Genomic DNA, 69,333 nt, shown 5'->3' with positions numbered 1-69,333 from the left:
GATATGCACTGTACAGGTATCAATATACATGGAAGGCACTGCAAGCCGTGTGCTTGAACCAAGGGTGTTCATCTGTCCATGAACTGGGCTGCAACTACCAGCCACATAGCTGGCATAGCTAGTAGGAAGAAATACTGATGAAATACTATTCAAGAATATGTGCAGTGCTGAACAATTTCTACCATTTAGGCTATGCTGAATTGTAGAACAGGCTAAAAATTGGTTAGTAAAAAAAAGCCTTGATGAACTTAATTCTGGGAGGGGCAGAGTTTACCTGGATTTGCAGTGCTGTTGCTTTACTTTGCCATTCTAACACAGTTGAGCTGCTACTGACTCGAGGGAAAATATTATTATTATCATCATCATCATCCTTCAGTGCATCTTCAGGGCATGGAGTGGGGGGGCATCATGTGTTGAATTTCCTACAGTCAGCAATTGAATGTGCCAGCTTCAAACAACTGTTCCTTCTGTACAAAGATGCTAGCGCAGGTGCCACTATAAGAGTACATCTTAACAGCAAACTATATTGATTATACTCAAGAAGTACAAAGGACTCCTAAAATTGTAGTAAAGCTGCAGGCTAGTAACACTGTGTGTCTATACCCACAAGAAGGGCAAAATAGTTAATGCTGTTCCTTTATGCCAAGGAAAAGGAATGATCCAGCTATTGTTGGAGTACAAGTTCCATCAACCTTAGTCAACATAGCCAATGAGGGTTTTGTAGTTGCAGCCCAGCAATGACTTCCTGTTCATGCCATAGGGAAATGTTATTAGTACACAGATAGCCAGTGTATTTTCAGGGTAATGCAGGTTTTACCTTACCTACCAATAAAGAGGAATTTGACCACAAAACCTGCTTTTCTGGTTATTTTAACTTCAGGATAGCTTACTTGGGAGGGTTGTCGGGAGGAAAAGCAAAGAAAATAGTAATTCATCCAAATCTGTACATGTTTTGCACTGTGGAAAAAGAGCTAGAACTATGGAGTTATGATCCACTGAAACTATAATCTGCTAAATAAATGCAGAGAAATTCAGTAAAGAGGAACATAGAAAAAGGAACAATGGCCATTTAAAAAGAGAATTCAGATTTAGAAAAGTGATGGTGAAATCTCTTCGTCTCCTAAGGGTTCCACTGAATTCACTAAGACTTACTGCAGCCTGAGTCTCAACAGCTTGAAAAAATGCAAGAGAATTTCACCTGTTTACCCTGAAGACCAAATTAAAATGCTTGAACTCAAGTTTGCTGCAGCTGCTGCCTATGAGAAATCTACTGCAAGTCATATGTCTTCCAAAGTTCATACCATTATTAGCTTTACCTCTCCCCTCCTGTCAGCGTTACAAAGTGAAAAACAGCATCTCAATGTGCAGTCAAAAAGGCACGTGGCTGTTTGGGTGGAATTGTTACTTGTTAAATGCAGCCTTGGCTTCACTAGCCCCAAATGCTGATTTTGCTGTCGGAGAGTCAATACTGAAACATCATTGGAGCATTTGCAAAATGTTTCTCTGTGAAATAATAACTTCAGTTAGTACCCATCCATGTGCTGTCAGAGACACACACATAGACAAGCTTGGGTCTTCTTTGAAAAGCTACTCTGGTTTTAAAGTAACCACTTGGTACAATTTGTCTCCAGTTATAGATTGAGTTTGGAAAGGCATTTGGACCTCCATATGCCTCATGCATGATGGAACCCACATCAGTGCTGCTGCAGGTTGTGCCAGTCCTACATAGGCCTCCCCCCATCCACCCCCCTTGCTTCTTTGTTTTCTGTTGCCACTGCTGACATTTGGACATGCCACCCAGTCAATTCAAGGGGTAGTGAGCACCACTATACTAGTTAGGTCAAATAGCATTTGTTTTGTGGCAGTAAAGCTCCTTCTTTTTAAAGAGGAAATTGAACTCCCAGAAGCACAAGTAACCGGTTCAGAAATCAAGCACACACAGGTGTGTAACACTAAGCACATACAGGTGTGCAGTACTACATTCCCATGTAAACTTTGCCCCCCATCAAACTCTTAGCTTGAGTGCCTGTTTGGAGCTGTATGGTTGGGGGTGATGGGAGTTGTAGTCAAACATCTGGAGGGCACCAGGGTGGAAAAGGGTGGGTTAAATAGTAATAGGTTGTAGAAGGCTTGCACGGCCGGCATCCATCGTTTTTTGTGGGTTTTGGGGGGCATGTGGCCATGTTCTAGAACAGTTTATTCCAGACATTTCACCAGCATCTGTGGCTGGCATTTTCAGAGAATGAAACACAGATGCCGGTGAAATGTCAGGAATAAACTCTTCTAGAACATGGCCACATGGCCCAAAACCCCCACAAAAAAACTATAGTAGGTTGCTTTGTGTCATGTGCAAAAGGCCAACTGATAATGTCTAAAGTGATGTCTGCTTCCAAGAATGTAGAATATTGTGTATAAAAGTACAGCTATACAGCTATACAAGGACACAAACCATATATATATATATATATATATATATATATATATATATATATATATATATATATATTGTGTATAAAAGTACAGCTATACAAGGACACAAACCATATATATATATATATATATATATATATGGTTTGTGTCTTTGTATAGCTGTACTTTTATACACAATATTCTACATTCTTGGAAGCAGACATCACTTTAGACATTATCAGTTGGCCTTTTGCACATGACACATATATATGGGGCCTGAACAGACAGGCCAAAATAAAGCTTCTTCAAGCCACTTTGGAAGTGTACTGTTTAAATGATGCATGTGTCTTAAGGAGCACAGCTTTGGCACAGCTTCTGGCCTCTTAAGATGTGTGTGTCATTTAAACAGCATACTTCCAAAGTGGCCCGAAGCAGCTTTATTTTGGCCTGTCTTTTCGGGCCCGTTTGTCTACTTTCTTATATTTATACATTACATCCTTCCAACCTCTTTCAAACTCATATCTTCTCTCTATATCTTCTTACCTAACTTATCCCTTTCCAGTTTCCTTCTAATCTCTCCTATACCGTTCAACCTCCTTCCATCTTTCTTCTTTATCTCTTTTTTCCTTCCCCACTCATCTCCAATCTTCTGCTTTCTTCCTCCTTCCTTCCTTCCTTTGCAGCATTCTCTCACCCTCAAAACTTAAAAACACTTCTTAACATGAATGTCAATGCATGCTTCTTAGTTCTGCTCAAAATGGAGGGCCTTTTGGAGTGTCTCCTGCACAGGAGGTTGAAATGGAGGGCAGGTCCGGGAAAAGGAGGACGCCTGGCCACCCTCCATCAGGGCAAGAGAAAGATTAATGGGGGCGCTCAAGCCCAAACCCTCTCCTCCTCCTCCTCCGTCACTGGCCTTATTAGAGAAGTCTAACTAGACAGGAGCTCTGGCTGAGAGCCTCATTAGAAGGTGACCCTCAAAAGCTAAGGGCCAAAATAGAGGCCTTCAGGGTCAGGGGGGGATACCAGATCCTTCCAAAATGGGAAAAGATTTTGTCCCGTTTGGTGTGAGGTTAATGCACACAAACTTCTATGCGCCTCGCTTGGATTTAAAGTTGGAAAGCGCAGCGTATATTTTTTGACCCAGTCCTTTCTTGTGTGTTGTGTGCCTTCTGTAATAATAATGATGATGAAATAATCCAGTTTGACACACTTTTAAGCTGCTGCGGCTCAATACTATGGGAACTGTAGCTTTGTGGGAACTTTAGCCTTCTCTGTCAGAGAGCTCTGGTGTCACAGTAAAACTACAAATCCCAGGGTTGTCTTAAACTGTGGAGGTTAAAAGTAGTGCGGAACCGGATTATTTCTGCGGTGCAGAGTCAGGTCAGGGGCTTCTTTCAGAAGGTAAAAGAAATTAGACATTCAGCGGGGTGAAAAAGGAAGATTGATTCTCCTCTTCCAGATCCTGTTGCAATGACACACAAACCCTGGACTAAATAGTCACAGCCACTCAAGGCAATAGTTATTGGTGAAAGGCTTGCATATTGTATGGAAAGGAAACTAGCCAGGATTGCCTGCTCCAGACAAGTCCTTCCTCCCTGACTTCGTGCATTCAAAGGGGAGTGAACCTGAACAAGAAACGCGTGTCACCCCATATTTATGAAGGGCTGCTGCTGATCAGTGACCTTGCTTAATCCTATTCATTTCTACAGCTGAATCCTATGGAGCTGGCATTCATCCCTTCTCCAGGTTGTATAAACTCCGTCTTGGTGGGAGGGAAGAACTAAGGTCCAAAACACACTGCAGAAATAATCCAGTTTGAGACTGCTTTAAGTGCCTCAGTGGTAGGAAATCCTGGGAACTGTAGTTTATTGTGGCACTGGAGTTCTCTGGCAGAGAAGGCTAAATGTCTCACAAAATGGTAGTCCCCAGAATTTCCTTTGAGACAGGATTATTATCAAACTGGATTATTTCTGCATCGCTTGATGCGTGACTATTTCGAATTTGCGCCCTCCGTTTTGGAAGTAATTTCCACTTCCTTTGCTTCCAGGTAAATCAAGAATGAAGCCTGGCTGCTGCAGAGACACAAATGGATCGCCAGAAATGTTGTAGCTCCGTACACAGCCGCAAATCACCCCTGGGTTTGGGTTGTGCATAGAGGCTCCCGGTTGTTGTGTGTGCTTTCGAGTCGTTTCCGACTTCTGGCGGCCTTAAAGCGAACCCCTCCTGGGATTTTCTTGGCAGGATTTGTTCCCAGGCTGAGAGAGTGTGACTTATTGCCCAAGGTCACCCAGTTGGTCTGAGGAAGGAGCCCGTGGAGCTTGGGAAAGCTCGCGATCGCTGTTTTGTGGCTTCTTGGATCTTATTCTACTTTGCTATGTGGCCAACGAGAGGCAGCGTGGTGTAGTGGTTTGAGCATTGGACTACAACGCTGGAGACCAGGGTTCAAATCCCTTCTCAGACCTGGAAACCCATTGGGTGGACCTTGGGCAAGTCACACTCTCTCGGCCTCAGAGGAGAGCAATGGCAAGCCCCCTTTGAGGAAAGTTGCCAAGAAAACCCCATGGGAGGTTCTCCTTAGTGTCCACCGTAAGTCGGAAACGACTTGAAGCCACACAACAACAACAACAACAACAACACGGTTTTTTGTGGGTTTTTCGGAAGAGCTTATTCTAGAATATGGCCACATAGCCCGAAAAACCCACAAAAAACTATGGATGCCGACTTCACAACAACAACACAGCTTCCCCTGAATAACGACCTTTGGATGGATATCGCGGTGTGTGTGTGTGTGTTTTCCCTCAGGGAGGCTGGTGCAGATTTTGGGTAAATGGAGGAATGGAAGGGTTTTTGGGGGGGTTCCCCCAAGTCACCCCAAAAGTGACACCTAACGAAGAAACCAGTTAAGATCTGAGAGAGTCTTCTCTCTCTCTGGGCGCATTCAGGGTCTTTTCCCTTGGCCCTGCCTCCCCCATCCCTCCCTCCTAGTCCCCCCTTCGGTCCGCCCCTGAGGGGGTGATTGGGGCCATATGTTTGCCCGCCATTCATCCCCTTTCAAGCCTTTCTTCGCTGAGCTCAAGGCGAACACGTTCTGGTCATCACCTTGAAATTGCCTCTTCTCTCCCTCTCTGAGGAGGATTGCTTTCTTTCTTTCTCTTTCTTTCTTTCTTTCTTTCTTTTGCTTTCTCCCACTCCACTGCCCCCGACCCAATTAAAAGCTTAACAGCCCTGGAAACGGAGTTCATGTGGGGAAAGTTTTGAGCCACAAGGACCAGCCTCTGAAGGGAGGGAAGGGAAATAAAAATAAGGGGGGGGGATGGGGAATGAGAGAAGACCTTTCTTCTGGGATCCCCTGATTTCGTGCTTGACTAAACCCTTTTTCCCCTCCCCACAGAAGCCGGGGACGGAGGGGTCGCTCTCCTCAGGTGTTGGGGCTTGCCACGAGGGGCTTTCTGGCGGGAAGGAGGAGGGCAGGGAAAGACACCCCCAAAGGCCAACCTGGAGCCTGTGGAGAGATGTTGGCAAATATGAGGGGCCAGGGAGGCTCTGGGTATTGCAGGGGGGGGGGGGTTGTGGTGGCCAAAAAGTGGGGCAGGAGAGAAAGCACACCATTCCCAGCATGAGGAGAGAACAACCCAGAGCCTCCACAGCCATCTTCAGAGTGCCCCCCAAGGCAAGGGGGCTTCAATAGAGGCACCCAGTTGTTCCTCAGGAGTAAATAATATCTTCCTCCTCCTCCTCCTCTTTTTGTTGTTGCGTTTCCGACTTGTGGCGGCCTTTCCACAAGGTTTTCATGGCAAGTTTCTTCGGGGGGGGGGTGTCATTGCCATCCACTGAGGCTGAGAGAGTGTGACTTGGCCAAAGGCACCCAGTGGGTTTGTTTCCATGGCAGAACTAGGAAACGAACCCTGGTCCCCAGAGCTGTTGGTCCAAAACGCACCGCAGAAATAATCCAGTTTGAGAGAGCTTTCACTGCCCTGGCTCAGTGCAGTAGATTAGTGTCGTTCCAGAGTTCTCTGACAGAGAAGGCTGGATATGTCTCAGAACTACAGTTCCCAGAATTCCCTAGCATTGAGCCAGGGCAATGAAAGAGGTCTCAACCCGGATTGTGTCTGTAGTGCGTTTTGTTTGTAGTCAAACCCCGACGCCACGCTGGCTCCTTCCCAGTCCTTCTAGTAGTACAATGGGGATGTATTCTTCTCCCCGAATAGAAATGAATATAAATGTAAAAACAGAACACTGAACTAATCCTGCACCTGACCAGAAGCGCCAAGGAGGACGAGGCATCGCCAAATGGAGGGCATTCCAGACAAAGGCAGGTCATGACCAGATAAAGGCTAAAGACACGCGTATAAACCATATAAACCCATGCTACTTAGTCGTGCTCAAAATGGAGGACCTTTTGGAATTCCTCCTGGGCAGAAGGTAGAAATGTAGGACAGGTCCTGGATAAAGGAGGATCTGTAGTCACCCTGCCAACTCTCAGACCACTCCACTATCCTGCCTTAATTCCGTCAGAGCCCTCCAGAGATCAGAAGGCCTGTTATTCGGGTATATACTGGACTTACACTGGGAGTGCCTTAAGGCCAGTAAAACACATTTTCACACTGGTGGGCTGACACCGCCGTTTTCTAATGTCTGAGCGTTGCAAAACGTTATAAATGATCGACTTATTATTATTAATAATAATTTATTATTATTATTATTATTATTATTATTATTATTATTATTGACTCTGGTTGGATCCACACTGCAGAAATAATCCGGTTCGACACTCCTCTTTCTTAATAATGCTAGGAAATTCTGGAGGCTGTAGTTCTGTGAGACATTTAGCCCTCTCTATGTGCCACCACAAACGACAATTCCCAGGATTCCTTAGTACTGAGCCAGGGCAGTTAAAGCGGTGTTGAACCGGGTTATTTCTGCAGTGCAGATCCAACCTCAGTTGAAGAAATTATGCCATTGGTAACCAGAGGTCTCTCATTCTGGGGTCACCATAGTAAACGCCACAAAACTATTATTATTATTATTATTATTATTATTACAAATTAAAAAGCTTCCTATTCATTTAAAAAGAGTTTTGCTCACCTTCTCCTCTGTTATTTTTCTCAATTTCTTCCTAGGACCTTGCCTGGTTTTATTCAACAAGTTTTAACCCCTAATCCTAAATTTTTGGGGGGAATAACCGTGGCAAAATATAATCAGCCTTACCATAATATCCTTTTGTATTTCCAAATCAAAGTTTACATGTATTTTTTAAAAGGCTTGGGCATTTGCAAAGGAGGCACACAGTGAGAGCTCTTCTGAAATTGTCTTTGGAAGAATGTCAAACTCTCCTCCTCGAAGCCAGTGCCAACGCCCGATTCAACAAAACAAGCAGAGAAAAAGGTTAAATAAAACAAACAGATTAAATAAAACAAGCAGACAATGGGAAAGAGAAGAAATTGCAGCCTTTTTTTTTGTTTTGTTAAAGAGGTTTGTTTCTTCACTCGAACAAACAGAAAGTTTAGTGAAACCAGGACCTCTTCTTCTTCCCAAGCGAACATCCCAGTTGAACATTTGTCAAAACTTGCACTCTGGTTAAATATTGTTTTCCAAAGGACAGATTGTGTTGGAGGCAGTTGTACGAAGGGATTTGTACTTGAACGTTGGCGTAGCGTCACGATCATGATGAGAAATAGGAGGGTGTTGGTGTTGTTGCTTTCTTTAATGGATCAAATTGGCTTTAGAAAGGAATTTCTGCCTAACCTCATTTGTTCAGGAGAAATGGAGTGGAGCCGTTTTAAAAAAACAACAACAACAGACAAGTTGATCTCCTGTTTTAGCGCCCTGGAAAACAAACAAACAAACAAACACTTGCAAACCCAGTCCTGAATTCACAGGGCAAAACCCACAACAAACTCCGACTCCCAGAATTCCATAGCTTTCAGCCTAACAAAGAGTTAAAGCGGTGCCAGACCGGGTTATTTCTCCAGTGTGGATGCCGCCCCAGTGAAACTGGTGTGAGGGAGCCTTTTCTTAAACAGAGCAGCCTCTCCGCTTGTGCCAGGGCTCTGGGAGCTTTGCAGCAAGCAAGGCTTTTGCAAGAGGAAAGGGTTACTCCGGCCACAAATGGCCCTTAATTTAGACCAATCCTCGGCCCAAAAAAGTCTGGACGAAGGGGACTTGCAGCCAATGGACTCAACTCAGCCGCCTTCTTGATTTGCAAGCCCTGCTCCTTTTTTCGTAACAGCCTGGGAGGACGTTTGAAAACAAACAAACAAATAATAAACAATAATAAATGCAAACGCATCTGAAGAAGTAGACTGAAGTCGAGGAAAGCTCCTGCTGCCAATTTCTTTCTTCCAGTGAGTCTCAAAGGGGCCACAAGATCTCTCTATGTACTGATAGGCTATATCTTTTAATAATAATAATAATAATAATAATAATAATAATAATAATGTTAAAGGGTTTGGAATAGATCAAACCCACATGTCAATGTCAATGGGGCTTCAATTGCCGGTCAGATTCTTTTTTGACCCTCACAGTTGTGTGGTATTACTGGCACATCTTCAACTTATGTATATATCTATATCTATATATCTCTATCTATCTATCTATCTATCTATCTATCTATCTATATATAGAGAGATGGTTGTTGGTGCTGTTGTGTGCCTTCAAGACTAGGGGGTTTCTTGGCAAGTTTCTTCAGAAGGGAGTTGCCATTTCCATCCCTCTGAGGCTGAGAGAATGTGACGTGGCCAAGGTCGCCCAGTGGGTTTCCATGGCCTTGCTGGGACTCCAAGCCTGGTCTCCAGTCATAGTCCAACGCTCAAACCGCTATGCATCACTGAATCTAGCTACAGATATCTAGACACAGATATATGTCTACAAAAGGAACTTGTCGCACCTCAACCTGAAAGAAAGAAATTGTCAGCGTGAACTTTCCTAGACTTCAGCCCACTTCCTCAGATGCATATTTTGCATGTCTCCAAAACACGCCCCTGAAGAAGCAGAATGAAGTCTAGGAAAGCTCCTGCTACCAATTTCTTTCTTTCAGTTGTTGCAAGATCCCTTTGCAGATTGATCTTCCAGATTTATACCGCTGTACCTTAGAATTCTTCCTCATATATAGAAAGAGGGGTCCCTGAGGGTCCATTGGGCAAGAGATGAAACCAGCAAACACATTGTCTCTGAAATCTATGGCGAGAAAAGCCCCTTCCCGCGCATTTCTTAGTCTCCCAAGTCTCTCCCAGGCAGCGGATAACTCAAGTAACCCCCCGCCCTCCTAAAATGGGCTCTTCCCATTCGCTCCCTGCCCTTCTGCCAGCATTTTCAGGCCCAGAGCTCAAAGGCCGAGCCCATCTGCCTCGGGGGGGGGGTGATTGGTGGGAGAGGAGAAGGGAAAGGGAACCTCCCCGTCCTCTAGTTGAGCATACTCTCTTCCCCCAGAAAGGGGAGCCGGCGAGACAGAGAGGGACCCAGCCCAGCAAGTGGGGAAAGCAGCCACAGAGCCTCCCGAGGAGGAGGAGGAGGAGGAGGAAGAGGAGGAAGGAGAACCAGAGGAAGAGGAAGAGGAGGAGGGGAAGGAGAAGAAGGAGGAGGGGAGGAGGAGGAGGAAGGAGAAGGCAGAAGAGGAGGAGGAGGAGGAAGGAGAAGGCAGAAGAGGAGGAGGAGGAGGATTGAGGAGGAAAAAAGAGGAGGAGAAGTAAGAAGAAGAGGAGGGAGAGAAGGAAGAAAAAGGAGAAATAAGAGGAGGAGGAGGAGGAAGAAGAGGAGGAGGAGGAAGAAGGAGGAGGAGAAGGAGGAAGCAGCGGAGGAAGAGAAGGAGGAAGTAGAAGGGGAGGAGGAGGAATAAGAAGAAGGGGAGGAGGAGGAAGTAGAAGGGAAGGAGGAGGGAGGAGGAGGGAGGAGGGGCGTGGAGGGGGAGAGGAGGGGAAGGCCCCTCGCCAAGGGGCAGCCCACCATCCCTGCCTGCCTGCCTGCCTGCCTGCCTGCCATCCTCCGTGGGTCTGGGTGGGGAAGGCTGCCTGGGATGGCTCTGCTGCTGCTGCTGCTCTTCCTGGGGGTCTCTGCTTAGCTTGCTGGTGGGGCGTGGGCCATGAACGGCTACGGCTCCCCGTACCTGTACCTGGGCTCCCCGGTGTCTCAGCCCTCGCGGCCCCCTCTGCAGCGGACGCCCAAGTGCGCTCGCTGCCGCAACCACGGGGTGCTCTCCTGGCTGAAGGGCCACAAGCGCTACTGCCGCTTCAAGGACTGCACCTGCGAGAAGTGCATCCTCATCATCGAGAGGCAGCGGGTCATGGCCGCCCAGGTGGCCCTCCGACGCCAGCAGGCCAACGAGAGCCTCGACAGCCTCATCCCCGACGCCCTGCGCACCCTCCCCGCCGCCAACGCCAACGCCCAGGCCCCCAGCCCCAGCCCCGCCTGGAACCCCGCCGCCACAGCAGCCGCCGAGGGAGCCCCGCAACGAGCCCCCGCCGCCCCCGTCGCCGAGCTCATGGCCAGCGCCTCCAGCCTCCGCTGGGCCTCCGCCGAGCAGCCCGCCGCCCTCCTCCCTCCCACCCAGATCCCCAAAACAGGTAGGTCGCCGGGGCCGGGACGGGATGGTCGCTCCTTTGGCCACTGTTCAGTCTTTCCACTCAGGGAAGCCGTGGACGGCCGTGCCTCTGAGCATGGGCAGAGTTCCTCCTTGCCAAGGGGCTCCTGCGCCTGCCTGGGCGGCCGGAGAAGTTGCAAGGGCTGCCCCAGAATCCAAAGGTATGGCCTTGCTAAGCCTGTAGAGTCACGACCTACTGATGCCAACTTCTTTCCTTCAGTGAGTCTCAACGGTGCTACAGGATCTCTTTATATACTGAATCTAGAGACTAGCACGGCTAGATCTTTGAACTGTATCTTTATTGTATATATGTATGTATGTATGTATGTATGACCAAATGCATCTGAGGATGTATACCTAAGCATCGGAAAGCTCCTGCTGCCAACTTCTTTCTTTCAGGGAGTCTCAAAGACCTCTCTATATAATGATTCTACAGAAGAACAGAGCTCTATCTTTGAATTCTCCCCTTAGACTCAAAAAGAAAGAGGCCAGGATCTTTCCGATGCCGAATAAGTCTAAAGTCATTTCCTAGTACCTCCGAAAGAGACCGCCTCCGTTCAGGGAACCTGGCAGAGTTTTAATCTCAAAAGGGCCTCGCCTCAAAGGAGGTGAAAACAAAATGTAGGGCATTCGGGGGAAATGGAGGACGTGGCCAAACAAAAGTGATATTATAGACATATCAATCCATGCCTCTTCGTCCTGCTCCAAATGGAGGACTTTTGGCAATTCCTCCTGGGCAGAAAGTTGACATGTAGAACGACAGGTCCTGGAAAAGGAGGACGCCTGGTCCCCCTGCAATCCCTCGAGGTCCTTAGGGGAAGAAGGGGGTCTTCAGGTCGCCGTTTTAGGCACATTTACTTGGGATCAGAAACTCCTCTGAACAAATCTTGCCAAGAAAACCCCCGAGATAGGGCAGCCTTAGGGTCGCCATAAGTCTGAAAGGACTGGAAAGCACACAGCCATAAAAACAAAGGTCTTCGTTGAGATCGATGGGGCTTGCTTTCCAACAAACACTTGCGGGATCGCCTGGAACGTTTTGACTACTGCTTGTCTCAGGCACTGCGGTTTAAACGCCGAAAGTAACGTGTGAGGGATCGCAATCCAACAGGTTGAGGGGCGGGAGTAAGGATCCAGGGATTATTAGTACAATAGCATCTAAAATCCACAAAAAGCGATACTTTTATAGGACCAACTAAAATGCGCAAAATACATCAAGCAAGCTTTTTGCGCATTTTGGTGGGTCCCATAAAAGTATTGCTGTTTGCGGATTTTGGGCTATTACTGTACTTTGCTGTAAGGCCAACGCAGCTACCCCTGGATATGTGAGAGATGGTAGCTAAGGACCCTATTGCTAGAGAATACCTATTGAATCTTATGGGATTTACAAAAGTTTTTAATGTAACCTTTAAGGAGTTCTGACAGGGGAGCCACCCTGGTGCAGTGGTTTGAACTCTGGACTGGGACTCTGGAGACCAGGGTACCAATCCCGGCTTTGCCAAGTAACCCACTGAGAGAGTGTGGGCAAGTCACACTCTCTCAGCCTCAGGGGATGGCAATGGCAAACCTCTTCTGAAGAAACTTGGCAAGGAAACCCCATGATAATAGGGTCGCCCATAAGTCGGAAAGGACTCGAAGGCACACAACAACAACAAAATGATGTAACAGGTTTACTCTACTTTCAACTGTCGGTAGGATGGAGGCTTCTGTGAGGATCTGGAAGTGAACCTGGATGGCTCACCTTCCTTCCAGGATTCCAGACCCTTCTTCCCTTAAGAAAATCTGTTCTAGTTAGCATTTGTGCCTCATAGAGCCCCTCTCAGGTCAGCTCAGCTTTACCCAGTATTAGAAAAATTAGAGATGCCGGCATCTTATTACTCGCATCTCTCATTTTTCTCCTGTTCGACACAGCTTAATCCTGCAGGTTTCCCAAATATCTTCGAGAAGGCCTGTCGAGGCAGAGGGAGTGCAGTTGAGATTTGGGCTGGTTGTGTGTGTGTGTGTCTGTCTCTTGTGTGTCCGTCGCCTAACAGTGGCACCAAAATGGGGGAAATGTTTCCTAAAAGGCTCAGCAGCAAGAGATCCCCTTCATGAAATAGGACCTGGGAGAACATATTGTGAAATGAAGCCGCCGGAATGGACAGCTCCGGCCAACACTTCTATAGGCTTAATCTGGAGGTCTGAGTACCAGTATTTTGTCTTTGTGTCTCTCGGTGTGTCTGTGAGTTGTAGCACCCCTCATTGCAACGGCAATGGTCCCTTGCAGCAAAACAAGCCAGAGCGGAGGCACCCTAAAGGCCAACAAATTGGGCGTAAGCTTTCCCTCGTGGACTGGGGGCTATTTTCACACCCGACGAGGAAGGTTTGAGGACAAGTTGCTAAAACGGATTAAACCAGTGTAAAGACGAATTGGGGAAAAGAAAGATCTAGCATGAGTTTTCCTGTTCTACAGTCCCTTTCCTCAGCTCCAGGAGCCACGGTTGTGCTTTAAAATGTCCTGAATATGTGCCCAAGATGGGTTACTCCTTCACGGGGCGATTCTTCTTCACAGGGAGTAACTCTCTACCAGTTTTAATCTGGGTGCTACTGGATTTTGCCGTCCAAGGCCAGCCTTGGGTCCTGCTCTTATTGTCAGTAGGGCCCCAATCCTCTACTCAGCCTAACCCGAGAGATAAACCCTACCATCCATACAGTATGCAATTTAGGAAGTAGGGTCAAGTCTAGGGAAGCTCATGCTACTCACTTCTTTCTTTCTTTCAGTGGGTCTCAAAGGTGCTACAAGATCCCTTTGCCTACTGATTTCCCAGACTAACAGGGCTAGGACTTTGAATCCTACATTCCTACAGTAGGATTTACACCCAGGAGAAGGCTGCCATCTTGCACAGCTTTACTTGTGAATAGGTCTGACTTTTGAAGTAAAGGTACCTAACATCGTGCTGCAAATCTCACCGCCCTGGATAGACATCAACAGGCTTTCCTTCGCTGCAGAAATAATCCCGTTTGAGTCCCTGGCTCGATGATAGGGGATTCTGGGAACTTTACTTTTGGGAGACATTTAGCCTTCTCTGCAAGAGAGCTCTGGGGCCACAATAAACGACAATTCACAGATTCCCTAGTACTGAGTCAGGGGCAGTTAAAGAGGTCTCAAACTGGATTATTTCTGCCACGGATTTACCAATTTACCGTTTACCAACTGCAACCAGAGATTCAGAGTCGCCTTTTGGGGAAAAAAAAGCAAAGCAAATCGAGACTCTGTTTTTGTTGCAGCTCCTTGGTGGGAAAGGAAAAGGTCGGAGCAGAAATGCTGGCAGTGTGTAGAAGGGATCAGGAGTAGCCAGAGGCCAAAGGGAGGCGCGGATGGAGGAGAGGTTTCCTCCAAAGCACTTCCAGGCAAGAAAGGCGGCAAGGAGCTAAGAAAGCCGCCAGGGAAATCCCTCGGGACCCAGAGTTTATTTTCCAGCTCAGTAGCTGTTTCTCACTGGCTTCCTCTGGAACCCACTCCTTTCCCTAACCCGCCTCGCTTCACTGTAGAAAATTATTATTATTATTATTATTATTATTATTATTAATATTATTAATATTATTAATATTATTATTAATATTATTATCATTATCATTATTATTGGAAAACAGTAGTAGTAGTAATGAAGAGACCCAGCATGGCGTAGTGGTTTGAGTGTCGGATTAGGATTCTGGAGAGCAAGGTCTCGGCTACGAAAACCCACTGGGTGACTTTAGCCAAGTCACACTCTCTCAGCTTCAGAGGATGGCAATAGCAATAGCAAACCACCTCTGAAGAAACCTGCCCACCAAATCCCCGTTATAGGATTCGCCTTAGTAGGGTTACTATAGGTCGGAAACGACTTGGAGGCACGCAACAATAACAAATAATAAATGATAACAAACAACAACAACAGAAAAGTATTAATAATAATACTAATACCACAAATTATGCAGTCGAGTTATTGTTATTCTTATTATTATTAATATTTTAATAACTTGGAATCCTTAGGAGTTATTATTATTAGTAATGGAAAAAAATAAAAGTGGAAAATCGTCACTTCTGTCCCTGACCAACTAAATTGCTCTGCAACCCTGTTATTATTATTAATAACTTGGAATCCTTAACTTGGAATTGTTAATAATAATAATAATAATAATAATAATAATAATAGGGTTGCAGAGCAATTTAGTCGGCCATGGACAGAGTGGTATCAGGAGTGACGATTTTTCCACTTTGATTACTAAAACTCCTCCACAGCCGCATTTGGGATTTCCTCGTTTTTAGATAATTCCAGATACCCCTTGAATAAAGGTAAGGGTCGCTTTCGATCCGGATAGAGTCCCCTAAAGACCTCCTTAAACCTTACTACGGCCACTGTATACAGCGAGCCTATATGTACACTTCCCTGGGAGTTAGTCTAATTTAAACCTGTTTCATGAATGATTACTGTCTTCTTGTCTTCACACACGCCTTTCTTATCGTATATTAATAAGAGTCTTATTCCTCTTGAAAGAGAGAGCAGCCTTAGTCTTATCAGCAGGGATCATCTGGCAGCACCTTCGATTAAGAGAAAGTCCTTCGTAACATAGTCTCTACTTTAGATCCAGTTCAATTCTTAGACGCATTTGTTTTTAAAAAAGCTGCACCCCACTTTTTCCGGGTAAAACAGTGCTCTTGGCTGTTCAGAACAGAAACCAGAGTATCCCTAGCAATAGATAAACACACACACAAGTGTTATCATGTTTAAAAATGGTGAAGAGAATCTGCAAAGTCGATGAATGAAAGCCGTCGGCGGCCGTAAAACCCAAGGATAATGGAAAAGCCCCTCCGCATATAATCCAACTGCCATTCCCAGAATGCCATAGCCTTCAGCCATGGCAGTTAAACCTCTGTCAAACCGGATTATTTCTGAAGTGTGGATGCACCCCTAGTTTAATTTTTTAAAAACTGGATTGTTGTGACTCACAATTATGAAATATATATATTTCTTGTACTGAAGTTTAGGTGCGGCATTTATTACATCTTTTGGCCAGATGTTAAACTCCCCAGCCTAAATCCTGTTGCTAGTCCTACCGAACCTAGATCCATTGAATCGATGGGATTTACTTATGTCTTGACTCCCCATTGGGCAATTCATTGAACGGGTCTACTCTCGGCGGGTCTAACCTGCCAGTTTGAAGACTCAGGTTTTGAACTCCGCTCTTTGGGAGTCATTCATGGTTGAAATCCTGTTTCCAGCCATGAATTAAAAAACGAAACAAGAAGTAGGTCAGGCAAGGAGGCAAAGAAGAAGGGTCCCTCCTTTGGTGTTGTCTTGATCGTGTGGACAGGACCTTGGGGGCACCTCATGGGCAAGGGGAGACTTTGAAAGTATTGGTAGACGGGGCGCCTCTTTTAAAATGACGCCGAGACATTTTGTGGGTTTACACTGGCGTCAATGGCAGCGTGGTGTAGTGGTCTGAACGTTGAACTATGACTCTGGAGTCCAGGGTTCGAATCCCGGCTGGGCCATGAAACCCACTCAGTGGCCTTGGGCAAGTCACACTCTCTCAGCCGCAAAGGCAACCCTCTTCTGAAGAAACCTGCCAAGAAAACCCCGTTAAATTGGAAACGACTTGAAGGCACACAACAACAACAGCAGCAACAAAGGCCTCGACTCTAAGGTTTGCTCTTTCTTTGAGGTTAGGGCTCCTGGTGTGAATCCCTGTTTTCATCCTTCCGGAGTAAGGGATCTGTGGTCCTCCAGGTGTTTTGGACTTGAACTCCCAGAAGCCCCTACCAGCTCGGGCAACAGTCAGGAATCCTGGGAGCTGAAGTCCAAAATTGCTGGAGGACCAAAGTTTGGGAAGCACCTCTCCTTTGCTCAAGCAGCCCCGCTTTGGTGCCGCAACAAAGGACAGCTCCCAGAATTCCATAGCATGGAACCATAAAAGTTAAAGTGGGGTCAAAACCCGATTATTTGCTCAGTGCGGACTCAGCCTTATTGAATAAGAGGGGTGCCATCAAAATGACTAGGCGTGGGATAAAGGAAGGGAAGCGTTAAAATAGGCGTGACACCGATTCGGTAGGCAATGGCATGCATATTGGAAAGCAGGTCGGACAGGACGCCTGCGGAGCTGAGCTACAAGAGAAATGGACTTGGCTTCACACTCCTTGAAGACTCAGGTTTTGAACCCCGCTCTTTGGGAGCAGCATAAAAGGAAGCAAAATACACAAAAACAACAACCCAGCGAAGACGCACGAAGGGCGAAATGACAAAAGTTGGGTAACAGGAGGAAAAGAAGAGGAGAAGAGAAAGAAGGAAAAAGGAAAGGAAGGAATGCGGTATCACCTCTAAACCTAACTACAACGCTATATAAATAAAGCATAGAAATAATAATAATAACAATAATAATAATAACAACTGGTTTTTCTCTTAGCATGAGCTTTCGAGGCTATCGGTCCCTTTGCTCAGAGGTAGTACCTTGTTCAGGTCGAACCAAAAGAGTAATTTATTTAATAGAAAAACAAAACAAAACAAAACACATAACATTATATACATACAACCTATGAGAATACAAGTATCTATACCGCCATTTACATTAACCTTTTTACCATATATACTTATACACACACTAAATTCTCTGTATTTCATCCATCCATCATTCTAATTTCCTCCCATTACTTTCTTACTTCCATAGCAACACATCTCATCCATCCCTATTCCTTTCCCTTCTCCTCCTTCCTTCTCTCCCCCTTTCCATCTGTCTTACTTCCCTTTCCATTTTCTTCTTCCTATCCTCCTATCCTCTTCACTTCCAACCTTTTTTCCTTACACCCTCCCTCTCACTCATTTCCTCCTTCCACCTACTCATACCCTCATACACATAGATCCACCTTCTCCAGTTTACTTTAATTTTCATGTTTCCTCTTTCATACCAACTTCATACCTACTTTCTCCTTACCAATATACGTCTATTTATTACCATTTTTAGATCTTTGAGGTATTTAATCGTTCTACAAGTTCAACACTGCTAACTTTCCCCATTTATCTTTCAGAAACTTTACTACTATCTCCCATTTCTTGTTAAAGTGATCTATAGAAAGTGGGTTTTTTTTAATGTTTCCAATCTTAATTTTATGCTGTTTAGGTTATTTTAATTTAAAAAAAATGTTTTTAAAGTAGGTTTTTTGTGGGTTTCTCGGGCTCTGGGCAAGTTCGATGTTGTGAATATTGCATCCTACAATCCAGCCTGGAGGGGTTTTCTTTCACCTCCAGTGGGTTTCTTTCCTCTGATGCTCCTCCAAACCCCAGCAAAGGAGAGCAGCCCGTCCTCCTCTCTGAAGACTGAGCCTGAAGTTTAACTCCTAGGCTTCATGGCCCATCCTGGGAAAGGTCCTGGAGAGGCGATGCTTTGGTTTCCCCTCCTCTTTCATTGTTGTTAGTGGGGAGATTCATACACGGCTCCCATCCAAGTCCCCTCCCTGGAAGGACAAACGAACCAGGGCTTGGGAGCAGAACTCTAGCCCAGTGCAACTGGGGTCCAAACCACACTGCAGAAATAATCCAGTTTGAGACCGCTTTAACTGCCTGGCTCAATGAGAGGGAATTCTCGGAACTCTGGTTTTGTGAGACATTTAGCCTTTTCTATCAGAGAGCTCTGGGGCCACAATAAATTACAATCCCCAGATTCCCTAGTATTGAGTCAGGGCAGTTAAAGCAGTCTCAAACTGGATTATAGCTGCAGTGTGTGTTGGACCAGGGCCGCTTCTTCTCGGTTGGTCCCTGGTCCCGACATTAAGCAGAGTGAGGCAGTGGCTTCGGGCGGCAAATTTTGGATGCCTTGAAAGGACGACCTATTCTAAGTTCTCTGGGTTGTTGTTTTGGCATCTTTGTTGTTGCTGCTGTGTGCCTTCAAGTCGTTTCCGATGGCGTCCCTAAGGTGACGGAGTTTTCTTGGCAAGATTCGTTCAGAGGAGGTTTGCCATTGCTTCCTCTGAGGCTGAGAGAGTGTGACTTGCTCAAGGGCACCCAATGGGTTTCATGGCCAAGCTGGGAATCGAGCCCTGGCCCCCAGAGTCCTAGTCTCACAGCCAAGGAACGGCAATGCCTGCCTCAAAGGTCAAAGCAATGCGGAGAACAACAACAACAACAACAACAATAATATCTTAATAAAATGTAGGTCTGTGACTTGACTCCAGCATCATAATTTTTTTCTTTCTCTCTCCTGTATGAATTCGAAACACCTGTTCCTTGTATATGGCCTTTATCCAATTTTCAAAAACGAAGACGACATTGGCTCACCCAAAGCTTGCATCATGTATTTTGTGCATTTTGGCTGGGGCCCCATCAAGTCATCGCAGTTTTGTGGCTGTTGAATGTCACTGTACTTGAATCCAAAGATATAGCCGTGTGAGTCTGTAGAACCAGTCTGTAGAAAGACTTTGCAGCACCTTTGAGACTCACTGAAAGAAAAATTGGCAGCAGGAGCTTTCCTAGACTTAGGTCTACTTCCTCAGATGCATTTAGTACGCTTGGTTGGCTTTAGGTGCTAAGAGCCGTGATTCACCCTTTTCACAAGGTGAATGTAAACGCCTTTTTCAAGGCAAGCCTGCTGTATCTCCATTGGGAATACGACCTATTGAGTTCAATGGGACTGGTTGCTAGGGAAGGGCACACAAAATTGCAACGCTACAGTTGCTCTTAACGCCGACTGGGTGCCACTTGTAAGTGCGGACTATCACAACTGGCGGAAAGGATCCAGTGGATCCAGAGCCATGTTGAGGGTGGATTGGATGAAGCAAGGCAGATGGGAACGGTTACTGGACTTTATACACGAGGAGGGCATGACTAACTTGTTTTTGATAAATTCCTTAAGATGGCAAGGTCTAATATAAAAGCGGCCCTGCAAAACCTGGGGGATCCGTCCTTGCTAAAACCAGAAACCTAATTGCTGCTCTCCCCTGGAGTACCCCCACGGAATCCACTGAATGTACACTCTGAATTTTCATTTAGGTTCACTCTAGTTCAGATTCCCAGTTTTCAAAAGCAGAGGCTGCCCTTTTTCCCTGGGATCAGTACACTCTGACGTTTCGCTCGTTAGTCCTGCGCCTTAGGCGACTCAGAGTTTGGGCGATCCTCTCGATCACAAATGCAAAGGGACTTTAAATCTCCTGGACTTTGAAAAGCTCCCTATTGCCGCATCGCCTGCACAAAAGATATCCTCCCCATGATAACATCTTTACTAAGGACTGAAACAACATGCAGGCATCTGACTAATATCTCCAATTGATTTTCCCTCCTCCTGTTTGGTTTGTAACATTTTGCCTGATGAAGAAGAAGCCCATAGAGTTTCCAAAGCTTACAAGTATATTGTGCATCTTAGTTGGCCAATAAAGGTATCACTGATGGATTTTTGTTTGCATTTGTTAAATGGCCAACACAGCTACCACTGAATGCTATCTAACACAAGGTTTTCTTGGCAAGATTTAGTCAGAGGGAGCTTGGCAGAAGTCCGCCCATAGCTGAGCGGAACTCGAACCCAGGTCTCTTAGAGCCCTAGCCCTAATCTCAAACCACCAAGTCACCCCAGATCTCTACATTTTCATCCCCTGGATCCGTTTTGGGGTGAGGAGGAAGCGTTTTTCTCAGTGACAGCAAAATCTACCGCCAAATAAAGAAGGAGCGAGACGTTGAAAATGGTTCGCACTGAAAACTCTTCTGTTTGTTGTCTTCGCATTCCCTGGGAAGCTTTGCTTGAGATGCAAAAACTCTTATTTTTAAATGCGCAACCGAAGTTTTTAAGCAATGCTAGAAATCCAGGGAATGAAGCAAAACTTCTTGGGGTTCAGACAATGCCTTCATCCCCCCCAATACACTCTTGCTCCAGATCCTTTACAATCCAGTTCGAGGGCGTTGGTTTAAGTCCATCCACATCTAGATCCCAGATAAGCCTTTGCATCTGGCTACTGGAGGAAGAGAGCCATCTTGTCTTAGGCTTGACTTGGTTAGACACTGTTGGAAGATTGCAGTATACTCTTCCCCTCCTCAGATAGATAGGATTTTTCTGCATGCAAACTCTGCTGTCTCCCCTCCTTCAAACATCTCATTTGTTTCTACTTTAATCAAAAGGCAATAAATACCTTTGCAAATTGGTAAGCAAACCATATGATTCAGGTCATTCCCTTATGAAATGTTCTCCCACACAAATAAATTCCCCTCGGTCTCCCGGTCCTCCATCTTCCTCAACTTTTTCTTGAGGTGAGATAAAGATTTCTTCTTTTACCTGAACTATTCATTAGCGAGGCTAAGATGTAGCCTCTGTGCATCTGTAGAGTCAAGCCATGAGTAAACTTTTGTTTAAAGGGCAGGCTACTTGCGTTGTTCTTGAGTCAGTCCCAGTTCTTAGAGAAGCATCGTTAGACAAAGAAGTGTAGATAAGAGTGAGACATATAAGATGGAAACAAATGGAAATGCCATGCAATTTAAGTTATGACGCATCGCAAATTAACCAAATTAAGAATTTGCTCGAAGATAAGATAAAGAAGGTCAAGCGGTTAATCATAATGAATATTGGTAAAAGTAACGGAAAACAAATTACTGTATAGTTTGCACAGATAAAGGTATGAAGATAAGACAATAAAAATAGATGAAAAGGAAAGATCCTGGGTAGAAGGAAGTCAAGTATTTATGTTATGTGTGTGTGTGCGTTTTAAAAAACAGAATGTAAGTCTTATGTTAATATGTTTTATGTTTATTGTCCTATGTGCTCATGTGAATATATATGTCTGATTGAAACGGAAATCATATATATATATATATATATATATATATATATATATATAGTTAGACAAAGAAGCATCCTCTGCTACTCTGCTGATTTAAAGTTAGTTCTTAACAGGCTTGGCTTTGGTATTTTTGATGGAGTTTGGGGGTCTGGCAGGAGTTGAACACCAGGAAATATAATTCCTTTGGTGAAGTCTGCCTGCCACCTTGTCATTTTCCTGATGGATGGTGGCTGGAAGCCCTGGGGCAAGGCACAGTCAAATGTAGGACATTAAAGAAAAATGGAGGACAATAAAAGCTGGACGCACTCCTGTACATGTAAATCCCTGCTTCTTAGTCATGCTCAAAATGGAGGGCATTTTGAAATCCCTCCTAGACGAGACAGAAGGTTGACATGGAGGATATGTCCTGGAAAAGGAGGACACCTGGGGGAACAGCTCCTTTCTCCATCTGAGCAGCAGGGAATTTCAGATGCTGGCTTCTTGTTTGGGTGAAGAAAGGGACAACTTTTCTTCCGTTCTCTCACTAAAAGCAAGGGAGCCTGCTTCTCCTGGTGGCTATGGTCAGAGATTGGGACCCACACTCAGAACATCTGGGGCCAACCTGTTGGAGGTCCCTAAGTCTCGCTTTGTAACGACCTCACAGAGGGCCTTTACTATCTTTGCACCCACTTTGTGGAACAAGCTCCCTGTACAGCTTCGTTCCTCTGCATCGTTACTTTCTTTTAAAAAAGATTTTAAAACACACTTATTTCGGCTGGCATTCCCACTTCAGTAATCCTGTTATCTTTTGCCCCAACTACCTTAAAGTTGTTGTCTTATCTTGGCCCTGATATTTTGATTGTTTGCTTCCCGTCCCTACTCCTCTGATGATGTTTTAATTTTTATATGGAATATTTTAACTTGTATTTTATTGTCTTCTTATCTGTAAGCCGCCTTGATCACATTGTGGGAAGGCGGGGTAGAAATAAAGATTATTATTATTATTATTATTATTATTATTTTGAGAAAAGTGATAAAGTTCCCCCCAGGTTCCCTTTCCAGTTCCTCTTCCAACTGAGGTCTCTTTCACTTTCAGCTCTAGGGCAATACTCTCCAAACTGTGCCATTTAAGGGATTTGGGACTTCAGCTCCCAGGATCCCAGACTATTGGCCAATATGGCTGAGGCTTCTGGGAGCTGAAGTCCTCAAAAATTTCTTAAAGGGCACAGTTTGGGGACCACTGCTCTAGTATCTCCCCAAACGACCCCCCCCCCAGCGTTCATTGGGACCCAGCCATGGCAGTTAAAGTGGCATCAGAGTGCTATCGTTGTGCAGGGTGGAAATTGTCACTTTAGCCTTTAGTCGGAAGGGGCTTGACTTTCACCGTAGAAATCCCTACACCAATTGACCAAGGCTGCGTCTGCACTGAAGAAATAATCCAATTCGACACCGCTTTTAACTGCCATGGCTCAATGCCATGGATACCTGGGATATGCAGTTTGTTGTGGCACCAGCTCACAAGACTACAGATCCTAGATTTCCCTAGCATTGAGCCAGAGCAGTTAGGTCTCAAACTGGATTATTTCTGCGGTGTGTTTTGCTCCTGGCACCGGCTGGCATTATTATTATTATTATTATTATTATTATTGTTATTAAAATACTTTTGATTGAAAACAAATAAACAATTAAAAGATATGAAGTCAATCTTCTCACACACTTTCAGCCATTCACATATTCTTTCCGTACTTTGACCCTAACCGCCGGCTTTATTTCCGAAGGATGTGTGTGTGTGTTTGTGTGTGTGTGTGTGTATAGATGTGTTTTTTTAGTTTCCACTTACGTACTACTTTTGTACCAATAGCTCGATTAACGAAACATTTTGAGTCACTGAGACATTGTAATTTTCTTTTCCCATCAATCCCGATGGATGGATGGGTTTAAAGAACTCTAATTCCGGTTGGGATTTAAACCCCAGGGAGTCTGTTTAGAAGTAAACCCCATTGAGTTCAATGGGGTTTAATCTCAGGTGAGTGTGCCTAGGATCGCAGCTGGGGGCTGGGCAAGCAGTCCGAAAAATACTTGGTGGCAAGGCATCTTCTCACCGACTGTAACTTCTAGAATGAAAAGCAAGACCGATAAAGGGAGAAAACACTGTTTCCTTATTGTTCAGAAATGATTTCCCTCCCAGGCTTCATTCCTTTAACCTCTTTGGGATCGCAATGCACCCCAAAGGCACCAAGAAAGAAGAGAAGCTTTTTGTCGGAAGTGGAAGGGAAAGGTTTCACAAGGTTCAGGGGTGGCTCATTTGGGGGACCAGGGTTGCATCTGCACTGTAGAAATACTGCAGTTTGACACCACTTTAACTACAAATCCCAAGATTCTGTAGGATGGAGTTGGTGGTGTCAAACTGCATTATTTCAGCAGTGTAGATGCTGTTAGAATTATGGTTAAGAAAGTTATGTGGTTAAGAAAGTTTAGCAGCAGCAGCGGCACCAACACATGTACAAATGCATGTACTCCAGAGGTATTTGGTAAAAATCCGCTGGATCTGAGCTTCTGGTAAATAGACAAGATGCCTTGGAAGGGAAAAAGAAAGGTACTTTACTGCTACAAAACTAACTAATCAGTAGAGAAAACTAGACTTGGTAGAAGAGTCCCTAGAGCTGGCTCTCACGTGTGTAAGTAAGAAGAAAAACATCTTTGGTAGCATAACCTGGTTTCTGCTTCCATGCTTGGTGAGAGCAGAGAGAGGGAGAGAGTGAACAAAGAGCAATAAACTTTACTGACCCCCAGAAAAGGGAGAGGTATGGGAGGTGACCGCTTCACCAGCAGCACTGACCAAATGGCCATAGAGATACACATCAGTGTTCCTGCGTAGAAGACACTTCCCTTCTCAAAGAAAGCAACAAAGATATACAAAACAAGTTTTGATGCCAGTACTCCAACAGATGCATCCTAAATCAAGCCTCTGCCCCTGGGAAGGGAAGGCCGCCCTTTTACACGGTTTATCATCGGATGCTGTTCTATAGCCAACCAGGGAGTGAACCCACTTGACCTCCATAGGAATTTATGTTTGGGATTAAGCCACTGAACCTTTGAATAAACCCATTGAAGGCTGCTGTGTGCACCTGAGACTCCTTACCCAGGACTCTGGAATTTGGTGGGGTTAATATGTATTTTTTCTCTGTATTATTTATCTAACTTGTTTCCTGCCTTTCTCCCAATATGGGACTCAAAGTGACTCACAATTTGAGCACTAATACTACTTTCAATAAACAAAGAACTGTGGTTTGGAAATGGCATCAAAACACACAAGAAGGAAATTTAGTCTGGGATGCCGGGTCGCAGCCTCCTTTTCAAATAACGTTTGAGAAGAAGATTGGTTTAAACCAAAGTGGTTTGTGGAATGAAAAGATGGGTACCTGTGGTTTTCTGATTGCAGTTCCTATGACTCCTCAACTAGGGCTGATGGGAATTGTAGTCTGAAATAGCTGGAGAACTGTATTATCACCTCTGGTGTATTGGCTTGTGTATTACACTATACTTGGAGTGTCATACCAAGATGAGTGTGTCTGTGGCCCAGTGTGTTCATCTGTTTCGCCAGATTGATTTACACTGAACATATGCTGCAATGCTTGAGTTGGCAAGGTGGAAAGTGTCTTTACAGTTTAGACGGTACAGCTTCTTGATATTCTCTCCAGAGAATTAGAATTAACAGACTGTAATTAGTTAGGTGTCATTAAAACATCTGATAAATTAGCACAGTAGGCCTTAAATAGCTTGTTCCATAATCATGTCTCCCTCCAGGGAAAATTTATGAGAATTGCTGTAGCGAATAGTCAGCATAAACCCCACAGTTTAAGGATCCTGAATAACTTTCCTTTCTTATTCTCAGTGAAATAAATTAAAGCTGTAATCACATTAGAAGGGCCTAAATACTCTAAAGGACCAGAGCCTGTCTATCTTGGAAGCTAAGCAGGGTCAGCCTTGGTTAGTATTTGGATGGAAGATCAACAAGAAATAATAAGTGCTGTAGGATATATTTCAGAGGATAGGACAGGCAAAACTACCTCTGAGTATTGGTTACCTAAGAAAAACCCTATGAAACTCATGGGGGCATCTACAGGTGATGCACATGCACACACACACCATTGGCCAGTATCCACAGAACTAGGCCCCCTATGCATTTCAGTGAGAGCGAAATGCAAGCAATATACTTACTTCTGTTGAAATGGGCAGGAATCAACTGCCTTACTTGGCTTGTCAGGAAGGCTCAGTTTGCCATGGTCAATCTCTTTCCATCCTCTTGTCTTGGGAAAGGCTTGGGTTGTCACCTTATATTCACACTTATGTGGGAGTGAGCTATATTGAACAAAATGAGTCTTACTTCTGAGTAGACATATGCAGTTTTTTGTGGGTTTTTCGGGCTTTGTGGCCATGTTCTAGAATAGTTTATTCTTGATATTTCACCAGCATCTGTGGATCTTTCTCTGAAGATGCCACCACAGCTTCTGGCAAAGCGTCAGGAATAAACTCTTCTAGAACATGACCGCATAGCCTGAAAAACCCACAAAAAACTATGGGTGCCAGCCATGCAAGGCTTCGACTTTAGACATGTGTAGGATTACAACATTATCTTTAGTAGACTGTTTTGGCAAAAGTTGATGTGAATCTGATTCTAGAAACAATTGGAAGGCCGCATCTTCCTCACTTCTGCTCTGGTACCTTCCACTGGATCATCCACCCAGAAAGGTTCCAGGGTTAGTGAGTCCACAACCATCCTATAACATTTACAAGCTCAACCTGCTGAGTGTGTCTTATTTTACAGACAATAAACTCCTTTCGGGTTTCATTGGGCTCTTCATTGCTTTAGGAAAGGTGCTGCTACAGATATTTGGAAATTTCAAAGTGTACTGGGAGGAACCTGGACTGAAAACAGAAACAAATTCCTCTTTGAGGTTTAGGAGGCTTATAAATCTGATGGATAGAAGTGTTATTGACTCGCAGACCTCCCCCCACCACCTGATATATGAATTTCCCAGTTTAAAAGATTACAGTAATCACAGGAGGACAGTGTAAATCGAATCTGATAGCAATAACTTTTGGGGAAGGTCAGGCTCAAGTGAAATGTTACCAGGCAACAGGCATTTTGTTTGCAAAATACAATCAAAGAGCATTGATGTGAAATTCTTCCCTACCAGCTAGTCAGCAGTTTCTGCATAAGTGTGGGAGAGGAGAGGTGGAGTAAATCTTCATCATTCATATGTCCCAGAGCAGTCCTTTGGGCTGGAGTAGGCTGCTGCTGTTGCTTCTCAAAAAAGAGAAGGATGCCTTGTTTGTCTGTTTTCAGTTTCCCAAAGAACTGGCATGGAGAACAAGGTGAGATATTCATGCACTCATGTGCAAGAGATTCATGACACTTTTTTGGGTGAATATGAGTAGGTCTCTCTTGTTTTATTTAAAAGAAGCAGTGTGTGGAAGCAATGGTGGTGGCTCCCATGTCAATGAGACTGTTGAATCCACTCAGGCTTCTAGTCTGAACTGTCCAAGGTGCTGAAACGCATCATCCCTAAAATATTCAGGGGTAGCTGTGTTGGCCATTCAACAAATACAAACAAAAATCCATCAGTGATACCTTTATTGGCCAACTGAATGCACAATAGACTTTTTGCAAGCTTTTGAAGCTCCATGGGCTTCTTCATCAGGCAAGATGTTACAAACCAAACAGGAAAAACAAAACCCTCCAAAACAATTGGAGATGTTAGTCAGATGCCTGCGTGTTGTTTCAGTCCTTAGTAAAGATGTTATGATGGGTTCCCCACCATTGAGAACAATTTTAAAAGTTCATACTAAACCCAGACTGAATTCATAAGTCCATCGACATGGGAGCCACCAACCTCTACTGGAAAGCAGTATCTGGAACGATGGAAGGTCATGTTGGCTGTAAATTGGATATCAGAGAAGACTAAGCAAAGCCAGTGTGGATACATCAAGCACATAACTGATTAACTATCAGTTTATTCTCCTGAACACATCTGAGCTCATATGATTTAGGAAGATAAGCATGGTCAAGCCTGGATAGTACTTGGCTGGTAAATCAGAAATCACGTTGATGGGTGAGGAAAGAATTATGTCTGAAACCGTGGAGAGTTACTGCCAGTCATTGCTGGGTTAGATAGACCAATGGTCTGACTCTGTATTAAGTAGCTTCCTTATTTTGTCATTATTAGAGATAAATTAATCTATTTATTCTGTCCAAATAACTGGATTCCCTTGGTGGATTCCAGAGGTTTTTTTTGGGAGGGGGGAGGGTAGGGCTACCACTGTCAAAAACCCCAGCCAGCTGAGATGCTGACTGAGTGTCTCTTGCAGGTGTAGTCCAAAAAAGTAACATCCCAGGTTGGGTGGATTCATTAGTGTCTGTCATGTTGAAGAGCTGTCATGCTGATGAAGAATGTTAAGTTTGCATCTGTGAATAAAATATAATAAGTATATCAAAACAATCAAGCTCACATTTGGAAACGGAAGAATGTGTATAGTGCATTGTGAATACTGGATGGACATAATAAAAACTGTTCTTTTAAAAACCAGCCTTGTAAAGGATATAATAGGCAAGCATGCTGATCTAATTAAAAAACAATTCTTCTGATATATATATATATAAGCCTTTGTTTCCTGCCTCTAAATACGTACAAAGCAAATGGCACATTGGCCAGTAGGGGAGTCCAGGCTCTTCTAAATACCTATCTAGGCTGGCTGCATGAAATGTAAAAGAACTGGACCCGTAACTTCAAGAACAGCAGAAGGATCAACAAAGTCATCAACATGATCCATTTCTCTGAAATTACAGTGAACATGTTCCAGTGTTACTGTTTCTCCTATATTGTTCCCAAGTTCTCTACACCTCTGTTTTTGATAAACCTTTCAGCTAAGTGTATGTTGGAAGAGAGTACATCTATTTGTTGTTGTCATGTTCCTTCAACTCAGTATGAAGGCCCCCTGCCAGTCTCTTAAAGCCCCGTCAATTTAAAAAGGTGTGGCTTTTTAGCAAGATTATGGCACTACACTCTTATAGTGCTGCTATTTCACTATAACTGCTCTGGCTGCCTCCTGTTGCATTCTGGGATTTGCAGTTAAGGGAGAGGCATTTAGAATTCTCAGCCAGAGAGCTCTTAGGCCTCAATGGACTACAAACCCCAGAATGCCACAGGAGGCAGCCAGAGCAGTAAAAGTGAATAGCAGCACTATTAGGGTGTAGTGCAGTAATCTCCTAGGTGAAATATGTGGGCAATTCAAGTTTCCTAAGTTTTCTTTGTTTATTTACCCCAGAATCATGCCCAAAGCCTCTTTGTGCATAAAGAAGCTCTCCTGACCATCCAGACACCCCAAAACCTTTGTTTTCACTTCAAAATGGCAATGGGGAATTTGTCATCCAAAATGGCAACAGAATGTGACACGATTTCACTTCCAGTTGGCATTTTGCAGGAGAAATGAGGGGGGAAAAAGTATTTTGACATGCACAGGAGATCATGAGACCTGTTGGGGGAAAAGGGTGGATTGTCCTTTGTACAGCTGACTACTCTTGGAGTAGGAAAAAAACCCCTGGATTAAAATAATGGACCATATACAGTATTGGTCATAACTGTCTATGGGACTTAACTCACATGTGACTAACAACTCCAGATCATTGCAGCAAGGCCTTCCAGACAAGACTTACTTCAATTATCCTATTTAGAATAGAACAGAACAATAGAGTTAGAAGAGATCACAAGGGCCAGCCAGCCCAACCTCCTACCATGCAAGTAGACACAATTCAGGCACTCTCAACAGATGGCTCTCCAGACTCCACCACAGTCGAAGGCAACGTATTGTACTGTCAAACAGCTTTTACTGTCAGGAAGTTCTTCTTAATGTTTCAATGGGATATCTGTTGGGATATATTGAATCAACTGCTCCTTATCTTAGTCACTGGAGCAGCAGAAAACAAACTTGCTCCATCCTCAATATGATAACCCTTCAAATATTTGAACATGGCTATCATGTCCCCTCTTAACTTTCTTTTTTTCAGGCTGAATAATATCCAGGTCCCTAAGCCCCTGATCATAGGGTATGGTTTCCAGATCTTTCACCTTTTTGGTTACCCTCCTCTGGACACCCTCCAGGTTGTCAATATCCTTCTTGAATTTGTGTAACTTCATATGTTGCAAGTTAGAACTAGGTTATACTACTCTAATAATGCATGGAGGAGCCATTTGCCAATCAAAGTAGAAAAGAATACTGGGTTAGATGGGGAAGTGGGTCTAATGCATTAAAGCAGCTTCTCTCGTATTTCTTGACATCTGGAACTTTTCAGGCAGTACTTGCCATATCAAGAGAAATGTAGCCAGCCACTCCTGTGTTCTTGTGCCTATTAACCAAGCTGTCCTCTGTTTTTACAGACATGACTGAAGAACGATTGGGTGATGTCAGTGGAGCAGACAGCGCTGAGACTTATAGTGACAAAGACACAGACCAAAGGAGTTCCCCGGATGTGACAAAGGCCAAGAGCAACTTTGCTCCCGAGAGCCCTGAAATAGTTTCTGTTGATGAGGTTGGCTATGCTGTCCAGAAGAACAGTGGCAGTGCTGAGAGCAGACCTGAGAGCCCCAAGTACCAACCAGAACAAAATCACCTCTTGATTGAAGGTCCGTCTGGGACTGTTTCTCTGCCTTTTGGCTTGAAAGCTAACCGCCCACCCCTTGAGGTGTTAAAAAAGATTTTCCCCAACCAAAAGCCAACGGTGCTTGAACTGATCTTGAAAGGCTGTGGGGGTGACCTGGTGGGTGCAGTGGAGGTCCTTCTGTCCAGCAGGTCCTCCATAGCAGGGGGGGAGAGAACTGCTGAGCCAGATGGCCTGGTTTTGCCTTCAAATGGACACCTCTTTGAACACACCCTCAGTTCCTATCCCATTTCTTCTTCAAAGTGGTCTGTAGGGTCTGCTTTTAGAGTCCCAGACACACTAAGATTTTCTGCTGATACTAGTAACGTTGTGCCAAACCCTCTGGCTGTCCCCTTACAACATCCATTCCCACAGCCACCCCGATATCCACTGATGCTGAGGAATACTTTGGCAAGAAACCAGTCCAGTCCATTTCTGCCCAATGATGTTACTTTGTGGAACACCATGACACTCCAACAGCAGTACCAGCTGAGGTCTCAGTATGTCAGCCCTTTCTCAGCTAATTCTGCCAGTGTCTTCCGAAGTTCTCCTGTCCTTCCTACGCGTCCATCAGAGGATCCTAGAATCTCCATCCCTGATGATGGATGTCCAATTGTTTCAAAACAGCCTATTTATGCAGAAGATGACTATGATGAAAGATCTGATTCCTCAGACTCTAGAATATTAAACACTTCTTCCTAAAATGACAATTTGCCATGATACCATGATATTTTGCAGTGGGCCAGAACTACTGGGCACCAAGAGGAAGGAATAATGAAACCTTTAATTGTATAAAAAGTGACTCTGCTTGTTACTATCTTCTAGCAATAAAACCATAACTTATTTTATTTCTTGCACTTCACTGGAAAATGCCAAATAGCTACTACATCATGGCTTTAGTACTGAATGTTTATTACAAAAATGAAAGGAAAAATGTAAATTTAAGCATACTTGTGACAAAGGCTGTGGAACATGTAAAGTGGAACAGATAAATTTTGCCTTTTAGACAACTGGGAATGTTGATATTGTACTTGAATACAGTGTTCAAAGAGAGGACTCCTCAGGATATAGGAACTTAAAAATCCAATAATTCAGTGGCAAATGGACTAAACATGGACCTTGTTGACTTTATCAACAGAATCATGGTCTTGGTGGTAAAACCAAGAGCCTCAAAAAGACTAAAAATGAACCATCTCCTTGCTGTTCAAGCTTGGACACTTTTTGGAGACACCTTAACTGCTATTCTTTTCACATGGCTAAATGGAAACATGTATAATGTCAATGTAAAGCCAATTACAGCTGTTGAGTTGCATGAAAATGTCTTGTGAAAAATGACCACATGTTTAAACACTGTCAGGTTAATGTAGCATGCTAAGGTCTTGGGGGAGGGGGGAATAAACTCAGATGCTGATCTTGATTCTCACATGTCATTTATATTTGGTAAAAAGATTGTCTTTATGGATAGAATAGTGTATAAATGGGCTTGGTTTTAGTGACAGGCTGGAGCTAGGACTACTGTCCTGAACTGACGCTTAAGCCCTTTAGGTGTGAAGAGAACAGATGGTTAGTAGAGTCAGGCATTCAAGAACTGAAGCCTGTTATCTTGTGGATTAGCTGGAATGATGATGCAACCTGCTCCTCATCCCAACAGCTTCCCTGTTTCTTATGAGTTTAGTTGCAGTCCTCACAAGCAGCTGGTATGAAAATGCTGAGAGCAGTCCCTATTACAAAAAAGTATTTTGAAATGGCTTGGTGCAGTAATGACCCATTAGCTTCACAAAAGATCTATGCACTGTGGAAATGATAACAGTATGAACTGATTGATCAGGATCAAGGAAGCTTTCTGCATTTTGGTGCTCTCCTTGGGAATATGGATGCAAGGAATGTAATGAGTAAAGCCTGTACTTCAGAATTTATCAGAACATCACTTACTCATGGGACCAGAAGTATAGTTGAGAAATGTGATGCAGAAGTATTGGGCTTTCATATGGCAAAGAATATAGCAAAGAATTCCTAATATGGGGAATAATTCTGCACTTGTGCAGTCAATTATCTTGATGACCTTTAGTACCAGTAAGTTACTGTTTTTGCAGTCATTCATGACTTCTAAGGGCTGCCTCACATGTATCTGAATTCATAAACTGCTTGTACAATTATTTTCTTCTGGGCTGTCTCTGAAATTATCCTTCCCACCCACCCTCATCACATTGTTCAAATGTCACGTTAAGACATCAGAGAAAATCTAGGAAAACTTGGTTGGTTTGCGTTGGTTAGAAGGTGGTCTGTGGGAGGGGGCCTATATTTGAACCAGAAGCCCAAACTGCTGGTGATCAATTCAGCCACAGTATGTCTAGGCATACATATACATGGGAAGACAGCTGCCTTTAGCATCCATTTATTTTGCTCCTGTCATGTTTTAGACCTTCATGAATTGCAGACAGAGGCTGCATCCATATTACAGAAATAATCCAGGTTGACACCACCTTAACTGCCACGGCTGAATGCCATGGAAATATGGGAATGGTAGTTTTGTAAGCCATTTAGCCTTCTCTGTCAGAGAATGCTAGTGCCACAACAAACTACAATTCCCAGAATTCCATAGCACTGAGCCATGACAGTTACAATGATGTCAAACTGGATTCTTTCTGCCGTGTGGATGCATCTAGAGGAAGCTATAAATTTGAACTATAAAAGAAGTGATTCAAGGTGCTGAACTGTTAAACTTTGGACTAAAACCTGGCTTCACTGCCTCATTAATATCAGAGTACTTTAGGGGTAGGATTTGCCAACTAACAAGGGTAACATTAATGGAAAGCAGCTGTTTACATCATGCCCTGTCTGAGGATTTTTCAACAACAACACTTGGTTGGTGCTTTGGCATGCTATGGTCTAATTCAGGATCATTGTGAGCCTTGACAGCAGTTGTGATATTTTCAATCACAGGGACTAAATCCAATGGTTTATATTCTCAAGTGAGAACCACCATGGTGCAAGACCAAAAAATTTCAGGCTTTATTTATTTAGTTTATATCCTGTCTTTCTTCCAGAAGAGGATACAACCATTTCAAAACACAGTACAACTAAAAAAATACTATTAATACAAAAGTTAAAACACCAATAACACAGTTAAAACAGTTTTAAAAACATATTTAAACAATAAAACAAGAACAGAACACATCACCTCCCCATTAAATGCTGACCTAAATAAGAAGATATTTGGGCCCGTACAGACAGGTCAAAATAAAGCTGCTTCGGGTCACTTTGGAGGTATGCTGCTTAAATGACACACACATCTTAAAAGAGGCTAGAAGCTGCGCCAAAGCTGTGCTCCAATCAGGGACGTAGCCAGGATTTTTGGAAATGGGGGGTCCAGACTAAGTGCCACCATTATAATGGGGCTTGGGTGCAGCAGCACGGCAGCATGCACCATTCATTGTATCTAACAGAAGGGGGGTCCGGATGCCATACCCCCCCCCCCGGCTACGTCCCTGCTCCAGTCCTTAGGATTGGAGTGTGGCTTTGGAGTGACCTCTGGCCTCTTAGGACGCATGCATCATTTAAACAGCAAACCTCCCAAATGTCCCAAAGCAGTTTTATTTTGGCCTGTCTGTACGGGCTCATTTGACTGCCAGTAGAAGGAGAGCAGGGAGGGGGCCAACCAGACCATCCATAGAAGGGAACATCATAACATCTAGAAGGAGCTCTCTTCTGAGATGAACCATCACAAAACCTGCCCATTGTGGTGGTGGGACACAGAAAAAGCCTTTCCACAGAGATCTTAAAGTTTGGGCAGGCTCATATAGGGTCATAATCAGACCCTCACCAGAAAAACCTAAAGAGGCTATCCTTCTAGGCTCTGCCACTGCTACACCACTGTTGTACAAGGAAAGCAAAACCAAAAAAAAAAATAATGAATTAAAAAGAGATTAAAACAAGTAATTATAGATACAGTTGGCCCTCTGTATCCATGGATTCTGCATCCACGGATTGAACCAACCATGGTTAGAAAATATTCATATTAAAAAAAAACCCAAAAAACAAACCTTGATCTTACCATTTTATATAAGGGACACCATTTTATTATGCCATTGTATATAATGAGACTTGACCATTCACAAATTTTGGTATCCACAGTGGGGGCCTGGATACCAAGGGCACACTGTACTTTAAAATAGGATACCAGAGATACTTCCTTTAATCTTACTGTTCTTTAGTTATATATTTTTGTATGATTTGCATTTTACCCTGAGAGCCAGTGTGGTCTGGGCATTAGACTATGATTTTGGAAACCAGGATCACATTTTCTCAGCTTCAGAGGAAGGCAAAGGCAAGCTCCTTATGATCAGATCCTGTCAAGGAAACCTCATGATAGGTTTGGGTTGCCATAAGTCGGAAAAGACTTAAAGGCACACAACATCTCTTTTAGCCATTATAAGTGGTCTTGAGTCCTGGCCTGGGAAAATGGTAGAATAATAATAATAATAATAATAATAATAATAATAATAATGTATAAGCCTTCAAGACGGACTCTTAAAACATTCCTTATTCATATAGAACACAAACTACCAACAAAGCTTTAAAAGTCTATTTAAAATAAACTTATAATGCTTATAAACCTTCTGCACTGATAAGCCCAAAGGTTTATTTCCAGGCATTGACATTCACCTCTAAAATAATCCAAAATCACTGGGCATTTATAACCTTTCCATCCAATTGATGGTATAAAGTGTTGCTTAGAATTAATTTATAAAGGTGAGTTTATGAAAATACCTCTGGTTGAGAAAGGAGCTTCTCATGTTCATAATAAGTTACGTTTCTAAGAAAGGTTATACTGGTTCATCTTATTTTCAAGAGCAATATAGCTAATGTGAGATTCTCCTCCACTATGATGACTCAGGCACCCTTCACTTAGGTGAGAAGCCGTAGTCAATTCATTTGTAAAGTGGATTTTCTATAATGCCTTGTGCTCAGAGCAGTTCACAGAAACAATATAATTCCCCTAATTGTCATTATAATACATCATAATATTAACTCAATAGTCCTTTACTCAGAGGAATAGCAGAATTGGAATGTACCATAAACTACAGTCCATCAGCAATGGGTTGAACAGAGATAATGGTTTTCTGGTATACTACACACATTTCAACACTGTCTAACCCCCATCCTCATGAAGGTGCCCTTGACCAGTTCATCACATCTCCTCCCTGTTTCCCACACTATATTCCAATACTCATTCATATTGTTATCTACTCTTCTTGACCCTAAGCAGCAACTTTCCTCCTGCCTCTCCCCCCCCATCATGACCATAGTTAAAACTGGACTTGTCACCGCATCTCTATACCCACAAGGTTTTTGAATTTGAAGTGACACTATATAGGTCCATCTCTAGATTCTCTAGCTGTTTAGGAAACAAAATATTTAAATATATATATTTAAAAAAAATCAAAGGTAAGCCTGCTAGAGAATAGCTTCCAATCTACAGAGTAAGGAAAAACATGCCCATGTCTGCCAATGCTTCTCTGAGAACTGAAACTGACTAAAACAAACAAACAAGACAGGTAGCTTGCACTTACGAAATGTTTACTAATGGCTGAATCTACATGAGAAAGCCTACATCCTAAGTAGCTAATGAATAGTTCACCTGAAAGAAGAAATCTTTAATCTCACCATCTCTCTGGAGAAAGTTCATCACATCTGCTCTCTGTTTTCCACACTATATTCCAACACTCATTCATATTGTATTGAACTCTGGAGAATGGAGATGGCCACCTTTTTGTGTGAGAGTAACTTCCAAAAAGAAAGTGACCCGAATCACATGGTTTGTTTAATGGGTTACAAAAGGAATGTATTACTATGTACTTCAATATCAGTAAGAACAAATGGGAGGTTTTATAATAGGGAAAATATCAAGGTTTTACATGCAGGAACATCAATCCTATCTAAACCCCATTTTCACTAAATAGCAGAGAGGGAAGATGAGAGAATGCTGAATTTCCCAGCAGTTTCAACTATAATCCAGAATAGATCCATTGATCCACTGACATGGAAGCTACCAGCCACCTCTAGTGGAATATATCTCTGGGCAGATTTGATTTTGCAAGCATTCCTTTCTTATACATAAAGGATAAAAGCCAGAAATGTTCCTTGCTATGCTGACAATCTACTTACCTCCTCTCACAGGACATTTTTTTTTTTGTTTCACTGTTGCAACTGGTTAGTGTTGGCAGGAGTTGGTTACCAATTGATCTTGACTGGCAGTTATTGCAGCTGGTGAGCTTTTATCATCAGAAACCTACTGCATCCAGATGCTGTAACAAACAACATGGACGATGTTTTGGCCTATGTTCTTTTCATATGCAGCAAAACTCCTGGAAGAAACACTATAGCTTGGCTGAATGTTCTCTAGAGTCCTGATGTGCCTGGGATTTTCAGGAAAAATCAGTGTAGTGCCCTGCAATAAAATTAGGGTGACCAGATGTCATTTAAAACAGTTCCCCCTAAACTAAACTAAACTAAACTAAACCAAAACAGTTCTGCAATGCCACTGTTGGCCTGAGGCAACAATATTCAGTACAAAAAAGCGGGGAACAGCATTACCATTATCTAAAGCAGAGAAAGGTAACTTTTGGCCCTACAAGCCCCCAAACTTCATCCATCTTGGCCAATGGCAACTCTAAAACATTTGAAGAACCAAAAGTTCTCCATCCCAACCTTAACCTATACAACTGAATTCCTTTTTTCAATGGGCCTTATCACACGTGAGACAGGAGCTCCAATTTGAAGCAAGGGGGGAGCAGAGTCACTTTGAATCCAAGGCAATTCACGTGATGTATTATCATACCTGAGGAATGAAATTGTGGTCTCTGCTTGGGCAAAATGGAGCAAGTGCACATTGTATTACCACACCAGAGGGATTCAACGTTTTGAATTGGCACCCTTGCACATGCTCAGTGGGGCTCTGGATGCTGTCATCCTTCCCTGCCCCCTCCTTAGCTGTCATCCTTCATCGGGGTGAAGGAGCAGGCAGAGGATGATGGGACAGGTGGCAGGGTGCTAGAGGGGGCAAGATCAAGGTGAAGGAGCAGGCAGGGGATGATGGGACAAATGGCAGGATGGCAGAGGGGGAGAGATCGGGGTGAAGGAGGAGGCAGAGGATGATGGTACAGGTCATGGGGTCACTGGGGGCGAGATTGGGGTGAAGGAGCAGGCAGGGGATGATGGGACAGGTCACAGGGTGTCACTGGGGGCAAGATCAGGGTGATCTTCCACACCAGACCCATTCGAAGTGAAATTGAAGTGAACTTGGAAACACGCTTGTTACCGAAACGCTTGTTACCGAATTCACAAAAATGAGGAGTCACTCCGAGTTGACTGTGGATCTGCCATAGAAAGCAATCATGTCTGATAATACATCACATTATATGCATGGCTGGACCCGCAGTGACTTCGGATCTGAGCTGCAAAACCCCTTGTGTAATAAGGCCCAAACTCTCTGCTTCCTCTGGTTGTGGTGGAGATTGCATCAGTAAACGCCACCCATAGATAGCAGTAGATGTTAAGAGTGACATTTAGTATGTTCAGCATTAGGGCTGTGGGGAAAAGGGACATATACCCAAGTCTTAGCTCTTTTGGGGAAAAATATGAAGACCAGATCTGTTAGGAAACAGCCTCACTCAGCAGAGTTTAGCAGAAGCAACTGCCTCAGTCTTTAGTATCTCCCTGGCTGAGATGACCTAAGTAAATACAAGTAGGCAGCATCAAGTTACAAACTAAAGTATATTACTATTTGCTTTTAGAAAGTACATAAGCTTGGGAGTCTTATATCCTATGAAAAGGTTAGGGAAAAAGAAGAGCTCCAGTGTGCTGAAAACCTGTAAATTATCACTTCAAAGCCGAGAACAAAGGAGAGAAGTTTTAAAAAAAGAAGTAAAAAAGCAAAACAAAAGTCAAATGGGGAAGTTGACGGAGAAGAAGTTTTTATATGACCTTCAGCCCTAGAGAGTTTTTGGCTCATGTGGACTAGTTACTCATGTCCAAAACACACTGCAGTAATAATCCAGTTTGAGACCACTTTAACTGCCCTGCCTCAGTGCTAGGGAATCCTGGGAATTGTAGTTTATTATGGCACCAGAGCTCTCTTACAGAATAGACAAAATTTCTCACAAAACTATAGATCCCAGAATTACCTAGCACTGAGCCAGGGGCAGTTAAAATGGTCTCAACTTGGATTATTTCTGCAGAGTATTTTGGACCTCAGATACACAAAGTATTTATGACCATGTTTGCAATAGATAGGTGAACAAATGAAGAAAGTTGAGCTAAAGAACTCAGAATAGGTATAGGCCGGGTGGTGGTGGTGGTGGTATACTATCTAAACTCCTTAGAAAAAGAAGGAAAGGAGAGAGGAAAAATGTGGCAGCACCTTTACGACTAGCTGGTTTTTATTTTAGCATGCGCTTTCATGGTTACAAACCTACTTCTTCGAGATGCAGTACAGGGTGGTATTGAGTCCTCAAGGATAAATAAGATTTATACATTTTCCCTCCCCATTGCTTTCTCTCTTTTTTATGCTGCAAGAAACTAACACAGCAGCTCCTTTGTAAACTCCTTTGTTGCGCTAACAGTAATGAAACGGATGTGAGAGAGAATACTTGATTTTTCAACAGGAACATTGTTCTAGATTTCTATGTTGCTGTTCTTGCTGTGTGCTTTTAAGGCATTTCCTACGTATGGCAACCCTAGTGTGAATCTGCTGATAAAACTGTGTTGATCATCATGTGTAGTCTCCCTGTCAGAAGCCTTCCCTCTCTGGCTCTGTTTCCCATTTGCATCATGCATGGAATTGATGTGGCAGAATCCACTTTGGTTTTATCCCAAACCCTAAAGGAACTAGTTAAGGCATTGGATGTATTTTGGAGATGGGATTCTGTGCTTTGAATAGCTCTTTTAACCTAAAAGGGATTCATCACTCCATTATCATGAAAGCCATCCAACAATGTTGAAGGCAGCCACACAAGCCATGCTGACAGACAGCGCGATCCTATACAATTCTGCTCAGAACTAAGCCCTGAGAGTTTAGTGGGATAGACTATTGGGTGCATATAGTTGTAGTAGATTCATTGCTATTCACACTAAAAATAAGAAAATGAAAGAGCTCCTTGTTGCCACCTCATAGCTGAGAAGTATAGTTCTGGGAAGGCACTGGGGCTGTCCATACTCAGGGCAGATAGTATTTATTATTAATACACTGATGGATAGATAATACCTATCACTTTTCTGTAAGAGCTGTCAAAGGTATACATGGTCTTTCAAATAAACAGGGTCACATAAACAAAAGCTTGTTAAAACAGCATTAAACCCCATAATGTTAAAGGCCAAATGAAAAAGATGCATCACAGCCTTTTCCTGGAAAGTTAGTAGAGTGGGGAGCAATCTCAGTTCAAAAGGGAGACCACTGCACAGTTTGGAAGTGCTGTAGGAGAAAACCCTTTACTGTGTGCCTGACAAGCTGCCTTTGTTTTAAAATGTCCATGTCTGAAGATTTTAATGACTGGACAAATTCATGACAAGACAGGTTGCCCTTCAAAGGCCTTAAACTTTTTTAGAGCCTATTACCTATTTCATAGCTCAGACGGTCTGAGACCAATTTAATTCAAGAGAAGCTTCTATTAAAGATCAGTTTGGGAAGGGACTGTTCTTCCAACACAAGTCTTCCATGCAGCAGATCCCAGGTTCAACCCCTGGGATTTCCATTTTAAAAGGATCTGGTAGCTATAGATGGAAAAGATCTTTGCCTGAGAGAATGGACAGCTGCTATTACTCAGGTTACAGAGAGTCCACTCTTGTACAAGGCAAAGCCCTAAGTTCCTAGAGCTTGGAAACATTCCATTTGGACTATAAATCCCAGAATCCTGAGACAATAAGGATTTTGAGAAGTGTAGTCAAAAGAGTAATTTCCCCCAAGACCTACTCATATATACCCTTTCTTTCAGCACTTATCATCTTATACTTGCTGCATGTTGTTTCTGCATTTGCCCAAGCCTCAAGGTGAGTCCTCTGAAGAGGTCTGCAGGGGCAACTCCAGAACATCTGTTGGATTCATAGTAAACAGGCAGAGTTCGCATTTGCCCTGACGGGTCTGAAAAACGAGTTTGATTCCTCCATCCCGTTATACTGTTTCGGTGATTCATACTTTATGTGCTTTTGCTTGGCAGACGCGAGAGGAGAAATAAGACTGATGTTAAATTTATATGTTAATTTTAATATTGAAGCTATCCTGTGTTTGAAAAATAAGGCCAATTCTTCATTTTCATTTCTTATGGGGTGCTGAGGATTGCCATTAAGGGGGAATAAAATTATTTCTGAAGGCAAGCTACCCCAAACTCCAATTTTAGTGGACACATAACTTCCTCTGAACATCATTCATTATTTTTGTAATAATGAGCTGGACTGATAATGTTAGCATTATCCCAGGCCTCTTGGTCACTGGAATATCTTGTGGTTAGTAACTTGACTTACAATAACAAGTTACTTATTTGTTAATTTCTTATTTGAAGAAGTTATATTCATTGCAGTTTGGCAAGGCCTATGATGGCCTGGCATCTGAATGAAGGATGATGGGCTCTTGGCAATGCAACAGCAATCTCAGTTGAAGAGTCATTGCCAATTCGATTAGAAATGAATGTCAATTGTTTTCATAATAACAATGGAGGCTAAGAGTCATATTCACAAACTGACTTGCTTATTGCTTGGCCCTGAAAGTTTTATGCCTTGATCTTCAGTAGTGAAGTACTTGGTTCTTCTCAACATTAAGCAGGGTGATATTTCTTCTAGATGTCAGACTAATGTTTAGTTGACTGTGTATATTTTGTTGATGGCCAGCATGGACTAAAGTTATAGGCAGCCTTCAGCCTTCCAATCTGAAACCACATACTGTCAAGACTCTTGCTGGACACAGGTCAAAATGGTAGTTTGTTCCATGTCAGGTTGGTAATCAGCCTTTGTGCTACCATGTAGTTCTACTGAAACAAAGTTTACTTATGTTATTTATTATATTAATGTCTTGCTTTTCCTCCATGGAGCTGAAGGAAGTATGCATGGTTCTCCTCTTAATTTTTATCCTCACAACCTTGTGAGGTAGGATAGACTGAGGGAATGTGACCTAGGTCTGGTACAGACTGGAAGAAAGGTGCCAGATCATTGCCATGGCAACCACATGGCTGTGGCAATGATCCACAGCAAAAAAAAAGAGCTCCAAAATGGAGCTCTTTCTGGTGATGCCACCAAGGCGCCGTAAGCGCCCTGGGGCGTTGTAGTGATGTCACGCACGTACTGCACTGTTTGGATGTGACACGTGCATGACATCATCGATACGTGCTAGCAATGGAGTCAGTCAGGGGTCATGGCTTCAGACTGCATGTCACCCAAAATTGATATAAAACCAAACTTGATAACAAAGTGTATTTCCTTCTACAGTCTTATTCGCTGGCCCACTGACCCCAGCTAGAGTCCTCCAGGCCAGCTGGTCTGAGCAGCTGAGAAATTTCTTGCTGGCTAAAGATACCACTGTCTTTCTGCTTTATTCTCTCCTTAGCATAACAGGAACCAGACTTTATAGCTTTTGTGATGATGTCCTACTGATACTAACTTGATCAACCTGCAGTTCATTGATTCATCTTTTTTGCAAACTTCTTATTTTCAACTTTATTGAAAACAACGGCTGTTTGGATGGACCTGCTCATTTTAGCTGGTTAGTTGGTTGGTGGTCTGAAAAAAACAACAACAGCAGTTCCCAAATCTGGTTGGATGGCACTTTGCATGGATGGAACCCAGTCCCATCCTACTCGTTTTAGTTGGTCAACTGGTTGAAAAACAAAGTCTGAAAAAAAGTCTTCCTATTTATCTGTATTAATTCCCTTCCTTCTGTCGCTTGAGAATAGAACATGTGCACTGTAGTGATCAGGAGACAAGCTGAAAGCTAATGAGCAACAAAGCATCTTACCATATAATAAATCAGAACAAGGCATAGTACAAGGATTCAAGAGTTTTCATTAATGTAGGAATCATACAGAACAAGTTATAAGAGAAAAGAAATCAAGAAGTTGTGTCTGGCTACTGCTAGCTTTGAAGGGGACAGAACTTCTGGCATGTCTTCTCTGGGTTAGCTGAAGTCCTTTCCAAGCTCTCACCTTTGTTCTTTGACACCATGCAGTGTGAGCCTCCCCATCTTTGTTGAATTGCAAGTCCCACTGGGTGCCAGCTGGACTTACTCCCAAATCAGCAAGTCCAGATTGAGAGCTTTTGTCCTGCCTTCTAATTGCAGCCTGCAACACGATCCTTTACCCTTTCTGCTTTGCTATTCAGCCCTAGCAAAACTAGTCCAACCTGGTTTCCTCCTCTTCCCCCAGTTCCCATCTGGGAGTGGAAGGAATGCCCATCACTGTCCTTTGTGAAGTCAAAGGCTTTCACTGTCCTTTGTCTTTTTTTATATAAGCAGCAGACTTTTGCTCTTAGCAAATGAGATTGTTGGTGGCTCCAGCCTTTTATGGGCTGGGCATGCAGTAACAGTCAATTGTATCACAATCAAGCAACTCTCCTCCCAAAGTATCATGTCTCTCTCTCCATATGTGTGCACCCCTTTTAATCCATCTATTTTTAAAGCTTTCCATTAATTTCATGTAATAATTGCTTTAAAAAAATAAATGGGCTTTTGATAGCACTGGCAGCCAATAGTTTCACTCACAACAATATATCAATTCCTTTTTACTTTCCCACCTTCTTTATAACAAATAAGGGGAAATGATTTAAAATCCACAGGTATCACCGAGAAACAGGATGATTAAAATATGTGAGATCTGGACAGCCACCAAGCCATGCTCTCTCTCTCTCTGCGCATGTGCATGTATGTGTCTTTATGTCTCCTGTCAACTTATGGTGACTCCATTAATTTCATAGAGTTTCTTAGGCAAAGAATGCTCAGAGATGGTTTTGTTAGTCCCTTCCTCTGAACTTTCTTCTGAAGATTTTGCTAGTCCCTTCCTACAGTACCTGGGACTTGTTGGCTGTCTCCCATCTAAGTAATAATCAGAGTTGATCCTGCTTAGCATCCATGATCAGATGGGATCTGGTGCCTTAGGGTATTTATGCCCTCTTCCAACCACCCATCCCCATTCTTCTGTTTCCCCCTTCTCCCCACTCCTGCAGGATTTTGTGGCCCCACAGCACGCTCAGTTCTCAGAGGATTTTTTAAAATGTCTACTCACTCACAATCCCTGCCCCTATTATGCAGAATCTGAGATCCCAGTTAAGCCAGCTGGTATCCATCTCTTGAGCAAGGTGGGTGTAGTTTTGGCTGCATAAGGCCCTCCAATCAGATAATGCATTTGATATTAAGTAGATAGGACTGAAATGTATTATAGTCCTAATCTTCCAGGATGTTCTTAGTGAAGACATGTACATCTTCCCCATTCTGATGTTCCTGACCCCATTACCTTGCTTAGGTATAGTAGTCAAAATGATGATGAATACAGATCACCTGTTTGAGGGAGAAGCTGTGTGAAAGTCCCCCATCTCTAGGTGACAGACACTGCCAAAAGTTAACATCAGTTGGGGTAGCCATCTCCAGTCTTATGCTCAGTGTTTTGGACTACGGTTTTCATATCCCTGACTATCTGGAGGGTGCCCAGTTGGGTGCATCTGTATTAGACAAACTACATCCAGGAAGGAATCATAAAATGTATAGTCCTATAAATTATATGCAAGGTATTTAACCCTCAGCAACTGTCCTCCCCCCAGTCTGTCTATGGTCAAGACCTTATTCAACTGATGGCAGGGTATATATATCTGCCAGGATGGCTATAATGATAGTCCAGGGAGTGACAGCTGCTCCTTCTGGAGGGTGCCCATGCACTCCCTCATGACCAGTTAATGTTAAGGGAAGGGGTGGGTACTGAGCTGTCTGGTTTTTCTTACACACCTGATCTGTTACCCAAAGAACAGGCTGGGGGGGGGGGGTTGGGGGTCCCCATCAGCTGTCAGTGATACTTCAAATGTTGGGAAAATTATCTTTGTGAGAGGCTTAGGTAACCTTTGGACTGTTTACCCCAGTGTATAGCAGTACTAACTGGGAAGACTCCAGGTTTTGGGTAAATTAAGAAGGTTTTATTAAGAAAAATGCAGATTGCAATCACACACACACACACACACACACACACACACACACAAGATAACAATTCAAACAAGCACAGCATACAAAGTTAATCAAAATGGAAATATGGAAAGGAGATAGCAGAGATTTGGGGAGTGGGGTTATAATTATTTGTACAATGAGAAGACCATGGAGAGCTGAAGTGGATCATATTGGGAGGTCTGAGGGTGACACAGAACATATATAGAGTGTGGGTGAGTATGGCAGCTGTGTGTAGAGGCAGGGTTTGAAATTATATTTATTCCTTAAAACTAGCCCTAGGTGATGGGCTTTCTAGCCAGGTCACAAAGACTGAGTGTCTTCTCCCAGGAATCAACAAGGGGATTCTGGACTGGTTGATGGGTTTAACAAAAGCGGTGATTGGATTGGGATGTTCTTGAGATGGGTAGATGGAGGAATTTGACTGGGGACACAACAGTGGGTAGGCAGAGAGAGACTGGCTTCGGGTGCGAAGAGATCCTCTGTCTTAGGTTTTGAGAGGAAATGCGGATTACTTGGGGGAAGGAAGAAGACTTTAGATTTTATGGTTTTGTTCACTTGGATGTACACATGTCTCAGGGAGATTATCCTTTTTTCCTGGAAACTTGAGCTAGTCTTCATGAAAGGTAACTGATTTCCAGATATGAGATTTCAAAATATGGGGAACCCTAAATACAGAGTAGGGTTTACTGGGGTGCTTAACAGGACAAAGCTGCTGCACAAAGAGGTACTCCATATCTTTTTCAATAACACCCAATAAAGTATTCTGGTGTAATTGGCAGTTACACCAGTGCAAGTCAATGACAGTATTCCAATCTATCAGTGAAAAATACAGATCCAGATTAGAAATAAAGCGTGCCTTAGAAAACATGCTACATAAATGTTGACTAGACATTTCCATTCATAATATCCAGAACAACTATGATCTAACATTATGTTGCTGATAAAGTCTTATGGAATAGTGACCACAAAGAATACAAAAGCAACAAACTAACATGGATTTAAAATAAATTCCAGAGATTAAATCAACTTGATGTGGGGAATTAAAAAAAAATCTCCAGTAACAGGCTGAAAGACCCAGGAATGACAGCAGTTTGTTCTGAAGTAAAAGGAGGGAGAATCTTTACTTTCAAAAATATTGAGTCAATGGCTCCATCTAGTGATCATATAAGCACAGCATGGGTTTTTCTGCAACTATTTCATGAAAGCAGCTTTAGTTCTTGGTAAGAGGATATGGCTTCACAAATATCTTTGAAACAATTTGAGTGCATTGTTTTTTTTTAATGTGCAAATGTTGCCCATGCAAAAGCACTTACTATTTCCTAAGATATGCACCAAAGAGGGCAGCCCACAAGTTGATTTCTTGAGGAATCTTTGAATATCCCTGTAGAACTGAAATCAGCAATAAGAAATTACTATGGTGAGATGTTTTGTGGGAACCCCCCCTTACACACCAAGGATGGGAATCATGCAGCCCTGAAGATATTATTGGACTGCATGTTCCATCAGCCACAGCAGCTGCTGGTGAACAATGTCAGGAACCAGGCTGAGGGGAGGAAGCCCGTACAAATTACTGGTGCCTGGTGCATTGCATATGATTTTGTCTTTCTTGTGATTGATTTTGACACCCACTGCAAAATGAGTGACTGTCAAAGAAAATAATAATGATATACTATATATGGTCATTTTAGCTGGTCTGCCCTTGCTGGGAGTCTGATCATTTTTCTCTTGCTGATTCCTGCTCCATCCTACAATCTAGAATTGATACAGTAGAAGAAACAGCAAGACGGAAGACAAATAAAAGCAGGAATCCAAAGAGAAATAATGGCCAACATGCACAGCTGCATATACTTAGTTCCTCCATTATTCCCAACACTTTGCAGCTACCTGGGAAGGGCTATTGCTGCTGTGGCTTTTTGGTGGAGAAGGGAGGGAAGAGAGGGAAACGAGGCTGTGATCTCAAATGGAGTGCATCCCTTTTCTTTCCCCCAAGTGCTTCTCCTCCCCTAGTAAGCAGCAGAAATCCCTCCTGAGGTTTGACAGCTGCTGGATGAAGGTGAGTTTTTTGATAGAGTGTAAAGGGAATACCCCTTTTCCCTTGTCCAAAAAGAGACTTATTATTTGGTTTAGTTAAAAATTCAGATTTGGTAAATTTAACAGAATTTAAAATAGCAGATAGAAACTTAGAACAGCAAGGCCAGCCACTTCCCACACACATGAATCCAGCAAGGTAAAATAAACCAAACTCAGTCTTCTTTAAAAGGTATAAAAAGTATTTTTAACTCACAATCTGGTTGTACATAATTCATATATACAAGTCAGCTACTTGATAGTTGAGAAATCTACATAGTAGCGGAAAGAAACTGAGTGTCTCTTTAGGAGACCATCTTAAACATGATCAGTCAGAAATAGAGAGAGAGAGAGAGAGAGAGAGGAGCATTCAGAGGAGTCGGAGAAGAGAACAGAAGGAATGTATATGAGAGAGGGGTAAACAAACCAATAGGAAGTTACCACAAAAATACTCCTAAATTCCTAGAGCAAGAGCTATCATAGAGTTTCAGATATGATAAGTTGCTATCTCCATCATTTACAGTGTGTGTAGGTTCCAATAATATAGGCATGTCGCTAGTGGGATGGAAGCCAATATGTTCAGGGCAGCGTTCCCAGGCATTGCATAATTGTCACTTGCTATTTGATGTTCTCTTGTTGCCTGTTTTATTGAATCATTTCCTGTTTTACTATGTATTTTATATGTATTATCCTACTAGAGAGGCCCCTTCCCCACCACCACTCCCTTTGTGTCATGTCTTTTTAGATTGTAAGCCTGAGGGCAGGGAACCGTTCAATTAAAAAGATTGTATGTACAGCGCTGTGTAAATTTACAGTGCTTTATAAATAAAGGTTAATAATAATAATAAATAATAAATGTGATTATTTCACTTAAAGACATGAATGAATGGTGCAGTTGGTTTCCAGTCTGCATTTGCTATGTACTTTCCCATAAACTCATTACATTCGATATCTGAAATAGCAGGGGCGCTAAGAAACCCAGTTACTGAATTGCAAAGATGCATAACAGGACATCACAATGTGTACCTGATACACATTGTGGATGCCTAAGGGGAAAGCAATGATAAACCTCCTCTGAACAAATATTGACAAGAAAATCCCATGATAGGTATGCCTTAGGGTCAACATAAGTCACAAATGATTTGAAGGCAAACAACAACAACAAAAGATGTGCATCTTGGCCCTGATGTCCATTGGGGACTGTAGCACATCAGTCCTGATTTACTTGGGTCCTGCTGTGTATTGATCCCGTTGCCAGCTCTACTACATAGTTACAAAGCAAGAAGCAAGGTAAACAGCAGCTGCTTCCAGAATCCCTCATTTAATGTCCATCAAAAGCAAAGCAGAGAGAAAGCGGGGAGATCAAATGAGACTCCTTCACCAACAAGTGTAAAAAAGCATAGATCTATCATTCTGGCCACCAAACTGAAAATGTTAAGAAAAATGGAGGCTGGTGGAAAAAAAATGTCATCCATGGATACATTTTGGAAGAAGCCTTCTGGAAGGTTCAACATGTTTTTGTTTACTTATGCAAGGCTTACGTGAGCAGATTGTTAGTTCTGAAAAAAAGTTTGCTGAAACATTTTGTGGTATAGGAAGTTATCCCTATCCTTTCCATTATATTTCTGCCTCTGCTATGAAATTTTCTGTTAAAGAAGCAATGCTCGTGAACATATTTACTTTGTTAATAGAGGTATACCTGTATATAATAATATCTGTTAATTTGGAAGGGGAAATAACCACTCTTCCCACCCCCCACCCCCAAATAAGTCAAACGTGGGGAGAACTATTTTATGGGAAAGTATACAGCTGTCCAAGGGAACTTCCTAGCAGATCAGACATAAATCTGAGCAGGTTCTTTTGAAATGTCATAGTCTGGCTATCCATAATGAAAACCTATATTCAAAGAAAAGACAGAAGTTTGAGCTCATCTGGAACCTTTTACCCCTCAAAGTGAAAGTGAGAGAGATTGATAGAGGAGCTGGAATGTCCAGAAAAGTGTTTGTAGATTGGTACTAGCTTAAGATGTTAAGAAGTGCTTGTGGGAGAGGGCAGGAAATACACAGGAGGATGGCTTCTGATTTTCTGCATTGCTCTGCACTGTAGGGTGGTCAGATGAAAAGGCAATGTATAACTTCTCACACACTTTCTGAGAAGGCTGTGAACGGCTAGCAGCAATTCATCAGCAATGAAACCTGTCATCTGTGGGATCCACATAGAAGACCTCAGACACCTTCAATAACCATGCAAAAGAGGGAATGATAGCAGGTGTAACTTATCCATCTGCCCATCTTACTTTCGAGCCTGGAAACATGGCCCCACATCTCATCACATGTGTAGTGCAACAAGTATTGATAAATGAATAGCTATCTGCTGTATTAACTATAGAAAGCTATATTAGCACTGACAATGATTTCAGTACTGAATATTATATGGATACGTTGGCCTTATTCCTGCAATCTTAGCAAAGATGGACATACACAAAATACACTAGTGTTGGAAAGGACCCAGAGCAATGCCTTGTCTTTGTAGTAGGTGTAGTTATGTTATGTTGAGGTTTTTTTTTTTTAAAGTATGCCAGTCTTGAACAGACAGGAAAGAATTCCTACTTCTGTTTGATTTTCAGGCTTGCATTTAGAGCTTCTTAAGTCCCTCTCCCCACACCATCAAGAAACTTCAGGATGATCAAGGAGAAGCCAAAGGATGAAAAACGTTGCAGGGAAGCATAATGCCTTGGAGGGACCCTGCACCTTCAGGCAACCCATTCCCTCTCTGTTGCAGACTCTCACCTGTAACTGGTTTACCTAACAGGATTAGAGTGAAGATTATTAAAATAATACCTATGGATGTGCTAAAAATATTTAAGATATGCTATGGCTATGTTGCTATTATTTTTATTATTTATTTATTTATTGTATTTGTACCCCACTCTTCAGAAATGCTCTCAGAGCTGCTTACAAATTGTTAATTTGACAGTCCCCTGCCCTCAGGCTTACAATATAAAAAGCATGACACAGGAGAAAGGAATGGCAGTGGGGATGGGAATCAAGTCCAGCAGATACTGCCAGTTCTTCTCTCTCTCCAAGGCCAGGGCAGAGGCAGTTGGAATGGAGGGAGGGCCCTTTATATGTCGTTTATTGTTGTTGTTGCTGCTATTATTACTACTACTATATTTATTTATATCCCACCTTTCCCCCAGTTTGGGAATCAAGATGGCATACAAAAGTTAAAACAGATAACAGTTAAAAAAAGTCAAATCATACAAAATTTGGGGAGTTACAAATACATATGCAGTGGCTCCTCCTCAAACTCCACTTACTGCCCAGCAACCTCTGTTCCTTGTCATTTGGGAAGCATCTGACTGCCATTTGCATCCCCTCCTATGAGGCAGAAGAAGGACCCTTGTTGCACTTCCCCTTGAGCTGGAGATTCCTTGTGTGAAGATGAGTGGGAACATCAGTTAGCTGCTTCCCAATTGACAGGAGAACAAACCTCTATCAATAGGAGCAGCTGCTGCCCAGTAAATGGGACTTGGGAGGACATTCACATCTGCTGTGTATCCCCTACACTATAGGCTATGTAGGAAGTGTGAATATAAAACAGTCATCAGTGTGTATCTCTAGGTTACACATTTGTAACTGCCCAACAGGATTTGAGCCATAATTAAATTATCCACAAAATTAGAAGTGGTTGAAAACAAACCATTGAAAAGACAAACAACAAATATGAACAACAGACCCCATGAAAGGCTCTTTCCCTCTGAGTAGTCAGCCCTCAAAGGGCTGCTGAAACATAAAGGCCTTCACCTACCAATGAAAGGATGGCAAGGGGGGTGTTGGTCTAACTTCTCTAGGAAGGGAATATTGGAGCCTCTCTCATGTTCCTCTAGATATACCTGTGAAGGTAGTGGGGCAGAGAGAAGGGCCTCCTCAGAAGATCTCAAGACATGGGATGCAGCCGTTCAGATAACCAGTTGCATGCTATTGCATCTGTATAGGCAATAGATGTTCTATTCATATCCTATTAGCGTTTTCCACATTTTTCCATAATCTGTACCAGATTCATGACTATGGGCTTTGTCCCAGGATGCTCTCCTACTCTGATTTTGCATCATTCCCCAATCATTTCAACAAGGCTCACAAATTGTTCTCACTGTTCGTATAGGGTTGTTAGGTAGTATGTGCCTCCAATGTACATATCCCTATGGATACATGTTGTTAATAAACAATAAGCCCTTGATGAAAAAAATGAAAAGTAAAACATTGTGGAAACAGAACTGCCAATGAAATATCTGGGTGACAATATGTATTTGAAATTAGCCACAGGACAATGTCCAGAAACGGTGGCCTCTAACCCTGCCAGTGTAACCTGAGTGGCTGTATATGATGGATAGGGCTGAGGACTAATGGAACCATTTTCTTTTCCCAGGTCTCTTGGGATCTTTAAAGCACACCATCCTTCCTTCTTTTCCATTTGTGTAATTCTATGCCTGGAACAAGAAGGAGTTCTGTCCACCAAGTGCCTTTGGTTTTCCCCATTTATGCACCATATTTTTTTTTCAGTTTCCAAAGAGCACCATCTTAAAGCTTTTTGAGCCATACCTGACCCGCCCAGGGTTTGCTTTCAACACATGCGGTCCTGGACTACCATTGTTGAGAATCCTGCACCAAATCTAAATAGTAAAAGGGTAGATCTCTTTTAAAAGAGTAAAAGCAAGGTCCACTTTTTTCGGTGGGGCTTACTTCCAGAAAGGGTGCATAGGACTACAGCACAATAGGTTGTTTTACTGATGTAGATTTTTAGGAAAATAATTAAACTTAACACTACAAAAATAAACTGAAGTGGACCATGGCTCATTAAAGCTTATGTCATAATAATTATGAGCGTGTTTAGATTACACAGTAACAGCAATGCAGTACCACTTTAACAGCCATTGTTTTATGTGGGGTTTTTTCAAGCTGTGTGGCCACATTCTGGAAGAATTTATTCCTGATGCAACTAAGGCTGGCATCTCCAGAAATGGGAACAAGTGGTTTTATATGTCAATGGTGGAATTATTTTGTGTGTTGTAATAAGGCTGGCATCTCCAGAGATTGGGAACAAGTGGTTTTATATGTCAGTGGTGGAATTAGTTTGTGTGTTGTAATGTGTTGAATGGCACAGCCTGGAGGTGTGTTGTGTGGGAGATATGCAAAGGGGAATTTGTGTCTATTTAATTGGTAATCCATCATCTGCAAGGAAACCCCTTGAGTCTGGGTGGTGTTCATTTGCCTCTCTTGAGTATGGATTTTAGAGTTTTTCAGGACTGGTAGCCAAAGCTTGTTTACCTTCAGCATGTCTTCTTTTCTGTTGACGTTGTCCAGGTGTTTCTGGATTTCAGTGGCCTCCCTGTGCATTCTGATCTAGTAGTTGTTCGCATGGTCCAGAATTTTGGTGTTTTCAAATAGCTTACAACCTGTTCTGCTACTGCCGTTTTTTTCTAGCTGGCCCAGTCTGCAGTGTCTATCAGTCTGCAGTGTCTATCGTGTTCCTTGATTTGTGTTTGAATACTGCATTTGATGGCCCTAATGTAGACTTGTCCACAGCTGCATGATATGCGGTAAACCCCTGTGGCTGTGAGGGGGCAGACTAAACCCCCCTCAAAGCCATTGTTTCATTATAACAAATTCTGGGATTTGCAGTTTGATGGGGTACTTAGCATTCTCTGCCAGAGAAGAATCTAGTCCACTTTTCTGAGGTTCAGCTCAGAATTCTAAGGACCTCACTAAATACAAATCTCAGGATTCCATAGGTTATAATAGTACTTCTGGTATTTGTTTCTGAAGTGCCACTATGCCCTTTGTTCAGCATGGGACCCATTTGTGCTACACAAATATAGCAGTATATTTCAGTTTAATGGCCATGGCTGCATCCTATGCAATCCGGGGGTTGTAGACATTGCTGAGGCCCAAGAGCAATATGGCTGAGCATTCTAAATGCCCTCAAACTGGCAATCCCAGGATTTCATGAAATGCTGCCATGGAAGATAAATTGGAAAATAGTGCTATAACTGTGTAGTGTGAATGGGCCCCTGGTCTTCACCTGAAGCAGAATGAGATGAATGTGTGCTGAGGTAATAGAATGGTATGTTATTTCCAACTGTGTGGATGAGGAATAGCATATAGAAATTCTCCCTCGGACAGGCAGCTCCTTGAAAATATAAATCTAAAATTTCAGATAAAAAGATTCCAGCCAGTTCTTGACCTCCAAATACTGTCTTTTTATTTTCAAGGCATTTGTTATGTGGGGGCAGGGGTAGAAGAGCATTCACAAATGTGACCCCCAACATCTGAAGATGTCCAGTCCATTTTAGCACCTCAACAATTCAGCTCTTTCACATTGCTGCACATTAAGACTAGAGACCCATCCACATTACACAATTAATAATAATAATAAAAAATAAAAAACTTTATTTATATACTGCCTTTCCTGTAGATCAAAGCGGTTTACGATACAACAGTTATGTGACACATGTCAGTTTTATGATTCTATAACATCCATAGCAACATCCTGTAATCCTTGGATTTGCAGTTTAGGAAGGGGTACTTATAGTTTTCTCCCAGATAACTCTGGTGCTTCACCAAACTACATACCCCATGATTCCATATTATGTAGCCATGGCAGTTAAAGTGGAATCATAGTGCTATAATTATATTCTGTGAAAGGGCCCAGCCCTTATTCACCAGTCCAGGCAGCTTGTCGGGACAGGCAGCCTTAACATCCACAGCAGAACTTCGTTTTTGTGCCTTGAAAGCATTCACTGTGTATACATATGGCCCTTAAAGGTAATGGAAAACTGAACACTTGATGTCACTGTTGCTCTGTGAAAACAATTATGAATCATTTATCTGACACAAGAAGATAAAAATGTTGCCCAGGAATGGAGAAGTGAATCAGCTGTACTTCTTCATCTTGAATCCTTTTTCAGCAGAGACCCCATTGTAGCTTGAGGAGACACCCTGGGCTGCAGTTTATCACAGTCACTGGCTGATCCATCACCTCTGTAGCAATAACAAATGTGTCCCCCATGCAACAGGCATAGGATCACATCTGGTTTTGCCTATGTGTTATTTATGACAGCTCAGATGTTGACTCGGTGCAACAGCCGAGGGAGGTAGATGTGCCACATGGTGAATAATATACTGCAGGTTCTGTCAGTGGATATGCCTTTAAAAGCCATTTGTTTTGACTGATCACAGGTAGCTTGTCTCTTTGAATCATGGCCATGAGAGTCAGCCATAGTTCTTTGCCATATACCTCTGGCACAGTGAGGACATTAGCAGTTCTTTCTTAGGCTGTTGAGAATGTATTCCTCACAGGATAAATTGTTGGGTAACTTTCAATCTGATTCATTTATTTCCTTCATTATGACACCAAAAGAGATAGTCAATATATATCCTTTCCCCTAAAAACTCCACCCTGGATCATAATTAAGAAGGACTCAGAACCCAAACAATACTTGCACAAACAATGAGAAAAGCAGAGAAGGTCACTTTGAAGGAAACAGTGGTGGCAAAGGAAGTTATCTTTCTCACAGAACAACATTTTCAGCAAGGTTACAGTACAGGAGGGATGTCTGAAATGGTAAGGGCCACAGAATATGGGTTCTTTGCAGGAACAGATCATGTCTCTGAGAACCTGACTGTACTTTGTTGTTGCTGTGTGCCTTCAAATAGTTTCAGACTTATGGCAACCCTAGGGCGCACCTATCATAGGATTTTCTTGGCAGAATTTTTTTCATAGGGGGGTTGCCATCCTCTGAGGCTGAGAGAATGTGACTTGTCCAAGGTCACCCAGTAGGTTTCCATCCATAGCCAAACTGGGGGTTGAACCATGTTCTCCTAGTGTCCTACTCCACCATTCAAACCACTACACCGCTCTGGCCCTCATATTATCTGTTAGCAAAGGGCCAAGGAAACTCCTTCTTCCTTCAGCAAAGGGCCATATTCATTCAAGGATCATCTGTTGGGAACTGCCTACTGGCAATGAGGTGGGTGGGTAGAGCTACAAGTGTTCAGGGCAACAGCTCTCTCATTTTCTCCATTTTCCCCTCCCTCTCCCAACAGGGAGTCTCAGAAGCAGAAGAGTAGCTATTGGAGGTGGGGGGAAAAGGTAGAATTTTGCTCCTTCCATGAGATTTCCCCGAAGTCCTTAAACTTTTAGCATTGAAGAGAAAGAAGTACTGAAAATTGTGCACACACAGAATTCTGAGTTCACATTCTCCTGATAACTTTGCCTGTGCCTTTTCTTTGGATGTCTAAGCTGTCTGACTGCTCAACTGAAGTTTTAAGTTACTGCAATGCTGAAATTTGGAGAATGAAGGAAAATGTCCCTGGGGAGGGTAGACCTCTTATCCTTTTTCATAGCTACACCCCACATTTTGTTCTACTTATAGTTACATCTGTCTTGCCACAAGTCTCTATAGATTGTTTGCAGAGGGATTTTGAAATTAGGCCAAGGGCCACACAAGGTTTCAGGACAGGAGGCAACAAGTTGCTGGACTGCAACTCCCAGCCACTTTAGCCCATGATAAGGGATGTTACAAATTATATTCCTGAAACATTTGGAATACTTTTCTCACCCCTGCCCTATAGCCATGAATTAGCCAGCCTTGTATTACCAAATCAGTCAAGATCAAACTTACAATTTTTTCAACAGTTTTCCAGTAGCTTCCCAACATGGCAATGGAGTGAAGGAGGACACTTCCCTTGTGGAACTTCTGCCATTCAAGCAGCTGTGAAAGCCCCAGGAGTGGGAGTTTTATTTAGGGTAGTTCCAATGAATTTATTAAATTAATATTAGAAATTGATAGGTTTCCCTTATACCCAAGAGCACCCCAAAGCAGAATACAGGCACAAAAATAATACAACAAAGGAGATTATCACATGGGGAAAACAAATGGTTGGAGAAAGAATGCTCACGAGATAATTGTGCGATTGCACTGAAGGATTTCGCACAATGTCATGTGGAATCCATATTTGCTGTGGCAGTAAAGAGGAAAATTTCATTCATGGGGAAATGTTGTGAATGCTTTCACAATATCGTGTATATCACACTATTGCAAAGATGTGAAAGCTTATTGTGATCCATTTGCATGAGTCAAGTTTTGCGTCATCAATTTTTACATTCTAAATTTTTAAAAGTTTAAATTTTTAAATTTTAGCTGGATTTCCCAGGGTCCTGTTTGGCAAGTTTAATTCCTGTGTCGCTTGGCTGTCCCAATAGAATTACATCACTGGCTGCTTTTAAATACTGTATTCCTTGTGGCTTACAATGTAAGTTTCTCTCTTATAATGTCTAGTGTCACTAAAGTTAAGTTAAGCAGAAATGGAAGAATACGAGTAACCCACTTTGACACAATTGAAATCCATGTATGCATGCGCAAACACAAGCATGTCCTTAAACAATCATGGGAAACAACACCTAAGTGCGAAATGCTAAAGCACGATATCGTTGATGCCACACTATTGCGTGATGGTGTGAAAATATATGGTGCCATAGCACAAAAGTATTGAAATTGGCAGGTAATGCAATAATCATGGGAGGGTGCCAAAAATGAGCCCAGTGTGATAATTTCCAAAGCTGTATGCCAAAAGATGCAGTAAAAAAAATCTGGTTAAGTAATTTCTGTTTATTCATCCATCTGTCCAACTATTCTAAAGAAATAAAATAATAATAATAAAAAGACAAGTAGGAATTGGGTTATCAGCATCTTCCTGCCAGCCTTCTGTCTTAAGATTTTATTTTCAAATTTTAGTAACCATACAAAATATTCCAAAAGCAAATCGTAATTTTACAATTTTATATAAAGGTCACCATTTTTACTGCACCATTGTTGTTACAGCCCACTTGCTCCAACTTGTTATCTGAGGATTTGAGCATTCATTGATGGCAAGCCCAATTGGCCCTAATGGTGACATGTGCACACGGCCATGGTTGTATGGCTGCACACGTACACACTGCAATGAAACACCACAGGAGCTGAGGTCTCACAATTTTTGGCATCTCTGTGTGTGTGTGTGGTGGGAAGGAGGGTCTGGAATAAAACCCTCTTGAATACTAAGGGCCGACTGTAATAGGACTTGAGCATCCATAGATTTTGGTATCCACAGGGGGTCCTGGAGCCAAACCTCAAATGAAGGGCCTACTATATGTCCATTATGATTTCTCACAAATTTCAGCAGGTTTTGTTGGGAACACCAAGAGGAGGACTCTTCTTAGGCAAGCACAATAAATTTATACCATACTGAAACAAAGTTGTCATATTGGTTTTCTTTATGCAAAGACCTTAATTAAAATGTCAACTTTTCAGGTAGGTCAGTACACCACACCCTATTAAACCAGGTTCTTAAGGACAGGTTGTCTTTGGATATCCAGGTCTTGGCAAACTCCATTCTGGCAGGTGCAAACAACACTGACATCAGCCCTTTAGGTTGTAGTGACATGTTGGGTCTGCTAAAGATGGAAAAGAATAATAGTGCTTTGCAGTGGTGCCTTGTTTGGCCTGTTATTCTAGAAACAAGGTCAAGCATCTCTTTCCAAAAGACTTCAACTTTGAAAGAGTTGAATCTTATATGCACAGATGTCCCACTTTTGGCCTCCTCGAAGGAGACATAGGAACACGATATGGACCAGTGAATGGGTATGTACATGGAATAGGATGAAACTGCAAAATGGGAACCGATTAATAGAACTGTTATTCCTCTCAGAACTTGGAAGATTTACTTATTTTATACTACAATGGGCTATATTGGCTGGTATGTGTGTGTGTATGCGTGCATACTCATGTGTCCAGGAGTTGAATTTAGTTGGGAAGGGGAATGGAAAAAAGAAGCTTTCCCAAGCTCTGACTTTCAGACTCATCTGTTTTTCTTCTCTACCACAAAAGCTTCCTGACATCCCTGCTTGGTCCAATGTACCCAAGTGCTCCATGGTAGCAGCAGTCTGCTCTGCAGGACATCTCACAGGGTGGACTGGGAATGTTTCCTTCTGGGTAAGTGATACATTTTTCAAATAAACACTTCCTCCAGGCTCCTGGGCCAGTGTAACGAATGGTGTGCTACACTCTCCGGACTGCTCACAGTCTTCAGAAGCTACACGTGTTGGCCATCCATCAAGCTCCTGCTACTAATTAACATAGCAGGGACACAATAAAGGGACAGAGGAGTGCCGCTTGACTGCCTTGTATCACTCTGTTTTAGAAAAAAAACACACCTCAGTTGATGTTACAAAAAAAGCAAAGGGAGACTGAGATCTTCTCTCCCTCATTTGGGGTCATGAGAAGAAAGACACAAAAGAGACGTTGCAGTATGTTTGAGACTAAGGCTGCATCCACACTGCAGAATTAATGCACTTTGACACAGCTTTAACTGCCATGTCTCAATGCTATGAAATTCTGGGATTTGTAGTTTTACAAAGTCTTTAAGCCTTCTCTGTCAGAGAGCTCTGGTGCGACAACAAGCTACAGGTCCCAGGATTCCATAGGATGGAGCCATGATTGATACAGCAGTGTCAAACTGTATTAATTCTATAGTGTAGCAGCAGCCTAACTTATGCGTTTTAGTATGAACTTCCATGAAAATAATAATAATAATAATAATAATAATAATAATAATAATTTATTTATAGCCTGCCCAATCACAAGGAATCTGGGTGGGTTGCAGCAATAAAAATACATAGCGAATACAATACAATAAAATACAATACAATAAGATAAAATAGGGCGATGTAAGTCACAGTAAGTCACAGCTAGGCCTGATGGAGTTGGGCCTGCCTTTTCACAATATCAACCCACTTCAACAGATTCTCTGACTGATATCTGTGGATCGGTATCCACAAAAGCTCATGCAAAAATAAATCAGTTGGCCTCAGTGATGTTATAGATTCTTTCCACCACCACCTTTTCTTCTTTCTTTCCTTTTTATATTAAAGCATACTAACAGGGCTCTCTTTGTCAAAAGAAAACTGAAATCCTCTTACCCGTTATAGATGGGAAATGGCTTTTCCATAGGTAGACTGGGATGGGGCAGCTGCCTTTTCAGCAATACATCCTCAGTTTTTACTCACTTGCTGAGCCTCCATCTCTTAATGCATGCACATAAAACAGTCATCCAAGCCATCATAAAACAGGAAAGGCCACCTCATTCAATCCCCTGATGTAAAACACCATTGTCTACCCACCTGTCTTTCCTTCTCTCCAGAGAAATCTGTAGGATATAGACCTTCCAGTTCCACAAGTGTACACTTCCAAAAATTTCCATTGGAAAAAAATGGTTCTAGTTTGTCTCTTACACACTGGTCTTTATCTGGCATGGATAGGTAGAAGATATTTTTTAAAAATACTCTAATAAAGTCACACTTCAGAGAGAATTATTTAATTTTTGCTGCTATATTTGAACTCCATTTTCTTCATTCATTCAAAACATTAACCACTGATACCAGCACTTAAATGGAGTCTGGAAGCAAACTAGTAACAAGCATGGCTACTATATAATGATGTAACATGATCTCAGTGCTTGGCTTTTATAGTCATCCAGGCATTTTCGGTGAACTGGAGCTTCCAAACTGTCTTCAAAGGCAGACCCATGTAGAGCAGAATTCAGCAATCTGGTATGAATATAACTAAGGCCTTGTCTACATGGATATTTTACCCAGAGTCCCCCCCTGGGCTCACTGCTTCCTGCTTACATGATGCAGGTCCATAACTGTGAATCTGGTCCTGACTCTCTTCATAAATGCCCCCAACCAATTCATTGCTTCCTCACCCAAATACACATTTTAAAAACTCCACTTTTGCTGCATCTTGCAGTGATGGTCACTTGGTGCGGCCACTGCAGGTGCGAGTTATTCTGAGGTGAGAACAAGGTGTCAATGGACCACTCGCCAGTTGTCGCTGGGAGAAGAGAGCAAGGTAGGGGAAAATTTGGGGCAATTCAGGGCCTGAATACCCTGGAAGCAGTCTGGAGTATTCTGGCAAGGGTAGACAAGCCCTTAAAAACTGAAACATGTTCTGTTAATATAATGTTAAGGTACAGCTCTATTAACTTTGGTGACAGTTTGTAAGGAAAAATTTCTCTGTGGTTTGTGTTTTAGAGATTTTTATGTAAAAGCTCTGCAACTTTTATCTCATCCATTCAGAGTTTTGAGGCTAAGGGTTGAGCAAACTCAGCACAGCCTCCGTACAAATGTGCTTGGCAGAGTTACTTTTAAAAGACATAGGCTAAAAATGGCTCCCGCTGAAATTTATTGCATCAGAGACTTGCCAAACTACTTAAAACATTTATGGAGATTATAGGGGACTACATTTACTGCTGACTTGACACATTGCTTGGTTCACTGCTTGGATACTGTGTGTTTTGATACTCACGTTGAGAGCTGTCTGGGCCTGAGCAACAGGGTGGCAAAGAATCAGCTAAAATCAAACATGAAGAAGTAAAAGATCTATTTTGTTGATGGCAACAGAACTGTCTCTGATACTGCAACCAGAAGAATCACTTCCTTCATCTCTTGCTAGATTATTCCATATCAGGTTGGGAGTGAGGGTTCTCATGTCTGAATATATTATAATAAAAATAATAAAAAAGCATTCATGAACACATAAGAATAGCACATCACAGAGATGGCTGACAGCTAGTGAGGCATAGTGATTTGACTGTGAGACTCTGGAGACCAGGGTTCAATTCACTGCTTGGCCACGGAAACCCACTGGGTGACCTTGAGCAAGTCACACTCTCTCAGCCTCAGAGAATGGCAATGGAAAACCTCCTCTGAAGAAACGTGCCAAGAAAACCCCATGATAGGCTAAGGGTTGCCATAAGTTGGAAAGAACTTGAAGGCCCCTGCTGCAAAATAAGCATTGTCTACCCACCTGTCTTTTCTTTTCTGCAACAGCACCAAAGAGATGGCTAGGTTGAAACCTTTCTGATATCTTTATTACAGAGAAGATGAGTTGTTATTTTTCTTACAGAGAAGAATTACAAATTTTGACACACACCCCCTCTACAACTGAACAGTATATCAGGAATTATGTCACATACCCAAGCAGTGACTGCTGGCTTGGAGTAGCTTTCTCCATTAAAGTGTGGAAGGGTTTGCCATTCACTCTGCGTAGCAATGTTAGACAATATTGTTATGTGTTCACATGCCGCTATGGATCCACATTCACATTCTCCGTACTTAGATAGGTTAACAAGCAGTCCTTCTGGTTCTGTCCTTTGATCACACTAGTCCTACCAATGGCTAGGTATCCCTCCCCCAGCATTTAGAAACTCCTTAATGATCCCTGGTGCTGGACAGTTAATAAAAGGTTTCTACTTCTTTATATGTTGCAGGTTGATGGTATTTTGATTCCTCTGTGGCAGGAGTGGGAACCATAGAATCCTACAGATCCACCTCCCAGCATTCCTCACCATTGTTTATGTGGACTAGGGCTGATGGGAGCTGCAATCTGACAATATCTGGAGGGTTGCCTGATTCTCACCCTTAATCTATCCTGGTTTCCACACTGCAGAAATAAAGCAGTTGTCAAAACTGCTTTAACTTTCACGACTCTGTCCTTTCAATCTTGGGATTTGTAGTTTGGTGAGATATTTAGCCTAGTCTGTCAGAGAGCTCTGGTGCCTCACCAAACTACAGATCCCAGGATTCCACAGGATAAAGGCAGTTAAAGTGGTGTCAAACTGCTTTATTTCTGCAGTGTGGCAATACTATTTGATTAGGAACAAAGGTCTAAATCCAGTTGAGACAAGTCCTATTTAAAGTAGACCATTCATATGATTATGCCTTCTAAACTTGTAACTAACCTAATTCTAATTGATTTCAGCAGGGCTGCTCTATGCAGGGACTGGAATTGGCTGTAACTAACAACAGAGCACAGCTTCCCTGTCACATGATAAAATATTTGGTGGTGTTGTGAACTGCCATCAAATTCCCTTCAATTTATGGCCATCCTTATGAATGAGAGACTTCCAAGTCACCCTATTCAAAAACAGCCCTGCCCAGGTCTTGCAGTCTTAGGTCTATGGCTTCCATGATTGAGTCTATCCATGAATGTGGTATTCTTACTGCCTTCTATGTAACCAAGCATGATTGTCTTTTCTAATGTCAAAAACAAACCAGCAAATCCAGTTCTGACACATGTATAACTAAGCTCAGTTATGGCCTGGGTCTGTCTGAATAAGAAGAATGTCCTATTTTGTAAGCCAAGGACTGAGTTGCCAGTATGTTTTAGCAGTCATCTGCTTGGAAGGCAATGCTTTCAAGCCTTCCACAAGAAAGAAATGTCAATGTGTCCTAGAAGACAAGTTGTTTCGTTTTAATAGTCTGTGAGCCTTCATTTGTGGAAATTTCAGGTGCACCACCATGCTGCAAAGGGGGGGGGGATAACCTTCTTCCCCAAAAGGGTGAGGTCACACAGGCCAGTATAGTGCAGTGGTTTGAGTGCCATATTAGGATTTTAGGAGACCAGGGTTCAAATCTCCACTCAGCCATGGAAATCCACTGGGTAATCCAAGGAAAGTAACTTTGTCCCAACCTCAAGACAAGGCAATGGCAAACTCCTTTTGAACAAAATACTGCCCCAGGGTCACCATAAATCAGAAACAACTTGAAAACACACAACACTGGATCACATGGCTATTCCATTTTTTTTTAGAAATTGTTGTTTAAACAAATTCTTTTAAGAATTGGCTATGGAAAAGCCTTCATATATAATGACAACAATAACTTTGAATAGCTTAGACAAGAAAGGAAGATCCTGAAGTTTCTAGCTAGGGGTTGCAGGACTTAATGGGACTAATCCAGCAAGGAAATTATTCCATCAATCCTGGGAGGATGTTTTAATTGCATAGAGCACATCCACACATATACTGATAGTAGTTTGATACCACTTTCACCTCCATGGCTCCATATTACAGAATCCCATGGTATGTAGGTCTTCAGAATTCCATGCTTTATTTCAAGAGAGAGTGTGCTAGAGCTCTCCAGCAGAGAATTCTAAGTTCCCCACCAAATTACAGGTCCCAGAATCCCATATGAAGAGGCCATGAATGTTAAAGTGGTATCAGACTACTTTAATTGTGTAGTGTGGCTATCCTCTAGGGCAAAATGTGTTCCTCAAGGAAACCCATAATGACACAAATAAGAGAAGACATTGAGGAACTGGGGAAAGATTTCTTATGGTTAACTGGTAACATATCTGCCAAAACAAGTGGCAGGGCCGAGGGTGGGGAACAGAATGAAGTGTGGGGGGAATGCTGGTGTTTGGCAATGTAATCTCCTTCCCACAGTGAGAATTGAGGATGGGATCAAAGCATTCTTCCTCTGGAAATTGCACCCGGGTTGCCGTTTAGTTAACCTTGCTAATAAATTTCCCAGGAAAGGGGGAGGTGGGGGTCTAAAGAAGGCAAGCTCAAGATGGGGATGGCAGCAGTAGCAGCTTCTGCACCTGCAGCCCTGCCAGTCTGGCCACATGTTAAATCAATGTGGAGGCAGGTCATCCCTACTCTGCTCTTTACTGGCTTGGGCTGTGACACTCCAGGGTCAACATTTTCAAAGTGGAGTTTTCCCACTGGACCCTTGAAAAGGGATGAAGCTCTTTTATCTTTGGAGGATCCTCTCCGCTCATCCGTTTTGCAAACATAGCACTGCATCTACAAACAGTAAAAGTAGAACTCTTTGCTGTTGCTTTGGAAAGCATTCACCCCTCCCTTTCTTGTTAAACTGGACTGCTATGCGCTATGTGGCCAAGAGGGCTACCCCTGGATATGTCGCCTGCTAAGGAGAGTGAGGAATAATCCTCAGATGGCAGATTTGGCCTATCATGAAAAGGCACTTCTTATTGGTATTATTACTTCATTTAATTTGAAAAGGAGGAAGGGCGAAGGAGGGGGAAATGAAGTGCAGCAGCACTTTTAAGACTAATTGGTTTTAATAAAAGTTGAAAGATTTATACAATCAGAACATCTTGCTTTTATTTTCACATGTGCTTTCCTGTACTGCATCTAACATAAATTTACAGTCATGCTACATTGCTCCTCCCCACTTCTTTTCCCTTCTTTTTTTATTATGCAAGAGACTAACATTGCTACCTCTTTAAAATTTATTTAATTTGTTATTGATTATATTTTTACTCCAGAGAGAAGAAATATTTGTGGGATTTTCCTGCCTTACATGACAGATTAACTTGGCTGGCTTTGGGTGGCATGTGTTTTGATTTGGACAAGGTGTTTGTGGAGGATGCCGTTTGCTAACAGATAATAAATGCATCTAAGGAAGTACGCTGAAGTCTAGGAAAGCTCATGCTGCCAATTTCTTTCAGACAGTCTCAAAGGTGCTACAAGATCTCTCTACTTACTGATTCTACAGACTAACATGGCTATACTTTTGAATTCAAGATAATAATATTGATAATAATCTTAGGCTGACCCTAGAAGTAGAAACTAGAAGGGCTGATGATGTCAGTTCTTGTTCAAAGATGAGAAAAATTGTGATTTTGGAGTAAGGCTCCCAACTGGCTCTCCACTAGCAGGGATAAAGGCGATGCTGCCTTGGGGATTCTGGAGATTGTAGTCCCAACCAGCACCCCCCTTGCCCCTTGTGTGCTCTTGCTCATATTCTCTGGTTAGGCTCATGTCACCTTCAGTATACCACAAAATTCCATAGCTGGCCTCCCTGCAAGCTTGCTGAGTAACATGTGATGATGCATCACTCGTGTACCTGTCACTCACATCTTCAGAATACCATAGTGCTAATGTTATCAATGGGATTTTAAATTACAAAAATTCTCTATGGCTGTTCCTGCAATCTCCTGTTAGACGCATACTCAGAACAAAAGTTCATCTGTTTTCTGAACATGTCAGGAAAAACAACAACAACCCTGGAATTATCTAGATTGCTCCTCTCCCCACATACTTGAAAAAATAAAATAAAAAATAAACCTGAGACTCACATCCCTGATTCCAGCCATCCTTGGCCCATAACTCTTATGCCTACACCTGATGGCTGCGCCTGATATTTATGCCAGGACTGCTTTGTGATCTGAGTAAAGATGCTCAAATTGAAGAGCCTCCACAACTTGGACCATGAACCACAGGATCTTTGTGTTTAAGAATGATGAGACTGAGGGGAAATCAACTGGTTCATAACCTGATGCTGTAGTGAAAGGTCATTTGATCTTTGCGAGACTATCTACTTATTCATTTCAATTTATAGTCCTCCTTTCCTCTAATGAGCTTAAGGGAGCATAGCTGGCCTTCCTTCTCCCCTGTTACCTTCTCAACATCCCTGTGACGGAGATCAGGCTGAGAGAGAGGGATTGTTCCAGGGTCACCTAGCTGAGAGTGGGTTCCATGGCTCAGTGGGAACAAGAACTTGGATTCCTCTAGGTCCCAATCCAACATTGCACCACTGCTCTGGCTAGGAAGTCAAAAACTCCCAAGGTATATTTTATTTTGAAGATAAGCAAGAACACATCTGTTAGAACTGAAGGGCAACAACTCAGTCAGATAGACATGCCTGCTCACTAGGGGTGCATCTACATTATAGAAGTAATGCAGTTTGACACCACTTTTAAGTGCTGTAGCTCCATCCCATGGAATCCTGGGATTTGTAATAATTATGTTTTTTTACAATTTAAGCTTTCCCTGCCAAAGAATGCAGAGCCAGTTTGAGTAGTGAGCTTGGGCAAGTCACATGCTCTCAGCCTTAGGGGAAGGCAATGGCAAACCTCCTCTGAACAAATCTTGCCAAGAAAACCCCATGCGGTCACTATCAGTCGGAAACAACTGGAAGGCACACAGCAAAGCCAAAGAGAGTGGGTGCCTCCCCAAACTACAAACCCCAGGATCCTGTAGGATGGATCCATGGCTATTAAAGTGATGCCAAGCTGCATTATTTCTACAATGTGGCAATGGCAGCTTCATTTATATACCACTTCATACCACTCTAAGCAGTCTGTTAGCAGTTTACAACTGTAAGCTGATTGCCCCCAATAAGCTGGGTATTCATTTTAGTGACCTTGAACGGATGCAAGCCTGAGTGGAGCCTGAAGCCCTGGCTGGTGTTGAACTCGCAACCTTGTGGTTTGTGAGTGAGTGGCTGCAGTACAAGCAGATTTAACCACTGTGCCACCAGGGCTCCTAACTAACAGTTAGGCAGCCTATGTGATGACTCTGAACAGGCCAGTGATGCCCAAACTTTGGTCCTCCAGGTACTTTGGACTCCACCTTCCAGAAGCCCTGGCCAGGTTGGCCAACAGAGAGGACTTCTGGGAGCTGAAGTCTGAAAACGCCTGAAGGACCAAAGTTTGGGAACCCCTGGCTCAGAGGCACCCTAGGGTCAGCTCCATTGAACCCAAGGGGGTTTACTCTCTGGGACAAGCAGATTCAGATGCAGTCCTCCTGGCCAGGTTGACCCAGCCTTCTGCTTAGAGAGGGCTGAATTCACCAGGAAGCTGCATAGAAATGGAAAGTGCTCTCGGATCCTCTGCTGGCAGTTGGGTTTTTCTTTCCTCTGTTGATTCCTGGCCAAGTGGGGGCGAGGGAGACCCCAAGAAACAGAGGAGGGAGGAGGAAGAGGGGCCAAACAGTACCCCTCACTAAAGATTTTTGTGTGTGTGTGGGGGGGGGGGTCTGGGCTTTCCTCTTTCCTCCTCCTCCCCCTCTTCCCAGTGGGAAGGTGAAGGTGAGAAGGAGGCAGGTGTTGATCATGGACTCTGGGCTCTTGGCAATTCGGTGTCAGGTTCCCTTGGCTTTCCTAAACTAACAGCTCCGCTGAGCTTTTTAAGGGCCATCGCTGCCTCTCCTCCGATTCCTTTTAGTCATGCTTCTGGAGAGCTCCTCGGGAGGGTGACTAATGGCCCCCGGCCTCTATGGGTTCCGACCCAGGGCAAGGCGGGGTCAGCGAGGAGGGCCTTTGATCGCCCCCATCCTCTCCCCAAGGCCCTTCCAATGGCCCTTAGAAAGCGGAGGCACCCTCTCTCTTTTTGTCTTTTTGCATCAGAAGAGCTTAGAGAAGGTACTTTTTTTTTTTGAGGGGGGAGAAACTACATCTCCCAGAGTCCAGAGACAGGAACCAGTGTGGCTTTGAAGGAGCCATCCAAGGGGAATGCCTTCAGCACACAGTACTGACATCCGAGCCAAGTTGTTGTCTGATGGGATGGTGGGACATTGATAAGGAGGTCTGGAAAGAGATTTTCTTCAGCCCCTTCACTGAATTGCACTGGCGAAGATCCTTTGCAGGGAGCCATTACGGTGAAACTAATGGAGATAAGGCACCAAAAGCATCTGAGGAAGTAGACTGAAGCCTAGGAAAGCTCCTGCTGCCAACCTCTTTCTTTCAGTCAGTCTCAAAGGTGCTATAGGATCTCTCTACATACTGAGTCAACATACTAACATGGCTATATCTTTGAATTGTATACTTATTGTCTATATAAATATAGAGGAAGTAGATTTAGGTCTAGGAAAGCTCATGCTCCCAACTTCTTTCCTTCAGTGAGTCTCAGAGATGCTACAAGATCTCTCCCCATACTGATTCTTCAGACTAACACGGCTATATCTTTGAACTCTAAATGGAGATAAGTTTGTAATGCAGAAAGGAGGGCTGCTGTGTTGTGTGAGCCCTTCCTGGCTATATACCTTGTGTGATGGCGGGGAGAAAGAGCATGTAGTATGTTGCCTCTAGTGCCCACCCAACTTCTGATCCTGTCTTTCGTCCTCCAGATCATGCACATTGCTGCTGAATTCACCGTATTTAGAGTCACCACTAGGGCTGCCCAGTTCGTTTCCAGAGTGGCTTACAAGGACAATATGAGCTACATCTGTTACAGGCCGGTTGCCAGACATTGCAGGTATTTGGAAGTGGGGTCTCCGGTCACGCTCCCTTTCTGCCCTCTGTACACAGAGGAAGAATAAATAAATGTACCCAGTGGTTCTCAGTGAGGGAAGTTCCAGTTATTGTTGGACTTCAACTCCCAGAAACCCCAGCCAGCTCCAGGAAACTGAAGTTTGACAACTGGAGCCTCCACGGTTGAGGACCACAGGGTTTGCCCAATGATTCAAACAGAGTGCTGAGTTCACTATTAAGCGGTATAGAAATGTAAATGCTATTGCTGTTCAAATGTATGCTTGGCCATACATTAACCTGAGGAGGGTTTTTAAGCCACAGCATCCTTAGGGGCATATGAGAGGTCTCCTAGCAGACATCGACATTCGCTTTTGCTCCAATGAAAAGCCCTGCTCAGAAAGGATGCTTCACAGTCGGGAAGTATGATGGGATCAGAGTGACAGTACTGGTCCCAGTACAGAGAGAAACATCTTGCCCAATTGGACCCTCCCTCAAAAGACCCTCCAAACAACCACAACCCAAATCATTAGGTGATTTGTGGAAAGGCCACCTCCTTTTTAAACACTCTTGTGCTTCCGAAACACTTTCAGTTTCTACATCAAATGTAGCTTGTTAACAGTCAAGAAAGCACTACCCTCTGTTGGCATCTGTCTGAGTTCAGTCTTCTGCTTGGTGTGCAAACCAAAGTTTGTGTGCAGTGCTTGGAAAAAATGAGCCCTGCTGCCTTGGGGATTCTGGAAGCTGCTGTCCAAAAGCAAGGCAAATGGAAACCCTCCCTCGGTTCTGCCAAGCCTTGGAAGGAATTCAAAGGACTTCCTTGTTGCTTGGTTTGAATTGGCAGTCTCTGTCACTGTTCGGAAAAGGAGGGGTTTGCTTGCCGGAAAAGATCCACCCCAGTTCTGATTCTGTAATATCTGGGCTGCATCCACACTGGAGAAATAACCTGGTTTGGCACTGCTTTAACTTGTCTGGCTCAAGGCTATGGAATTCTGGGAGTTATTTCTCCAGTGAGGATGCAGCTTTAGTGTCCCATGAACTCAGCATGGGGTATTGATGCTACAACAAACTACAATTCTCAGAATTTCACAGCCTTGAGCCGTGGCACTTAAAGCCGTATCAAACCGGATTATTGCGGCAATGTGGATGCAACAATTAGAAGCCCGGCCTCCTATTGTTTCCTAGAGTGTTATTTTAATGCTGGAGGAAGAAAGTGTGTTAAGGAGCTTCCCTCTGGGTTTTTCTGTTCAGGCTTCATCCAGAGAGGCAACTGCCCAGTCCAAGCCCGAGGTTGCTTGCAGTGGCTCTGGCAGCCCTTTGGGACGGATCCTGCCGGGCGAAGGGTTTATAGTACACAAAGGCCTCCTGACTGGGACTGTTTTCCCTCCAGATAACCCTTATTTAAAGTCAATCCCCAGTCGGGGATCGCTCGCTTTTTATTGTGTTTGTTATGTATTTAAGGAACAACTTCGTTTTTAAAGGCTTTCGCCCGCTTCTCTCTCGCTTGCAAACTCGGTTCAGGTTACGTCGATTTCTCTTCTTTCTCGCCCTGAGCCTGTTGTTTCTGGCCTGGTTTAGAAAAGGAGCCATGCCTAAGTAAAGAGGTTTTGGAGGGAAAGGAGGATTTTATTTGGTGGTGGGGAGAAGGAAAGAAAGGCACCCCTATGAAGCCCCGACTTTTAGTGACCTTCTGGTTGCCTTAAGACCCCAAGAGAGATGCCAAATGTAAAGGCTACACCCGCACGGCAGAAACAACCCGGTTTGACACCGCT

General features: G+C 43.0%; 1 protein-coding gene across 1 annotated transcript; it reads left to right on the top strand.

Moving 5' to 3' along the window:
- Nucleotides 1-10,486: 10,486 nt before the first annotated feature.
- DMRT3 (doublesex and mab-3 related transcription factor 3) lies at nt 10,487-31,814 on the top strand. The gene is made up of 2 exons (XM_089511842.1): nt 10,487-10,967; nt 30,170-31,814. The coding sequence occupies exons 1-2, from the start codon at nt 10,487-10,489 to the stop codon at nt 31,129-31,131; spliced, it is 1,443 nt and encodes a 480-aa protein (XP_089367968.1). The 3' UTR covers nt 31,132-31,814.
- The last annotated feature ends 37,519 nt before the right edge of the window (nt 31,815-69,333 follow it).

The sequence above is a fragment of the Sceloporus occidentalis genome, unplaced genomic scaffold, assembly GCF_023333645.1.
Source record: "Sceloporus occidentalis isolate IW3139 unplaced genomic scaffold, rSceOcc1.0.p SCAF_1, whole genome shotgun sequence".
NCBI classification, from domain to species: domain Eukaryota; kingdom Metazoa; phylum Chordata; class Lepidosauria; order Squamata; family Phrynosomatidae; genus Sceloporus; species Sceloporus occidentalis.
Note: the sequence above shows the minus strand (reverse complement) of the source record. Positions and strands in the feature narration are given on the sequence as shown.

What these genes read in the sequence shown, in the direction of transcription:
- DMRT3 (XM_089511842.1), top strand. Translation starts at nt 10,487, where the DNA reads ATGAACGGCTACGGCTCCCCGTACCTGTACCTGGGCTCCCCGGTGTCT. An exon ending in CACCCAGATCCCCAAAACAG is followed by an intron (nt 10,968 to 30,169) that starts GTAGGTCGCCGG and finishes CTGTTTTTACAG; the next exon opens with ACATGACTGAAGAACGATTG.